This window comes from Coloeus monedula (assembly GCF_965178545.1).
Source record: "Coloeus monedula genome assembly, chromosome: 2".
Taxonomy (NCBI): Eukaryota; Metazoa; Chordata; class Aves; order Passeriformes; family Corvidae; genus Coloeus; species Coloeus monedula.
In genome coordinates this window covers 11,794,209-11,865,316 of record NC_138782.1, presented here as the reverse complement: position 1 = coordinate 11,865,316, position 71,108 = coordinate 11,794,209, and the positions used below count along the sequence as shown (strand labels likewise).

Sequence of the window (71,108 nt, the reverse complement as noted above, 5' to 3'; positions counted from 1 at the left end):
TGACTGGGGTGGAGTTAACTTTCTTCTCAGTGGCAGGTGTGGGGCTGTGTTTGGGATTTGTGCTGAACACAGGGTTGATAATACAGAGATGTTTTTGTTACTGCTGAGTGGGGCTTGCACAGAGCCAAGGCCTTTTCTGCTTTTCATTCTGGCCTTGCTGGTGAGAGGGCTGGAGGTGCATGGGAGGTTGGGAGGAGACACAGCCAGGACAGGTGACCCCAACTGACCAAAGGGACATTCCATATGACATCCCTGTATGAAGTGGGGGGACATTTGGAGTGATGGTGCTTGTCTTCTCGAGTCACTGTTCTGTGTGATGGGGCCCTGCCCTCCTGGAGGTGGCAGAACCTCTGCCTGCCCATTCCTTGGTTTGCTTTCCTTGTGTGCACAGCTTTCCCTATTAAACTGTCTTTGTCTCAACCCATGAGTTTTCCAGCTTTTACTCCTCTGATTCTTTCCCAGTCCTACTGCTGGGGGAGGGAGTGAGTGGCTGTGTGGGCCTTGGCTGCTGGCTGGGGTTAAACCACGACAGTGAGCTAAAGTCAAAACCTATTAACCAACTTCTCAGGTAGACTAAAGCCATTTTAAGTCACTATGGCAACAGAAAGGGCTTCATAATTACAGCAAATTATATTTATAGTCGCTTCAGGGAAATGTTCTGAGACCTTTCTTCTTCAGTTAATTGATGGACATTTAACTTAAAATATTGAACACCACTGCAAAGACTACAATAGATCTTCCTTCTTTGTATATTCATAGCTGCCAACTAAGCTGAAATCTAGTTTTCTTATTTTATGGACCCTTAGATATTTTCCTGTGCAGGTACATTTAAGCTTCCTGGGAATGGACTTGCTCTTTTTAGCAGATCCTTCAGAGCTGCCTGCTGTTTACAGGCAGCAAAACATCGTTGAGGTGCAAAAAAGGAGAAGGTGGCAGTCTTCTTCAGAGAGAAAGGCTAAAGAACATAAGCTTTTCAAGGATACCTCGCATAGCAGAGGAACATGGTGTTGGTGTATTTATCCAAATTTATAATGTGCTTTCTGTCAAGGTATCTAAGCATTACATAATGGGTTTCAAACAAGAGCAGTGGCCTGGGACTGTCATTTAAAACTACTTAGGTTTTGAAGGCTCAGCCTTACCCTGTCCCACTTCGGGGGAGATGAAGCAGGGCAGTGCACAGAGATTTAGAAGTGGCATTAAAAAATCAAGGAGCCACTTTTGAGCCATTCACAGCCAGATGCTGCCCCTGGTTTGCCAAAGCCAGGTTGGCTTGGTGCATGCAGTGATCACCCCACAAACCTCTAACTCAGTAGAGTAGGTCTGGCCCTCATGGAGCAGTGCAAGGGAGAGATACACATGAACTGGGATGTGTTCTCATGGGAGCACCACAGGGAATTTCTTTATCCTCTGTTCATACTCCAAGTGGCTCCTCAGTTCTGCTTCTCCTCCTGGCTAGGGCGAGGGGATGGCATGGGGTACCACAGAGTGGGACTTGCTCTCCCCACAGCACTTGGCCAGCCATATACATCTGCTCATTTCCTTTGCACTGGTCTCAGGAATCTGCTCTCTGGTAAAGCAAGCCCCTAGGTCCCATCCTGAACAGAAACATTAGGGTTTTCTTTCCCCATTCAGTGAAAAATCCTTTCAACATTTGCATCTCCTGAAAGCTCATGCACCACTCACCTCTTGCTCCTCAATAACTGGAGCAGAACAAGCTCTCTTTCCTCGCAAAGTATCGTCTCCAGCTGCTGGCCAAGTTTTATTGTCCTCTTCTGGATTTTATCCAGCTTTTCAGCAGCCTTTAAAGAAGCACAGGTTTGGGCCTGGCACACAAACTTCTCATGGCCAGGGCCCTTGGCACAGCTGGTGCTCTACTACTGCTCCCTAGCACAGCCAAAGGTGGCAGTGCCCCTCTTCATCATTGCATCCCATCAATCCCCCTTTGCCCCTCCTGGTCCTGTGTCCCTCACTATCACAGAGACCTGGAGAAAAGGCGATTTTTTTCACCTTCTGAAAATGCTTGTTGATCAAAACCCACAGACTAAGAATGAAACCATAGAAAACAGAACACTTCCATGCAACTGAGATTTTAAGCAGGAAGCAGCTGCCCCTCACTCCAATTCCTCCACCTTTCACGTGAATAAAGTTGTATGTGGCTTTGATTAATCTGAGTTTAATATAACTGCAGCAATGAATTATATTCTTCACCAAGAGTGATGGATTCCATAATCCACAGCCCTTTACATTGTTTAGTTGGTAAAACCACAGCATGACTTTTGCCCTTCCATGCCTTCTAGGCAGTTGAAAGAATTTGTGCAGGAGGGGGAATTGATCCTCCAGAAATGATGCTGAAGCAGTGTTTTTTTCTTTCCACTTCATAATTAAATTAAGCAATGCAGCATTAACATTTCCTGCATGGCGGATATTGTCTGTCCATCCCTAATTAAAATGCACTTCTTTAAATGGGATGTACTTACTGTGTAAGCTCACCAAGTGGCCCATCATTTTCATTATGTACTCTATTACACATTTATTATACATAGGTGTATCTAATTGTATGTAGTTCCTCTAGGTTCCTGGTCCTCTGAAGTTGTTATCAGCATTGATAACACCACGGACTAGCAGTGGGTTATATCCATCACATAGCCAGGCTGTAATTCTTTTAGCACATGGTCTTTGTGCTTTGTCCTAAACCCACTCTCAACACCGAAGCCTTACAGGCTGCAGCATCACCGCCAGCTCAGCCAGCAGACACCCAGCCCATCTGAATTTTGGGATTCAGGGGCCAAGTGCCTTCCAGAAGCTTAAGCAGAGTTGAAAAAACCTGCCTGAATAATAAAAAAAGCCATGAGCCTTGTTTGCCAGGTGAAAGTGCCTCTCCAAGCTGACACAACTGAGTGCAAAGACTCTGAGTGCTGGCTGTGGCTTTTGCCATAGTAATAAAATAATTTTGTGGTATTAATAAAACTTTGGATGAGAGTAGAGGTTTCTCGGGTGATAATGAACTTTCCTGGAGGAATCTCTCCGTTCACAGGTGGAGATGGAGCTCGCTTTGCTTCCTTCCTTCTTGGCTTTCCTAACAGAATGGGGCTTGTGACCCTGGGATCACAGAATCTCAGAAGAGTTTGAGTTAGAAGGGATCTTTTAAACACCATTCAGTCCAACCCCTGCAATGAGCAAGAATGTCTTCAGCTTGGTGTTGCAGTGAGGGTTCTGGCAGGAGTGTCCCCAGGAGCTTGCTGCAGAAAAGGCTCCAGCTTTGCCCCGCAATGTCGCCATGCTTGAAATCACATCGAGAAACGGTTTTCTTTCACTTAATTTTTTTCAGAAATTGATTTGCTGAGAACCAAGGGAAATAGTTACATCTGATGTGGTGAGCCTCAGGAAGTAGAGCAGCCTTGGGAAATGGGCTCATACTGGGCTTAAATTTCAGCTCGTCCTTGTGATCCTCTTTTGAAGTCAGCACTGCATTTCAGCCCTGTTCTCCTCTTCTGCCTCCCACCTTGCAGGGCAGCCCTGCCCATGGCAGGGTTCTTCTGCAGCACAGTGTCCTGTCCTGGCATGTGCTGTGTGGCCTGGGCCAGCCCAAGGCACCCTGAGGACAGAGTTTGCTCCACACTTGCCACCCCTCTCCCACTGCCCACGGCGTGGTGTCCTTGTGCTGCTGGGATAGGCAGTTCCGCAGACCTTCTCTCTAGAGATGGAAAAAGTTGTTTGGGATCACAGTGAAAAGTGCAGAACTAACACAGGGGGAGGAGTCAGAGTTCTGCTCTGAACCTCCACATCTGTTCTGCTGTGAGCACTAATCAGTTTTAATACAAAGCATCGTCATAGCCAAGCCCTGCTACATAAATTATCTCTGCACAGAGCAACAATTCTTCAAACTTAATGAAGTCTTGCGCAGGAAAACTGTTCCCCTTCTGCTCAGCCAAGAGCAGGGAGGTGGAGATGAACTTTCAATTGGCAAGCTCCAATAAATTGGACTTTTTTTACAGTCATCCTGCATCAGGCAGGTACATGGCTGTAGCTAAGGGGCTCTCAGCAATTCCTGCAGATTTAGAAAGCCTGGAGAGAAGTCTATGGATCTCAACACTGATATTATCTCTCCCCCTGAATATATCCCTGAATAATATCCTTTCCTGAATATTATTACAACTGTGCACAAGATGCAGAGTTGGGGGCTGAAATCCACTTTGTGCTTGGTGCCATCCAGATACAGCAGAAATTACTCAAAAGAGTAATTTTAGGTACTTTTGCAGCAGGATGCTGCCCAAGTAGAACATGTTCAGAAGGGTTGTAACTAATGTTAAAACAAAATGTTCAGGGTTTTCTAGAGGGCAATCATGTTCTGGGGGCTGAAGGACTCAGGCACAGAATCCATAAATAGGGTGCCAATGTTTTCCTACTTCTCCCCTGCTCCTGCTTGTGACAACTGCTGCATCTCTATCCCTCTGTCAGGGATCTTCCAGGAGCAGTGCTGGGGAGGGGCCCTGAAATTTTTGCAGTGGGACGCTCTTTTCCACCGATATGAAAGAGGCTGATGGGTCTTTACCACGACGAAATGGTGTTTTCAGCCTTCTTTATCATGGAGAGTGATTGCACAGGAACGTTCTGTGACGGGAAAGAATCTCTTTTGATCAACCAGCTAAACTTCTTGGAAATGGCACACGAACACAAGGACTTCTCTACAGAATTCTTTTTTTGAAAGGGCATTTCAGAATGGCACTGCTTCTATGGGGAACAATTTTTTCTCATTTCCAGTTGTAACTTCACTTTTCATCAGCCCTGAAGTACGAGGCAGCTGGACTAAATGATCATTGTAGATCCCTTTCAGCTGAAACTTCTGCTTCTCTCCTCTCCTCTCCTCTCCTCTCCTCTCCTCTCCTCTCCTCTCCTCTCCTCTCCTCTCCTCTCCTCTCCTCTCTTAACAGTGATAAGACTTTTCAGACAGGAGATGTATGTCTGCTGCAAACACCCAGCCATGGCTCCTAGTTAGCACTTCATGGGTCTGCAAGGATGACCATTTTTCTTTTGTGAAGAAATCAGGTTAATATGACCTTTTATGAGGAAAAAGTGAGCAATAAATAATTGTGATGAGAAATGTTAGCAGCGTGGTCAGGTCTGAATTGAGCAGTGTAGGAGTCAACCAAGTGAGTCTCTTCCTGCAGTCTGAAACAGAGAAGAGAAGGAAGAGGGAATAGGCAGCCCTGGATTCTCTCTGAGCTAAAGGAGTTATTGGTTCAGGTAGTATGATGGCCTAAATGAAAGAGATGATTCACCCCTCTTAGCTGTTTTAAAGTACCACTGGGGACTTTGATGCTTTTTTAGAAACCAGATTACCAGTTGTGCATCACAGGGAGCTGGGTGAGCTGACGGAAGATGAGGAGGTGAGGAAGATGAATGTTGCTGAGAGATTCGCGCACCAGCTGGAATGAACTCGGTGCAGAAAGAAGAAATAAAATCACCAGTCATGAGTACTGCACAGCAAAGAGCATCTCATCCCTTCAGGCATTCTCACACCTTCAATGGGCACATTTTGTAAAGCTCACTCAGGTGGAAAGAATTAATGTTTTTTTGTTCTCCACCCAAAGTCACAGTGACAAACTGAATTATCACTCCTGGGGGCAGCAGGTGAAAAATCATCTTGATTCTTTTTCTGTCTTTGCTTTTGAAACCACCTGTTTCAAAACAACTGAAATTCTGTTTCCACTGGCCTGCGAGGATCCTTAATGCTCCATTTGCCCTGAAAGAATGTGGCCTCTCTTCCTGTTGAAAGGAGCTGAGTGCATCTTCCCAAACTTTGCCCTTAACCACACAGCCATGGGGTAAAAACAGAACTAGGAAATCTCTAGGAGGAAAAAAAAAAAAAAAAAAGATTGCTGTTTGAGTACTGGTAGATCACTAGGGTTAGTTAGAATGGCTTTATGCAGTGGTTTGGAAGGTACCAGAACATGACCAGCTATGGCACTGAGCTGTTTACACAGCAACACCATATAATTGTTCAAACCAGACACAGTGCCAGGCTCTTCTACAAGAAGCTGCCCCTTTATTTAGCAATTGCTTTCAATAGCAGTGTTTTCTCTACTACTAAAATCAATTCTATTAAACAGTTAATTTCTCCTGGCCCTCTTTGTCAGGTTTGATGGGGTCAGGTAATATTTCTGTCAAGTGTTTCACAGTCACATCTCTTCTCCAGTAGTGCTTTATTTGGAGGATGATCAGTTAAAAAAAAAACAAACAAAAATAAACCAACCACAACTCTACTCCACACACCACCACCACCCCAAAAAAAAAAATAAATCAGGGCAAAGGACTATCCAATTCTTAACTATAATCCAAGACTGACCTTAGTTAAGTGGACTGAGAGAGGAGAAATTACCCACCTGTTCTGTTCCAGCAGGACTTGCTCTTAAGATAGTTTAGATCTTAGCTTTCACAGTCCAAAAAATAAAAGACCACCCTCTGTCTGCCATTCTGGGGTTGACTTTGCAGTTCTGGCAAGTTTTACTTGCAGCCAACTTCAGACTAAATTCCAGGTCCTTTTCTACCCTAAGAGGAAAGTAAAGTTCAGATGCTGAATCAGATGACACGAGGGTTGAGGCTGTGATTTTAGTCTGATTTTAAGAGAGTGTGGATGCAGCTGAACTTGGGGGCAGTGCAGCTGGAACATCCTTGCTCTGTTGGGATCCTTTCTTCCCAGATACTGAAACTGCTCCTTGCTTGTGCTTCATGTTGCCCCAAAGGCAGGCAGCACACAGCAGCTCCCACAGGAATCCTGGTCCCCTTTGCCTGGGAGAGCAGCTTGAACTGGGCTAAGTGTGGCCAGCTCACACAGGCTGCCCTTCCCCACCAAAGAAAGGGAAAGGTCGCTGAAGTAGCCAGGAAGTGGCAGTGCTGTTTTTATACCTGCCCTCCCAACCAAGAAGGGCAAGTTGGGAACAACATATTTCCATTAATTCTGGCAGCACTGAATATATTGAAGGGATTGCACTTTATTCATGGCTTCTGTCAGCTGGGAAAGGGGTTGAATTCATGCAACAAATTATTCAGAAGAAATTGTTTGCCAGACTCTCATTATGAGCTCTACAGAACAGAGGAGTTGATACATCAGATACAATTAACTTCATGTTATAAAACCCTTTTGGGATGTAAACACTAGGCCCTGCCAGCCCTACTGTACTGTAAGGGCCTGGTTGCTCATGATTTTAACAGGAACCTGTGTCTATTCATCCTGTGTGTGTCTGCAGGGAGCAGAACCCTTTAAAAACCTGGGAGATATTGTCCACTCTGTGTCTGAGGAACAGAGCAACATCCCAGACCAGTGCAAGCAGAATCCAAATGTGAGATTTGAGTATGACTAAGCATTCCTCAAAGCAGTCAGATATCGCTCACAAGCGTTAACACTGAAAAGGATTTTCAATTGCATTGCAGCCAGCAGGATTTTGCTGAAGGCAAAGCTAGACCAACACCTGTCTGCTTTTTGAATCAGATCCCCAGTTACAAGGTCTGTGCTCAGTGCAGTCAATAAATCCCTTCAGGACAAGACACCTGCATTCTGCTCAACGCAACATGGGGTCTGTGGCCAGAGCAGCAGTCCACAATCTGTGGGGTGAAGAAAGTGCAACTGATTCACAAAAATGGGAAAGCAGCAAAGCAGATTTAGCTGACACCAAAATGTCCTACAGAGTCTATGCTGTTTCACCAGATTGCTCACGGCAGCTCAGAAAATCTTACTCTTGCCTTTTTTAATGCACTATGTTGGACTGTTAATGCAAATTTATATTCTTGTCAACATCCATCTTTTAGTCATCTTTCAGCTAAACTTCATTGGCCAATGTGAAATGTATTTTTAACTTATAGAGACCTCAGTTAAAAACAAAAATAACAATGGAAATTGTTTCATTTTCTTAACAGCCAGGGAAATAAACATCAATTAGTTGCACCACTCTGCACAGAAGCAATGGGAGAATAAAGAGACATGAGTCCTGCAGCTGAGTGGAAAGCATTTCTTGAAGCAATTTGTAAGGTGAAGTTCATCATAAGTGCTCAGAGGCCAACACTGTGTGTTCCTTAGAAAAATATATGTTGGGCTTTTTCAGTATCTATTGCTATCATTTATTCAGAAGGAAGTTTTTAGTACTTTTAAGGTAAATGCTGATTTTAGAGTAATTCCATTTAATTAACCAAATCTGAAATGATGTTTACATTAGCAACTAGCAAAAGAGAGACTCAAATCACTGCCATCATTCCCTGAACTCTCACACAAAGGGCACTTAATAACATACCACTTCCTGAGACAGAAAAGAAAAAAGCATGAAAGGAAAGAAAACCAAAGAAAACCAAGAGGCATCCTGCTGAGATAAGCATCATTCCTCTCAGGCTTGCTTCCTTCTTTCTAGAACAGCAATTCTGATGGTGACCATTAGAATAACCTCCAGTGGTGGTTTAGTTGCCCAGCCTGTTAACAGCAGGGATCAGATCTGCTTCACATCTACATACATGGCAAAGTGGGGAAAATGCTCTGTAAAACACTGCTTACAGCTACTGGTAAAACACAGCCATCATTTTGTGCTGCCAGCACAGGGCTCGTTCAAGAAATAGCTGAGATTTTGTCTGCAAAGTATCTGCTCCCAACAGCTTTAGGAAAAGGAAGGTTCCAAAAGGTATCACTGTGTTCTCTCAAATGTCAGAAGTGCCCAACACAAGCAACTGATATGGAAATAAGAAGTGGAGGGCTAAGCTAAAGGAAGGAGGAGGTCAGGGTGCATCCTCAAGCTCTCATGGGATTTAGAAATATTATCAGCTGTTAAGAAGCATCCAGTCCACGCAGCTTTTACAAATGCAAACTAGGTTTTGCAGCCAAGAGCACTTGTGAACACAGCAGCAAGATGACCATGCAGATGTCAAACTGGAATTGCACCAAGTAAAAGTGAGGCAGGGAACAGTCTCCCTGTATTGGGCAGGCTGAATAAGCAACTGGGGTTTTCATTTTTCTCATGGACCAAGGTTCTCTTGCAAAGGAGCTCCTGTGGTTGTGCATGTGGGCTGGTGCATGTTTGGGCAGATATTGGAAAGAAGGCAGAAGTGGAAGCACTGAAATCCACATCAAGAGGTGGAAGTAGTTTTGGAGCTGGGTCAAAGTGAATGAAAAGGAAAAAGAGAAAGGCTCTGTGATTGCTGGAGAAGTTGAGAGTAGAGAATGTCAAGAATTAGGCTTTCCTCCTAAATCTCACTGAGATACCCTTTTCCCTGTGGGAAGCCACTGTGATACTTTTAAACAGAGATAAGAGGGCAGGGCCATGGAAACTTGGTGACTTGCAAAGAGATGCCTGGTGGTGGCAGCTGTTTCCTGGGCCTCCTCCTCTCATGATGGCTCTGCTGAATTTAAATTAAGTACAAGCCTGCACCAGGGTCAGGCAAATGAGCAAGGGAACAGATCCCACCATCCTCTCAGAGGCGCCTGGTGTCGGGCACACATTAAAATCAGGAGGTCATTTGCTTTAACATCTGCAGAAGTCTTAACTGGCACTGCTAATTGAATCTGAAGGGGTTTTTTAATTCAACTAAGCAGATTAGCACAGAGGTTTGCAGGAGAAAGCTGTTGCTTGGCCTTAGCAAGTGAGAGGTGCAGTAAGAACTGGGGTGCAGGTGAGACTGGTGAGTTAGTGGGTGTCCCAAGAGCCTCACAGGTTCCCTTGCAGGATTTGAGGTCCAGCATTTAGCTCCTCAGCATTTGTAATTCTCCCTGTGAAGTCTATATCCACATCTGATTCAAACTGCCCATCAGGTTTGTGCCCTGCTACAATTAAAGTGGAAGTTTTAAATCATAGTTCAGACAGGATTTCCAGCCATTTCCAACCTGTCCTAGGGGAAATAACCACAGGAGGTGGCATCTGTAGGGATTTTTGCCCGGGATGAATTGTGGCTCAATAAAATACATAACAGGAAAAAGCATTAAAAGAAAATGTTTGCCACTGTAAAAATCAAGTACCCATGATTTAGCAGGTAACAGATTTAATGCTGCCTGTGTGAACTTTATTGTACTCTCCCCCACCCCACAGGAGTGGTTGATTGCAATGTCATAAACTGCTTTTCTCTGCAGTGCTTATGTCTCTCTTATGGAGGAAATTCGATTTTCTAACTGCATCATATTTAACTAGAATATGTTGTTAATGTGAATTCCTTCTAAGCAGCCTGGATGGCAAACGCTGAGAATTTGAGAGTGGCTGTGTAGCGTTATTTGGGACACTTGAACTGCAAAGGTTTGTGTGCTGCCTAATTTTCTTAGCATGTAGCAGAACACAGTAATAAGTATTTGCAGTATAGAGGACAGAGTGTTATACAGAGAGAGAGAGAGAGGACTAATTCTAGACTGGGGTCCGTTGAAATCAGTGCCTTCAGCAAGGGAATCTGCAAAGGGTAGCCAAAATGTGGCACTGCATCAGGATATTCCATGCACATTTCATGCAGAGCCCACCGCAGGATGGGTGCCCGAGAGAGGAGGGTCTGGCAGCTGCCAGAGGGGCAGTGCCAGTGCAGGCAGCTGCTTCCATCTCCTGCTCCAAGCCCTGGGGGCACCTGTGCTCCCAAGCCACCAGCACTGGGGTCTCGGAGAGGTGTGGGATGTCAAGGTCAGTGTACTGAAGCACTGAGTAAAGAGGAAATAGAAACTGCTTGAGGGTTACTAAATCTGAAGTTAAAGAATGGCAGCAGGGGCAGCCACAGTCACGAATCTCTCTTTGGACTGGGCCAAAGCACTTAGATCCAAAGCAGTCCCTCTACGTGGGGTGCACTATAAATATCCACTAATTGCCTCTGACATGAAAGAACGGGAACTTGGGATGATCCGTTTGCAAAGGCAAAGAATCCTGTTTGGCTCTGTGGAGAAAGCAGCTGAAAACGCAGAGGAAGGGAAGCTGGTGCTGTTGTCAGTCCCTGCTGTGTGCCTTCCACCCAGCACTGTGAAGTTCCAGGATGGATTGCATCGTCACACCGCTGCAAGAGTAGGCCAGGTCCAAGGAGGGCAAATCCTTCAGGTCCCACTTCAAACTGGAGCTGTTTGATGTTAAACTGAAAAGAAAAAAATTTGTGTTAAAAGGAAGATCAAATGACCCCACCACTCTTCTGACAGAGGAGGCAGCACTGTGGAATATTTTTAGGTTTTTGAAATTTAATGGTTTGCACTTCGTGATTTTCTGTGGAGAAGAGAGTGAAATGGGGAAAAAAATCTTCCTTAGGCTTTCATTCCCCTGTGTCGTAGCAGGCCTCTTCCCGTCCTTTACATCCCAGAATACAGAATAACATAGGCTGGCTTGGAGAAGCTCAAGTCTGACTCCCTGCTCTGAGCAGGCCCAATCACATGGGTTTGCTCAGGGCCATGCTCACCTGAGGTTTGAGTATCTGCAGGGATGGCAATCCCACAGTCAGCCTGGTCCCTGTTCCAGCATGTATCGTGAAAAATCCATTACCCTATTAAATAGAAAGTCACAGAAATAAAGATTTTCAACCATGGCATTTTCCCATAAAAATATTGAATCCATATTTTCTCCCATGATGTCAGAATATTAAAAACAAAATCGGGAAATAATAGCAGATGCAATAAAATATTCCAAAACGAAGTGTAAAACATTTTCATTGTATGCTTTTTGTCAGAACCACACAGCTCTCACAAGGTTTTTCCAGCTTTGACAGAAAGGCGTGTTCTTGGGGGTTGTTGCCTGGTCTAAATCTTTCCATTCTGCTCTAACTAGAATTCTGGATAATGTTGCTGCGTGATGGGGTCCTGGCATACAGCCCAGAGCCATCCTCCTCAGTTGGGCTCTGGAATAAGAGCTGATGACATGTTTGATTCTTTAACCCCTGTAGTGGCTTCTCTGCCATTGAAAAGTCTCTAACCCAAACACACTGCTCTGGGAATGCCAGGTCTGGGAGACTGCTCCATGAACTCTGGTTTTCTTTGTTTTGGCAGGCACACTTTAATGTGCAGTGCTGCTGTTTGCAGCTCGATATGTCCGTCTGGCACTGCTCTCTTCTTTCATTTTTACACACTTTGATTTTAGTGACTGGAATGAAGTTTTCTGGTTTGCTTTCATTGTTTCCAGGTCTTTCAAAAGGTCTTGGTATTGATTAAAAGATGGGTAAACTACTTCAAAGGCTTCTTAAGGACCTAAGCACAGGTTTTAAGCACTCATCTCCTGTCAGCACTGGGGAGTCCTGTGGTGAAACTGCTGTGGTACATCTGAGCCCAATTGTGCAGAGAACTCCTCAGAGGCTGAGGGGAAGGAAGATGCCTCACCCAGGCATTTTGCAGGTTGTTCCTCTATGGGAATGGTTTTTTGATTACATGAAGAGCAAACCACTTGATGTCAAGGACTTTGACCTTCCTTGGGTCACTGATGTGAGCCTGCCCAAAGGTTCTCTTATGCAGGGCAGAAGTATAAATACCATATAAATACAACCATATAAATTGTATATCTCACCATTTATCTTCCCCTAATTTGGCAACCTTCAATACAGCAAGGTGTCAGCTGGAGGAACCCACAGGAAGGGCAGCCTGAGAACTGCTTCTAGAGGCAGGGCAATCTACCACCCTCTGCATTCAAAACTCCTGAGCCTTGCCCCTGAAAGCTGGGTTATTTAAATCCTTACACAGATAGAGAGTCCTTCTGTTCTGCCTCCTGGCACTCATTTCACAGTTTCAAGCCTTTTCACTCCATTTCATTAAAGAAGAAGGAAAAGGAGGAGAAGGAGAAAGTGAAGGAGAAGGAGAAGTGAGAAGGAGAATAGCACAAGCTGAGATTCTGGTCCTGCACAGAATCAGTTTATTTCTGCATGTGAATATGTGTACATGTCTGTATGTATACATGCACATACATAAACAAATACGGACATATTGTACATTTGTACATAAATATAGGTACATAAATACATATTTATATAGACAAATATAGGTAGGTATAAATAAAAATGAAAATACACACATACACACACACACATATATATATATATGACTTATTTCCAAGAACAACTGTCCATTTTTAAAGCTGGTCTGTTTCCCCAGAGCAGCTCCTGTACAATTCCAGCACCTGACTTTCTGAGCACAGATGTCTGCTTTATAGATGAAGGAGCTGGCTCGACCACAAGTTTTGTCCTGGAGCTGAGAATAAACCTACTTTTCCCAAGTTGCCTTCCAGGGCATTTTTCTGCCACTCAGCTCTGCCTCCTGGTGTGCTCTTGCTCTGACTTGAACGAACAATATGACACCAGCATTCCTCCAGCTGGGAAATAGCCATGCTGAGGGCTATCAGACCCTAGACAGTGCAGATAGAGCCACAAGAGCAAACAGATCAAATTTTCCCATCTTTTCTCCTTCATGGCATTGGCATTTGGTCAGGACACAGCATCCTAGGCCATTCCTGTGCACAAGTGTAGTAGAAATATGATGCACACCTTTCACCCACATGGATTTTTCTACCAACAATAAAACAAATGCATCACTCAATGGCTTCACCATTTATTATTGGCCTTTGCAGTTGTTAGTGTTTTTTTCTAATATATGAAAAATAGGTGATCTCTTCAGGTGAGTTGGTCTTTAACTGCTTTCAGCATTTGTTAGACACAAGTCCCTGGAGAGAAAGAGTTCACAAGTGCCAGACTCAGCTGTTCATGCCATTGGTAACCACGGAAGCTGCAGGTCACCTCCTGTAAGCATTTATGTGGCTACACAAATGAGAAGAGTGCAAAGTAGCAGAAGACCCAAGTATCTCTAGGAATAAAGGTCATGCCATAGCTATCCTACATTATTCATACAATTTACACCTGAGGTTGAGCTGGTAAAGAAACCTGGTCTGACTGTGAGTGTGGGGGGTGTAGCTGAGAAGGGGCTTCAGTCCCAGCTCAGGTGGTGTGAGAGTGACTCCAGAGCGGCTCCTGGATGGTCAGACAGGGAAGTTTCCTCAACATGAGAATGGGTCCATGGAGCATCCAGCCTCTGACACACAGCTGGGCTGATGCCAACACTAGATCATGGCTTTGCCTGTGTGCTGGCAGCCTCCATGGCTGGCAGTCCCCATCTCTGTGGAGATCTGGGGCTTGGCTACACCACCCTCCCAGGAAGGTGCCAAACTAATCATCCCAAATGTAAGAGCTGGCACTTTGGTCAGCTCCTGGTGTCAGAAGAGGTATTTCTCCCCAGCACCTAAGTGGGCAGAGACACTGGAGAGCACACAGGACTGTGGCAAAACTCAGGGTGAGGCTGTGCAAAAGGGGAGGACAAAGCTGATTTTAAACCAGACACATTTCTGTTGCTCTCCCATTCCTCAACACTCGCAAGCATCTAGACATGGCTGTCCAGCATTCCTTATGGTGCCACAGAAGACTTGAAACAACAGATTCCAAGTCTCCTGAGAACAACCATGATACTGTGTGACTGTTACTTTTACAACCCAACCCAGACCTCAGTCGGCTTCAGTAACCGAGGGAGAAGTCACACCACTGGTGTTCCAGCACCAGCGTGCACCCAGCAGTCCTCACAGTTCCACCTGCTGCCAGTTCCCAGGAATGATCTGTGTTCCATTCTGGATGGCACAGCTGCTCTCTTGACTTGCTGCATATCTGCCATTCCTTGACTTGTGCTCTGCTGCTTCTTCTGGCACTTCCACATATGTTCTCTCTTACAAGAAACTGTCGAGTTCCCTTTGCAAACCTCTTCAGGCCTGGAACATTTTACTTACTTGGACAAGACAGCTCTTCTCTTACTAAAAAATAAAAAAACCAAACCCAGGAGAGTCAGAGACAGTTAAATTAGCTCATGAATCCAACTGGCCTGCAGAAATCTACATGAATGATGTTCCTACACACTGTCACTAGCCAGCTCCTCTCTGCTGTGACACTTGTTGGTGTCTGTTGCATACCTGGAGGAAAATTTCTATGAGTCACAGGCAGAGCAAAGGAAACAAGACTTCTGCACTGGGCATGAGAGGTGAGAACAACTTGCTGTTCCTTTCTGGAGCTGCTGTGCTCTTTGTCACTTCAGGAGTGCCATGGAAATCCAAGTCCTGGGCTTGTACCGGTTGGTGGTCAGGGGGAAATCCAGACTTCTCTTGGATTTTCTCTGTGCTCTTGCCTGCTGTAGTAACAGTGCTGGAAGAAAGCAGAAGATGAAGAACTCCCAGATGAAATGAAGCTCTCCCAGCACCACTTCAAAGGTGTCTGTTGTGAACTTTGGAGCCCTGCACTGTGCAGGTAGCTGCTGGTTCACACTGCACTAAGGGATGCACAGCCACTCTGCCTGTCCCTGGCTCTTCTGCTCTCCATAGGACTGATCAGGGACACATTCTCATTCTTAATCTTCTTTCAGGTCATAAGGTTAGTTCTGCCCTGACAAAGATTCGGCTGGCCTCAGTTTTTGCCGGTTTGATTCTTTCTCCAATCCATCTCTCCTTTTTTGAAAAAAAAAGACAAGTAAAATCAGGTTGTTATGGAGGGAAACTGTTCCCATAAGGCAAAATGCTTCAATAAGAGAAAAAAGGGAGAGAAAAATACTGTTCTCTTTAGCCTGGCAGTAGCCAGAAAGAGCTGCAAGTCTCCTGGGAGTTCTTGTTACTGAAGATCAAAGAGGTTCAGAGAAGAATTGGCTGGTTTGGAAAAAATGCCCAGAAAGCTCTTAGCTCCATCCACAAGCCACTTCCCATCCAGCAACTCAGCCAGTTAAATATCTTGTGAGCCTCCTTCAAAGCAGTACTCTAAAAACTGCAGAGTGTAAAGTGGGATTTTATGGCCCCATGTATATTCACAAATATGTTTATGCCCTGAGCGGGTTGTAATTCTGAGGGCTCTTGCAAGGCAGGGACTGAAGCATCCAGGGAAACAACGAAGTAGGCTGGGAGCATCCACAGCATTTACCCACATGAGAGCTGTAGAAACCTGAGCAGAGAGTCATTAAGCAGAATGACCCCATAACAAGAACGTTCATCAAGAGAAGGAGCCAATGGGCCTGGCCACTATTGCTGAGCAAGTTAAGGCAAGGTCTCCCCGGCACACAGGTGCTTATTCTTTTCCAGCATAATTCTGCAATAAAAGCTCTCTTTCCCCTAGGCATTAGTGGCAGATGACAAGCCATAAGCGTAATTGCACAGCTAAGATATCGCTCTTGCTGCAGCTAATGGTTTCTTTCCTCAAAAAATGATACTGGCAAGAGTGTTTGCACTCAGTCCTTGAAGTACTCTGAAAATCGGAAAAGACTGAAGCGTTTCCTGAGCTCAAAATAGAATAATTTATTCACAAATTATATTCAGAACATTGGTACTTTATTCTGAATGAGGCAACAAATAGAAGGCAGACCAAGTACCCACCAGCCTGATCAAGTGCTTAGCAGAAAGTGCTTCCAACTGTATTTGTAATGCATGGCAGTCACTACATCGCTACAGTCAAAATATTTGACTTTGTTTATAGATGTCAAAAACATCGCTGAAATTTATCTTTCCCAAGTGACTGTGCTTCTTCCAAGCAAAGATAAACAAATGCTCCTCACAATGCTCTCAGATCTCTAAGTGCTTCAGTCTGTCTCAACTCATCACGATACCGAAAGTCACTTTGAGGCAGCAGGAGACTCCTGGGGCAAGTTCTCAGAAAAATACTGCCAGCATGCTGCCCTTTTCCACCTGACAGCCAGACCCACAAATGAGATGCAGCTCACTGCAGGTTGTACTTGGGTAGGAGTTACAACTCTTGGCTTGGAGAGCTGCTGAAGTGACCCGAGGCACAGACAGGAGACACCTGTGCTGTCTCAGGGAAGGCATGCCTCGCACTGGGATGTACCACAGGCTGCTGTCTTCCTTGGACCTGAGTAATCAACTGGTTGTTTGCTAATTGCAGTAGGTCAGCTGGGGGCTGGGGAGCTGTGTCTTAGCTGGGGCATTCCTCGTGGAAGGGGTGTAGGCCTGCTGGAGAGAGTCCCAGGGAAAGTGTGAGGTGGTTCCAGGTCTGAGACCTGGGAAGTGTAAGCTGTGACAGGAAGTGAAAAGAAGAGGTTGGATTTCTTTAACCTGTCCTGGAAATTGCCTTCTCTGTCACCAGAAGAACTGGGCTTGCAGCCTGCCCAGGCGGCTGCACACTGGTGATAAGCATAAATATTTAACATTTCATATTAATGAAACAGACTCCCGTGTGCTCTAAAGATAATAGTTGGCGAGCTGTCACTCGGAACATTTTAGGTGTGAACAGCTGCATTTTCCCCTGCAGCAATTTTCCTCAGTGAGAACTGTGATATTATTAAAGTTTGCCCAGAAAGCCTTTCAGCAGCTCATTAAACACAGCTGTGTATTCTATGTAGCATTAAAGCAATTCACTTAGTAATTAACTAAATGTATGATAAGACATTTTAACTAATATTGCTTTCCTCATGCGAGTGGTTTTCATTCATCTCAATCCAGTCTCCTCCCAGCTGATAGCATGGCAGGGGGGGATTGGGGGGGATTGACTTCCAGGCAAGGTGGGGGCATGTTGCCTGTGAAGCCTCTGCATGGCCCTGGCAGACTTCTCCATCTGAGCATGTCAGGTCCTTCTCCAAAGCAACCATCTGCTCTGGACTTGTCAGCCTTCTCCCTCCTGTCTCCATCCTACTCCTCCCAAGCAGCAATCTTGGGATTTCTCCACTTTTTGCTCTCCCCTTTTGGACTTCTGTGTTTCTCCTCCTGTGTCCATAGGTACCACACAGTTTCTCACTTTGTGCTGATGCTGTTTCTCTCCTCATCAAGGGCCGTTTGCAGCCCTGTGGGTTGACCCTTGTTCCACAGTGGCTCTTCCAGGTACCTTTATTCCCTGGGGCTGTTGGATGGCAGAGCCAGAGCTGCTCTCAGCTGCACAAAGGCCTCAGGTTCAGGGCAGTTTTGTTTTGCCAAGGCTTCTACATACTGGCCACCCTGGGACCTGTTGTTCCCCTGAGCTTCAGCAGTGGGGAGCAGCAGGTCTGCTGCAAGGAGGTAGCTCTGGGATGGTCTCTGACCAGTCCAGCAGCTGGCAGGTGGTCCACAAGGATGTGAAGCCATGGTCTGTGGGATAAGCAAGGCCATTTCTGCAGCTAGGTTTTTGTTGTGCAGCCAGACCTCAGGTGATCCCTCTGCTCAGTACATGGGAAAATACGGGGTAAATTCAGGAACATGATGTATACACAGAGTTTGAATCCTTGTCCTAGACAAGGAAAAAAAAATAGGATTCAGCATTATCAGCATTATCAGCAGAGCACTAAAGCCATAATTTCACTTCTGTTATTCATAAATGGTGATATGATTTTGTTTTCCATAACAATTAATTTACCAAAGGGCATCCACTGCAAAAATGAAGTACTTTGTTACACCACAATGTCCAACATTCCTAAAGATATATGGGACACTCCCTAAATTTAAAATGGACTCACACCCAAACCTCAAGACACATTGCTTTGTAACCAGAGAATGGAAGTTAATTGGCATAAATCTTATTTTGGAATACTTTGGCCTCGTCCCAGAGCCACTCAGAAAGTTTTGTTTTGTTCACTTCCACCAGTGCATGATGTTTGTAAGGGAGATGGAAAACTCCTGGATCAATCCACTTTTCCTTACAAATAGTTTGCCAGAGACTGGAACCTCTTTGCCTTGCTAGTACTACACAACCTGCAAAGCTCAGTGTTAGACAGAAAACAGAGCAAGATGAGGAACTTGCCTCATCTTCTGAGCATTTACTGTAAATTCCCTGCCAGGCTTCCCTCCCTGGGTTACAGAATAGTTTTTCGTGCTGGTGATGAGCTGTAATGGGACCCCACAAGAGGTCCCCATTGTCACTACTTAACGTGCTGCTGAGCAGGAAGCTGGGAAAATGCTGGTCATTTTCTGTTCAGGCACTCACAGCACCAGGCTGGCAGAGAAGTACCAGAGACATCACACTCTGAGTCGAAGTCTGACACCCACAAGTGAACAGGGCATTCACAGGATTCTCACTAGCAGCCTTCTTCTGTGACGCAGCTTATTTAATTTTGATGATGTCAGCTGGGAGCAGTTAAACTGGACACATTAATAAACATATTTTTTCTTTTTCTTGCACGGTCCCCAAGGTATTGTTTTTCCCTCTTACTTAATGGTGCTGTGTAACTATGGAAACCTCCAAACCCTCTTCATTCAAGTTTGCAGGGGGCAGGGGAAAGCAGGGGCAGAAAAAATGGAGAAGAGATACTTCTTTGGCAGATTCCTTACAGCTCCTAGGCCCCACAAAAACAAGACACTGGTTCTTTTAGGGGAAGGTTATTGCTCTTGTTCTGTGAAATCTAATGATAATTTGAACAGAGAGAAACTTCCCATCTCGGTCTTTATGTCCTGGGTTTTTCCACTCATCTGGCTGAGCTCGGGGTTCAATTGCCTGGATGCTTCCTAACTCACCATCCAGGCAGGAAGGAAACAGAAGGAAGAGAATCACGAAAGCCATGGAGAATTGTAGAGGCTCCTACAGCCTCACAGGTAGACTCAACGCAGAGAAACAGGAATCAGTTTCCTGCTCATCCTCTTAGCCAGTGCATCCCTTTGCACATTCCTGTCTTCATCCCAAGGTTAGAGCTTTTGGTCTTGCCCCTCCCTGAGAGAGTGCCAATAGTGGGGACTGTGCAGTCCCTGCCTGCTCCTGGGGCAAAGGGGGTGGTGGGAGAAGGTGAGGGCACTGCCAGGGTGAGCAGAACTTCCGGCCCGTGACAGGAGGAGTTTGCCCCTGAAGGACTTACCAGCGGTGCATGGAGAAAAGCCTCCTTTGGTTCAGGAGTCAAATGCTGCAGGTGTTGGTGAGACCAGAAGTAAAGCATCCTGAGAGTACCCCAGAGTGCAGGACATTAATACTTCACACCCTGGTGAGTGTATTCAGATGTAGCAAAAATAATGGAGCCACACAGAGGAGATGAGGGAACGTGGATGAGATTAATAATTGAGGTTTTCTTTTGCTGAGGGGTGAGAGGCTCGCATGGCAAGTGCAGGCTCTCTGGGAGCACAGGGAAGGCCTGTGCAGCCTTTGTGCCAGACATGAGTCAGCTCGGCTGCACACCCTGAGTGGGCGAAGTGACACAAAAAACCCCCAAGGCAGGCTCAGTGAGGGTGTTACTCCCTGCTTACCCTGAAGCATTTACATCCCTCAGCAGCTGGTCCAAGTCAGTCTCACGTAGCTGCTGAGACATACACAGCTTAAAAAAAAACCCCTGAAGCAAAATGGGGAACCTCTGGAGGCTGACAAGGATCTTACACTGAGTACTTGCTGGTTTGGGGCAGGAACCTGTTCCCATTTGTTAAGGCAGTGATCACTCCAGGAGCTTTCCGAGCTGTATGAGGACAGGTCTAGGCAGATGGATGCCCCATCTCTGCCTTGGAGATCCTCTAGTAAGGAGGGATTAAACTCCAGCGAAGGGGCTGATGTTACCATTGGACTTGTTCAGAATTCTATGATTCTATGTTGATTTCAAAACATCATAATGAGATGTAGTATCTGAAATCCTCACAAAACCACAGAGATGCCCTTACCTTTTGCTGGCTTTGGCTGCAGTTTCTTCCTGTGGCAATAGCCTCCATTTCATCAGCTAGTTCAAAGGATTTCGGGAGTGGAACAGGATGGTCTGTTTTCCTTACAGTGCTTGCACTGCCCATCCCTTCCAGTTCATGTGTCTCCTCGTGTTTTTCTGGGCTTTCATCAGCATTACAAATGCTCTGCAGTTCTGCATGAGAGGCCTACAGTTCAGGAACTTCTTGTGAACCTGTTACAGGTCAACACTTGCCTTTCTCACAATGCCTGCAGCAGGTTTTTGCTAGCAGCTTGGATAACTCACTTTTCTACTCCTCATTGTTCCTGGCTGGCCTGATGACTAAACCAGTCTTTAAAATGTATTCTTTTCAAGATTTAAACAGAGCAATGGTTTGGTTTATCAGCAGTGTTTGGGCTTTTTTTATTTCATTCTGCTGATACAGCAGAAAGTCCACTAGGTTTGAAGCTAGCAATACATCTAAGTAACCCTTGGAGTCTTTAAGTTTCTAAGTCTCCAGCATTAACATATTTTTGTGTGTTACTTTCTGTGGAGCAATGGATGTCTATGACTGCCCCATTCAGAGGAAGAAAAAGAAGATTCTTGAAGCAATTTTCAATATACATTTTTTATTGATGACCAATAGGGTTGGGACACCTGGTTCCTTATAAGACCTTTGAAACCTCCATAATCAATCCTGATCTTCACCTTCTGGTAATATTTGCCAGGGAAAAGCTCAGTCTAAGGGTTTATCCTCTCCCACCCTGATAGGGAACAGGTATTTCTCTGTGTGCCTTTCATTCACATGCTGAAGACAACGTATCTGACAAAGAAAAAAAGAGAAGAAAAAAACCCCACGTTGCTCTTGGCTTCTAAAAAGCAAAAGACCCTCAGCTCATTTCCCTTGACACAGAATTGCTGTTTTCTGAAGTCAGGTGTTTAGCTTCATGCCCTTGCAAGGATATATACAAAACCCAGTATTTTTGCAATGGCCATCCAGAGGGAAAGAACAGAACCCCAGTTTGCTTTTGTAGCATGACCATGTAATGACTTTTTTTGCATGGAGGTGGTTTCTTCTGGGGGTCTTTTCAAATGGCCTGAAGATAAAGACTCAACAGATTTCTCTGCGTGGATTTGCTATTGCTTGGAAATGGGATCTTTGAGGACACAATGTGCCTTCACCAAGAAAGACCTCTGTTCTTTGCTAAATGACATTGTCACCCCATGGGTCATCTGGCCTAAAGACCAAACTTTCTTGTCAGGGTTTGTGCTGCCCTTCACGCCCTGAAGCTCCCAAAATGTTAGCTTCAGTTAATGGTCTTGAACTACTCCACGGCACTTAGGGATTCTTTCCTTGTGAAATGGAGGGGTTTGCACACCCTGAGTGGTTTCGAAGGCCTGCACAGACTGGATATATTGCACTCAATTCAGTTATTAGTTAGTGAGTTCTTCTCTCTGAGGCTGAAGTATCCTTTGTTGGCAAACCAGGTTTTTCCCAAGGCAGGAGGAGGAAGGGGAAGCAGTGTGGTCAGTGTAACCTGTGGGGTTAATGAGGCTATGCCATTTCTCACCAGTGCTAGTAACATTCCATAGGGTGTGTTCTGGAGCAGAACACCCCAAGCACGGTGCTAAAAATAATCTCTTTCAATTGCCTACAAGTGCTCAAGCAACTTTCTATGCAGTATTTTAAAAACTATTCACTGCACATAATTTAAGTTTCATTGCTTCACTGGGGGGGGGGGGGGGGGGAGGGGGAATAGGGAGAAGATGCTGTAAGTAGTTATTTTATTACTGGCTATAAACACTGGCAAAATCCAGTAACTGAAGTTGGAGTTCCAGTGAAATTTCTCAGCATAGAAATTAAATCTCCTTTTTAGGAGGCCATCTTTCTTTGGGCTTCCAAAAATTCTTGTTTTAATTTTTTCCCAAAGCCCAGAAAAATGAAAGGTTTCTGCCTTGTTCTTTGCTTCTTTTATGGGCAAGAGAACATTGGCCTCAGTAATGATGTGCTCCTATGGGCATCCTTCCAGATGTGCCCTTGGGAGTTGCTACTGTTGTTCATGCAGCTGCCTGGACATCACTGTCCACTACAGGGCTGGACATCAGCCTGACCTTTGGGCCCTCAACAGTGGGTTGGACTGTTCATAGGTCAGGATCTGTCACATGAATGCTAAGGAGCAGAAGAGGACTTGACTTCAGGAAAATCTAGTGTCTCACATTGCTTTGGTTTCCTTTCCTTCAGCATGTTACCTTAGGCTTCTGCTGAGATCTTCATTTGCTGATGAAATATTTCAACAGCTTCTTTAGAAGGATGCCAAGCAAGCAGAAAATCAAAGCATGCATTATGTATGTGAAGATACTAGTTCTCAATTTTTGTACAATTGCTTAGATCAAATCTTGACAGGATGTGGCTGTGAAGTTGTTCCACTGATTTCCAGTCAGCCTGTAATTGCCTGGAGATCTCAGCCTGTGAAAACACATCACAGCATCAGCCAGGGTCCCTCCAGGGGTAGCCTCGTGGTGTGGGTAAACCAGTATTGGAGATAAAAAGTGGAAAACACAGATAAGTAGGGAGCAATAAAAAGAAGGAGGAACATATCAGCAGACTGTGTTAGAAATGATGCAGCTTTCTGTCCCTGCTGTGAATCCTCCCCAGCCCCTTTCAGGTGCCTCATGGAAGCCTGCTCTCACCAGCCTCCCCTCCCAGAGCCTGCTGCCAGGCTTTTTGACAGACCTCATAGAATCATTTGAGTTGATAAACACCTTTTAAAGGTCACCTAGTCCAATCCCCCTGCAATCAGCAGGGACCTCTTCAAATAGACCACTTTGCTGAGAGCTCCATCCAACCTGGCCTTGAATGTTTCCAGGGGCAGGGCATCTACCACCTCTCTGGGCAAGCTGTTCCAGTGTTTGACCACCATCATTGCAAAATACTTCTTCCTTATATCTAATTCAAATCGACCCTTCTTCAGCTTGGAGCCATCATCCATGGTTGCATTTGATTGTGGAGATGTAAGTGCGCCTTGTGCACCCCTGGGCTGTGACTAAAATCCCTGGGGACATGAGTTCAGTTCACTGCCAATTAATAACAGAGTAGGACAATGAGGAACAAAGACAAAGTTAAAAAACACCTTGCCCCACACCTCTTCCTTCTTCCACGGGCTGAATTTCATTCCCAATTTTTTACCTTCTTTCCTGCAAATAATGCTGGGGGATGGAAATGGGGGTTGTGGTCAGTTCATAACACAAAGCTGTACTTAGACCTTGCACTACCTTAACACAACTAATTGTGACACCTGGCAGAAGCAGAGTGACTCAGGAGCTGCAAGTTGCCCTGAACCTGCAGCAGGGGATGCTCAGTTTCATGTAGAAGTTACCACTGAACTGGTGCCCACCGCTGTATTGTGGGCACGGGTCATCATCTAACTTTGAATTCTGTACAGAGCAAGCCGGGCTTTCAATAGGACTGCAAACAGCAGATTTTACATGAGTGTTTCATGAGGACAATAATCACAGCTTCCTCAGTAAACCACATGTCTTAGGAAGTTTGATGAAGCACCTAATACAACACACTGAGTGATTATGATTACAGAGATCACTGAATTACAGAATCACAGAATAGTTTGAGTTGGAAGTGACATTTAAAGGCCACCTAGTCGGCAATAATCAGGGACATCTTCAACTAGCTCAGGTTGCTGAGAGCCCCATCCAACCTGACCTTGAATGTTTCCAGGGATGGGGCACCTCTCTGGGCAACCTGTTACAGCATTTTATCATTCTCATTTAAAAAAATTGTATCTTATATCTGGCCTAAATCTACCATCTTTTAGTTTTAAACCATTTTCCCCCACTCTATTTCAAGAGGCTCCACTAAAGAGTTTGCCCCTGTCTTTCTTCTAAGACTCCTTTAAGTGTTGAAAGGCCACAATAAAGTCTCCTTGGAGCCCATTCCCTGCTCCGGGCTGAACGACCCCAGCTCTCCCAGCCTTTCCTCACAGACAGAGTAGCTTTTCACATCCTCTTTGGCAGTGTGCTCATGCTTACCTACCACACCGAAGAGAGAAAGGGCTGAGATTCCCCCTCAGTATGCTGGGATAGCTGAGGCAGAGAGTTCAGACCTGTCTGACAGCTACCTTGCTTTTGTTTGTTCTGTATTTCAAACCCTGACATAAAACAGCTCAGCTGCCCTGGCCCAGGTCACCTCCACCAGTTCATAGGATTGGCAGACAGGGAATTTCTCCTTTTTTTTTTAAGTTTTTTTGAGTGTTGCATTAATTTTAAATTTCTTTAATCTCTGATTTGTTAGGGACGGAAAAAAGAAAATCTCATCACCTCTTTTCTAGAGATGTAGTTTAAAGAGATGACAGTATGCTTTAATTTTTTTAAAATCCTCCCAAGCAAAGTGGACATTCATTGTGTGCCTGAAAGCATCTATTTTCTGAGCCATAACTTCTAATCTCTGTTATTCACAATGTACCCTTTGACTTCTTGACATTCTCTAGAGATGTCCCAGTCCCTGGTAACGTCGCCCTTATAAGGACTGATTTCTACAGACCTTGAGTGACTTCTGGGAAAACACTGGGTTCCTCCTCAAGAAGACAAGGCAGGCTGGTTCTTACTGTTGCTGGGAGAGAAGCAGTCCCCCAGTACTCCAGCCTCTTAATTTTGTGCTACTACTGTGGGCAACCAACACAAGACTTGACTTTTTGCTTGGTTCTTCACTACATTTGCTATCTCATTGATAAGCCTTTGGTCCATAAATGGAGCTGGGTGTTGCTCAGACATCATACAGATAGGAAGCAAGTGAATGTAAGGTGCTGGGCTGCCAGGACAGTCCTGGACAGCAGTCCAAAACATGGTGAACTTTGTGGCAGGATCATCCTTGCCACCAGCACAGGGAAGAGGCAAACCCAAGTAAGTGCAGAACTCTTTAAACTGTCTTTTCCTGCCAGCTCTGACTCACCTGAGTTCCCAGCACTGACTGCTGGAGCTTGTTTAACAACCTAAGAATACGCAAGAGAGAGGTGTCCTGAGGGTCCTGTAGTCATTGCAAAAACTGAGATACTGCAGGTCAATAAATAACCTGTTGGTCTGGCAGCATTAAACCACATAAAAGATCCTTATGGGGTGACTCCATGACAAACACTGCTCTTACTTCTCCCAGTACAGTGCTTCTAGACAAGGAAGACAAAGACCCCAAGTAGTCAAAGGAGAAATTCCAATTTAGACCCTATAGGTTTAGTGGTGGTAGTGAGTGCCTTGGTCCTGTACAGAGTTTCTGCCTTCCTCTGGGGTAACTGGTATCTTTCAGGGTGACCAGTATCAAAATTGCCTGTTCTGTTCTTTGTTTTCTACACTCATGCTTCAGACAGAGGCAGGGATCTGAGCCCACCAGCAACAGCTTGCAGCTTTATTTCCTGCTGCCATGTGACAGTGGCCCTGGCAAGAAGCCTTTGGAAGAAGAGGTTTGCAGATATAAGTGTCCAGCTTAACTGCAGCAGCTGCTCCTGTAGGATTCCTCCCTGCACCCTCTATTTCACATCAGATTTGGGGAAGTCTAGTGTAGAATACCTGTAGTGAAGCCTGGTGTGACAGACCCCCTCTGATTTCCTGTTCTTGGAATGTGCTCATGCCAGCACAATAGCGATAATAGGACTTGTACTGACACCCTGGATTGGTCTGTTGTGCTATCACTGCCACAGCAAGTGTCTGTGTCTCCCAGCCATGCTGCCAGTGTGGAGCTCAGCAGGAGCTTTTGGAGCCAGTGTCCACCTAAGTGCCAGCAGCTGCTTTTTGGGGACAGCAGCCTTCTGCTTAGCAAATGATGTGTGTGAGACAGGTGGAGTATGGTTGGCTCCTGCCAGCAATGCAAAGGAGAACAACATGAATAATGTGAAGAGCAGATCAGTTCCTTTTTTAACTACTCCTGTGTCTCTGGCTGCTGCCATACTGAAACCAACTATGATGCATTTGGTGCCAGGTAACAATAATATTTAGATCTCAGAGGAAATGTGCAGCAGAGCAGGAGTCAGATGAATGTTATCCTGGCTGGGCCTGACATATCTTGCTTTGTTTATTGCTCTGTATAACTGATTGACTTTTCCTGATTGCACAGCCTTCAAACCAGGTTAACTGTTACGAATTACTTATTTTCCTGTGTGACTCTCAGTACAAGCAGCAGTTGCAAGGCCCAAGCTGACCAGCTGTGTATCAAAAGTGGAGGAGTGACCAGGCAGAGCACCCAGCACGTGCTTTACATGTGAATGTTGGTATCATTTTTATTGGGAAGAAGCAGCAAGGGTTTCACCTGGTGCCACATCACACGGTGTTGTTAAGTGACTACATCACTACAGCAGCTACAACTCTGTTGTGCATATCCCTGATAATGGAGACACCTGGGATTCACGTGTCACTGCCACCTCCATGAAATTGATGCTTATGCCCAAATAACAAGAAAAATCAGGTACCCAGAACTCCTGAAGGAAACAAGTGATCAGACAAATGTGAGACAAATGGACTGAAAATAGAGGGGAAGAGACAGAGAGGAGGAGAAACCATACTGACCAGGGCAGGAATCTTTCTGACCTCAAATCGATGAGCAGCTGTATTATTAAACACCCTGAAGATTTCAAATTCCTGAAAGCTGCCTGGTTTCAGCAGTTGCACAGCACCTCTAGATTAGCAAAGATTTGTATTGTCTTTCCCACTCGCCTTGGCATCTGATCTTTGGTCCCAGAGATACACTCCGTAGCAGCTCTTGTTGGCTGGGGTTAAACCATGACACAAACACAGGCAGGAACAGCAAGGGTAGCATTTGCAAAGGGAATTTTCATTTTGCTGCCACAAAACAAAGGAGTGACCACCTGAGAGACGGTGTGTCAGTCACTGCTGCCTGGCTGAGGAGAAACAGGTTTTCGGCAGAAACCTAAAAACACAGGTAGTAAAGGCATCTGCACTCTGGCAAGTGTGATGCATGGCTTCATGGATACTGTTGATGGCCTTGGTCTGGCATCTTTCATGACACCTTGCTGAAACAGGATTCTTGATGGTGCTCATCAGTCCCCAAGATGTACAAAAGCAAACTGTTAAAGTGCAGGTTTCCATGGAGAACCTATTATGCTCTTTCCCTGCATAGCTGAAGTTGCTACCAAGGAGGAGCCAAGGCAGTGCAATGCATTTGTTTGATATTGCTTCTGCAATGGGAAAACGTACACCGGGGAGTGACTTTAAAACATTCGAGATTTACAGGCAATGAGCCAGGCAAAAAAAACCCAGTGTTTTATGTTATCAGTTGTTAAAAATTATCAGTCTTGCAGAAACAAATTAACTAGATTGAGACTTTGCTATTATTCAGAGATGGGAAAACCCTGATCAAAATCACATCTCCTCTGAAATTTTTGTCTGCTGGCATTAGAGTGCACAATTCTTCCTTTATTGGAGCAGGAAGCCTGCCCTTGTATGGTCCTTTATCAGCCTGCATTGTGTCCCTCCCTGTGGCAGCACTGTGCACAAATCTATGACTAATCCTGATCTAAATCAGTTATAAGATATGATGGATTTTTTTCTCTGCCCTGAGACAGCAAAGAAATAGCTGTTAACATCACTTTACTGAAAGTATTCCAGTGCAGGACAAACCTGATAGGTGTCTCACAGGAGTGCAGTGGGATACAAAAAGCAGGTTTTGCTCCAAGATGATTTAGCCTTTTGGAAAGTCTTTTCTTAAAACGTAGCTCCATTTGTTTAGAGGGGGTGGGAGGAAAATAAGTGTAATAACTCTAAAGAAGGGGGAAATTCGTCCTCTTTGAGTTGAATCTTTAAGCTGAACTTTAGGAACCAGCTTTCAGGACTGTATATTTAATCTGTGCAGCATTCTGAGAGGCTGGTTAGCACACAAAGCAATTCCCATTGGCACAAGGCAAGAAAACTCAGCCCTGCTCGCACTGCTGGCGCTGAGCAGCTGTCCCGGTGTAACAAGGTACAGTCACTAAACAGGCACTTCACTGCCTGGGTGACAAAATTGTACAAGGCAAATTCCTTCTCTTCGGTAAATGGTGCGCAGAAAGCGGCATTTCCATTACATCACCCAGTGCATAAATATAAAAGAGGGTTTAATTCTCTACATGACACAATTACTTCCAAAAGGAAGAGCTGGAAATAAATACCTCAGTGAACAAATCTGCAGGAATTTATGAGAGACTAATTGGTTTTCTCCTCGGTGACACTGTCAGGGTCACGTCCTGACATATGTGATACCTAAACGCTGTGAGAATGGGCATATTTAAAGTGCCAGAGGATAAGATAAAAACCCTGTTTAAAAGATTATGTCTTGCATCAATTTTCTGCCAGCAGCTGGTCTGCCAGAACACTACAGGAAATTCTTCTTTACAGCTTCTGGGTGTATTTTTGTTCCATAAGGTACAAAGCAATCATTGTGTTGCATGCTGAATGTATGACAAATACTGAAGACGTTGTAGGTTGTGTGCTTCTGCTCACTAATGCAAATGAGGCAATTTGTTATTGCTGTAGGCTTTAATACTGAAACCAGTGCATCAGGAAGGAGATTGGTAATGCAGGACACAGACACGCCTGTGTTGTAGAAGACAGTATTTAGACCAACAACTCCACTGCCTTTGCTGCACAGAAAGGAGGAAAATAAGAAGGAAAAAAGTTGCTGTGAAGCCTCTCCAGGAAAATTTTCCCTGTCCTAGACACTGTTCTGAAAGAGCAAGACTTCATTCCCTAGCATTCTGCCTTCTCATCCTTGGTAAGGGTAACAGCTCACAGCCACAGTGGCAGGCGCTGTGCAGAGACAGCTCCCAGCCCAGGGGGACTGCACCCGAGGGGACAAGGTGTGTGCAGCAGGCTGAACTGCCAGGCCGCCTTCCTTCCCCTGCTGGGAGTGACTTTAGGGTCCTGAGCAGCTTCTAAAGCACGTTTAGACTCTCACAGGTCTAGGGGACTGGATGAGATCCATCCTAGGATGATGAGGGAGCTGGTGGAAGGGCTCACTCTCCATCATTTACCATCAGTCCTGGCTTGCCACGGACTGGAGGAGGCTGGAGGTTGGACAATGTGTCACCCATCCACAGGAAAGGTTGGAAGCAGGATGTGGGGAACTCCAGGCCTGTCAGCCTGACCTCAGTGCCCAGAAAGGTTATGCAGTAGAGCTTGAGTGTGATCACAGTACCCATACAGGACAGCCAGGGGATCAGACCCAGACAGGATGGGCTTGGGAAAGGCAGGTCCTGCCTGACCAACCTGATCTCCTTTTATGACCAGGTGACCCACCTAGTGGATGAGGAAAAGACTTGGATGTGTCCACCTGGATTTCAGCAAAGCCTTTGGCACCATCTCCCACAGAATTCTCTGGGAAAAGCTGCAGCCCACGGCTTGGACAGGTTCACTCTTTGCTGGGTTAAGACCTGGCTGGATGGCTGGGCCCAGAGAGTGGTGCACAGTGGTGCCGCATCCAGCAGATCACCTGTGGTGTCCCCCAGGATCAGTGCTGGCCCCAGTCCTGTTTAATGTCTTTGCTGATGATCTGGATGAAGGGATCGAGTGCACCCTCAGTAAACTCATGGATGATACCAAGTCAGGTGGGAGTGTTGATCTGCTGCAGGGCAGGAAGGCTCTGCAGAGGGACCTGGACAGGCTGGGTCCATGGACCAAGGCCATCTCTATGAGGTTCAAGAAGGGGAAGTGCTGGGTCCTGCACTTTGGCCACAACAACCCCAGGCAGTGCTGCAGGCTGGAGACAGAGTGGCTGGAAGGTGGCCCAGCAGAAAAGGAGCTGGGGGTGCTGGTTGACAGCAGCTGAACATGAGCCAGCTGTGCCCAGGGGGCCAAGAAGGCCAATGGCACCTGGCCTGTATCAGCAATAGTGTGGCCAGCAGGACCTGGGCAGGGATTCTTCCCCTGTACTCGGCACTGCTGAGGCCTCACCTTGAGTGCTGTGCCCAGTTCTGGGCCCCTCAGTTCAGGCAGGACACCGAGGTGCTGCAGTGAGTCCAGAGAAGGGCAACGGAGCTGGTGAAGGGTCTGGAGCACAAGTCCTGTGAGAAGCAGCTCAGGGAGCTGGGGGTGTTTAACCTGGAGAAAGGAGGCTCAGGGGAGACCTTATCACTCTCTACAACTCCCTGACAGCAGGGTGTGTCCAGCTGCAGGTCAGGCTCTTCTCCCAGTGCTGGTTACTGCTGGGTAAATTGTCTCCTTAAGGTTTAGGGCTGGGCATGTTTCAAAGATCTGACCCAGGGGGAGGTTAACCAGGCTTGGGAAGAAGGATGTACCACTGATGGTGAACACAGAGAATGCAGAATTTATGGGCCCCAAGGCCATTCAGCAGAAGTCCCAAGATAAGGCAGAGGCTAATAGAGACCGCCCAGTGACTGTGCTGAGTCAGCTCTGCCTGGGTAAAAGGTAATTCCGGCAGGGGCAGATCACAACCTCCAGCTGAGAACCCACCTCAGACCAAGAGAAAGCCTGAGCATGCAGACTAACAGCGAGAGAAGAGAGAGAACCATTAGGCAATAGTAGAATACTAATTAGTAAGAGAACTACGTAACTTGTAGCCAATGAGCACGAATTCCTTTGTTTGCTGAAATGTATAAATAGTAAAAAGTTTTGGTAGTTGGTGTTCTTGATTGGTGGAATACCACAGAGGACTCAGGCTTGTGCAACTCTGAAATAAATAATCAATGTCTCTCTCGGGTGTGTACTTACTGTCTTGTTCACCTACTTTTGTGGATAAAAGTAGCACTGTAATCAGAGCAAAACCCTAAACACTTCCCTAATGCCAATATTTATTCCAAGCATCGCAAGATGAAGCACTAACAACTTTAATAGTGTAATTCAAACTATGAGACACCAATGGTGCTGGAAAAGAAGTACCTAAAAAGAGTCTCTCCTTGAAGAGAGACTTCAGCGTCCACAGAACACAACCCCAGACCGAGCCCGGCCCTGCAGGGCGCTGGGGACCTGCCAAGGGCTTTCCCCTTGCGGCTGTTCACCTCCTGCCTGCCTGTGGGATTGTTAATGGTGCAGGAAGCAGCCGGGGCAGGGAGTGTCAGCAAAGGCTTCAGCTGTGTGCCAGCCGCAGCTTTTGCCTCTCGGCCTTAGTTTATCCCGTGCCATTCCCTCGCTAACTGCGCTTTGCCATCAGGCAGCGCGCGGGGCACCTCAGTACGGTGGCCGGGAGGGGGCGCGGGCCCGTCATGGCGGCGGCGGTGGTGGCGGCCGGCCGGGCGTGTGCCCGCGGTGCGCTCCGAGCGGCCTGGCGAGGTGATGGGGCAGCGCGGGGGGCCGGCAGCATCCGCGGGAGGCGGGGGGTTTCCCCGCAGGGCGAGGGGAGCGCGCTGTGTGTGCACACCCGGACATCCATCCATGTGCGCATCCCTACATCCATGTGCGCATCCATACGTCCGCGTGTGCGTGCACGGCAGCACGGGCGAGGGGGTTGCAGTGTCTCTGCTGCCTTCCTATGGATCTGAGGTGTGACCTGGTGAGAGCAGCCCCTGGTGCTCCCTTGCTCCGGGGTTTCACCGGAGGGTTGCTGCGGGATCAGGGAAATGAGGAGCATTGCCGTGATCCCCAGGCGGCTGGTCCTTGGCAGAGTGGGGGTCTGTACATCCGTGAATTTGAGTTTTATAAGCCCTTGCAGTGATTTTCCCTCCATTTTGTTAATTCCAGCGTAGGAGAAGTGCTTTGGGGTGTGTTGAGCTCAGCTGCACCTGTGACACTTTGCAGTGGCTGCTGTGGCACAGCATTAAATGGCCAGTGGTGAACTCCAGACCAGCACACAGCCAGGTGGGGGCTGCTTGTGCGTGGATCAGAACATTCCACAGCTGCACACATTCCCGTGGCAGTTCTATCACTCTGGCTCCTATAAGAGCTGCATAACAATTCAGTTTTGTATCTCAGCAATGCCAACGGGACTTTCTAAACAAGTGTCAGGTTTTTTGAAAGCTTGTATTTTGCCAAGTAGTGTCACCCTAGTTGCTCTTGCATGTGTTATTCTTCTCCAGGACAGGAAATGTGATAAATACTGGATAAAATAAACATGTGCTTCAGATCATAAGTGGAGTTTAGGTGTGCAGATCTTACTCATCCTTACAGGGTGCTGGGCAGGGCAGCTGTGCCTTTGGATCAGTCGCCCTTACCCCATCAGAGTAACTTAAGTAACATCTGCCTTGAGATGATGAAGTGACATCGTTACTCAAATTATAGTTTTCTTCCCATTCTTTCTCCTCGTTGTGGACATTTTTAGTCAATAGGAATTTTTTCTGTAATTTTTCTTAAATTAAAAATTTTCTGGTTTTTAATCCTCTTCAGTCACTTTTCAAAACTCAGATGTATTATTTTTTTCCCAGCAGGGGTTAAAGTATACTTATAAGGAAGGGAAAACATTTTTGTCTTCTACAGTCCTCTAAAAGCTTTCTTGCCTTTCTTTCTTAAACAAAATCTAAGTAGTTAATGAATTTTGGGTTTCTTCTCATCCTCAGGGCAATCTATAATGAAGTGATTCCAAACTGTGATTAAAGCCTGAACATTAAGAGGGGCTTGAAAACAGGCCAGTGGAGTTTCCTTAGTGGAGGGAAGCATTTTCACACTCTAGTCACAAATATATCCCTAAAAAACCCCAACCATTTCTTGCAGGTAAACCAGGAAAAATCAAAGGCTGCAACTGCTTCTTAATAATTAATAATTAAAATCACTCTATCAGCAATATGCTTGAAGCCTTCTAGCCTTCTTCTCTTTGTGACATTTTCTGTTGCAATGTTTTCCCTCCCACATTCTGCTTTGCACTTCAAGACAAAAGGTTCTGATTCCCTTTGAAAATCACTGGTTTTTCTCCTGGTGTGTATATTTGCAGGGAATACCATGTTAAGAAGGATTTGTGCAGTTTATAAACACCTGTCTGTCTTTGTTCCCAGGGTTTGCTTCTGTGCCAGTGAAAGGGGGTTGCAGTTCCTACTCTAGCCTGGCATGGGCTTTCCAGACACGGTGCTCCCTCTCTGCCCCCTGGACTGGGACTGTCGAGCAGTGCAGGAAAAGCAGTTTCTTCAATACATGTAAGTCTTGAGTTGGATAAAAATTATTAACTGTAGTAAACAGAAGAGGAAAGGAAAATACTGCTTTGGAGAGATACAGTCTTGAAAATCGGTGTATCCTGACTTTTTTGTATCTCCTGAGATTTCAGTTGCAGCTATAGGTGTTGACAGAAGTGCATGCACATAACCAGTTTATTATCTTGTAATAGCAAGCAAGGGTTTGCTTTTTGTCACAGTGAATCCGTCTAATATATGTCACTGGATGGAAGGGGGAAGCATCTTCCCCCTCTGTTTCCTTTCTCCTTTTTTGAGAGTATAAATTGTGTGTTTCTCATCTGAATTATTTCTGAGCCACAGGCAAGGTGTGCTGTTCAAGCTGTGCTGTCTCAGAAATGAAATTACTGAAATGCAAGAACGTATTACACAGAAGCTGCTGGTGGCATCCTGCAGATTGTCTGGTCGGGTGCAGTGTTTTCCTCCAGTCCTCAAAGGAATTATACCCGTGCTTAACATAACTGAGGAATGATGGCTGTTTAAATGCACACTCAGGACTGTGAGCTGAGGTAACTGAGGGGCTTTTTCACCTGCTTTGTGGTTCCTTATCCTATCCCACAGGGGAAGAGAAGACATGGTAAGGACATAATCTCTAGCAGGGATAACTGCAGCAATGGGAGAGTCAAAGTTTGATTGTTTATAATCCATAGAATTTAAGAGCTCTGCAAAATCAGGTTTTCAGAACTGGTGGTCTGTTCCTATTCTCAACATCTAGGTGACAGAATGTGTTTGTTTTCTCTACATCTGCTGAAGACGGAGTTAAACAGTCAGGCTGGGCTTGCTGCTCATCTTATCCAGTAAATTTTGACCATTGACTGATTCCAAGTAATTGAGGGTAGAGCAGTCTCCAAAGGTTTGGCAAAGGCTGCAGTGTGAACTGCAGGCTCTGCATGGAAAAGGCTTTCTAAGGACGCCACCTGCAGGAAAAACTCATTTAGGGAAGCAAGCAACAGGATCAGAATATGTAAGAAGCCACGCACTGTTGTTATTTTGTTTATCTTAAATTTAACGTGTAGCACCACAAGTGATTGCAATGTGATTGCAATTTGTAGGTTAGATTGTTTCATTAATTAGGTTTGTATTCATATTCTCAAGCTCTAGATGAGCTCTGTTTTACCAGGAACTTTCCCAGATGTCTGATTAAATGACTGAATTAAAAATATTTGCTGGGATGGCATCTGTGTTGTTTAGTAAAATTTTATATATTTAGGCAAACTACATAAAACTATTGGCTTATTTAATAAGATGTAACAACCTGGAAAAAATAAAGTGTACCTCCTTTATGTATTCAGCAGAGACAGTAGCCATGAGATTCAGAAGACTCAGGGTTTTGTATATCAAAGTACAATTATTCTAAGAACAGTTTCTCTTACAGAAATAAAAAGTAAAATCTTCAGAATTCAGATGAAGTGGATACAAACAGTATAAATCACTCAAATCCTTAGCAGCACAGTTGCTTGAGAAGTGGTAACATTTAAAATGCAGATATGACCATTTAATGTGAAACAGTTGTCAAGTGAGATGTCAGCCAAGTGACGGGGTTTGTGACTGAGAAAGGTGACTGGATTTTTCTGGCTCGTTTGTGAATGCTTAATTATCTTCCATCATACCTTGGATAATATTACTATGCCCTTGTTAGTAGGGTCGTCTATACCTTCAATATAACTATTCTTTTTAATCGTTTAACTGGTTTAAATAGAAGGAATTCATTTAAATCAGAGGAATTGCAGTTATCCTAGGCAGTCTCTGATCCTTACCCAGATAGTTGTCTCCTGCAACTCTGACACAAAAGCATACACAGGGATTTATTCTTGTCCTATGACATATTTCAGTGAGTTTTTAATGAAGTAATGTAAAATTATCTTCTCATTCCAGGCTAATTCTTTCCCCTTTCCACCCTCCTGACCATGGGAAGCAGTTCAGGTTTCATTTACTGGTTTGGCTGTCTCCCAGCCTTAGGAGTTGTCTTTGACCCCAAAGGCGTCCAAATCAGCATGGTTTTCTCAACATCTGTTATGTATCCAAGTGCACGTGAGAATGAAGAGTTTTTATTTGATACTGGGACTATATAAAAATTACACTGTCCTACTCACACTATGAATTCCATTAGCTACCCTTGGGAGCCAGTCATGGAATCATGGAATGGCTTGGCTAGGAAGGGACCTTAAAGAGCATCTCATTCCAAAGCCACTTCTGTGGCCAGGGACACCTTCCACTGTTCCTTGAGGCTGCTCTTTAATTACATTTTATATCATGGTTTTGTAGACTTATGTGAGTTTTCTTTGGGTTAAACTGTTCATTTTGACAGCCATGTCTAACTCGATGATCAGAATTAAAAAACACTTGTTTCAATTTACAAAGAATTTTTCTTGAAGTATGAATGCTCCAGATAAATAATCACAGAGTTGTCTCTTGTCATTACCAGTGGTATCACAGGAAGAGTTTTGATGTTTCAGCATTAAGGATGTAAAGAGTCAAAACTGTTCAACTGCTGTTTTAATTTTTTTTTCCTTTTCCAAGAGAGTTGTCTGTGTATTGAAGAATAGTTGGTTAATTGTGTTTAGTCAGGAAAAAGGGGAGTGAATATAAAATGTCATATAGTTAATTGTACTTAGAGGGGCATTCTGTTGGGTTTTGATTTGTTATGATGCAGTATTACTTTTCAAAGGCATTCAGCCCCTGATTTTCATTTTGTTTTGAGGAACTGAACTGAGCCAAAGGTGTTTAGTTTGCAGACCTCACTGGAATTTCTCTTCTCCATATCCATCTGGTGACACTGAGGCATGATAGTTATTAAAAATTAAAGCATTAATAATCAAAACAACCTTCAAAAGATAGTAGCATTTACAACAACATATATTAGCTACATTTAAGGTCCTTGGTTTTTAATAAAACATTATAAAGAAAACAAAATACAGTTTCTCAGATGCTGGGCTTGTAGCTGGATTTATTCAGGGTTTGAATTGGGACTGACAATCAACCTGACAATCCCACGTCCTCAGCTTCTGCTGACACTGTGACAAATTGCCAGTTTTAGAAAATGTGAAATTCTAATCTAAGTGCACTGTGAAAGTGTGCTCAGGGTTTGCAGTTAAGTAGAGTTATTCCCTGTGTGTGTATAGCAGTATGAATGCATCTTTTGGAATATTTTCCAGGTCTGAGGTTTTGTTGTACTATCAAGATGCAACAGATTTGTTTCTGGATTTTGAGGAAAATGCCCAAAACTTCCCCATGCTGCTATCTTGTGGGAAAAAATAATTAGACTATAGATGTCTTTTTCTGCCAACAAATTTGCAGACACACCTAAACAAAATTTTTATGCTATCCACATAATGGGAGCTTTTGCATTTTTTAACAATGTTATTAAATTGCTATGAATAGGTAGTAGCTCCAAGAGCTTCAGACTTGAATTAACATAACCAGAGGGCAGAAAATTTGGCAGTTGATGAGGGTTTTTTCCTGTTTCACTCCTGTGGAAACCCATCTAGCAGCGAGAAGTAGAACTGAGCTTAAATTTTCAGTGGAAACATTTCAGATATGTGCAGTTTTAACTTTCAGTCTGTGAACTTTTACCTAAAACTGTTTTATATCTGTCCTGAGGTACTAATCTTTTAAATGGCCTCATGTTCATTTTTATGGTGTTGCAGTAGTCCTTGTCTTAGTGAGACATTTTCAGGGTCCAGATTCTTGCAGTTCTGCTGCTGGATACCCCAGTTAATGCTGTGTGACTCAGTAGTGGCTGTCTAGACTGAATGCTTCACAGTCTTCAGTACTTCCCAGGTTTCTATAAAGGCCCTGAAGAGCTCACAGATAATAAATACCCTTGGAAGATGGCATCTGAAGAGGGTGAAGGCAGAATTGCAAACAGGAGCATGCATTTTGCTTAAGCAGCCCCTTTTTTTTAAGGCCTCACTGGGGAGGTGGAGGTTTTTGTCTTCTTGTTATCTTTCAGCAGAGCTCAGTATCAGATATGCATCATACACTCCTATTTAAAAAGGCTGAGAGGGCTCTTTTGAGAAAGGGTCTCTTTCTTCAAAGAAAACAATGTTTTCAGTGTGGTGACTTAAGACACTTGAGAATAATCTGGCACTATATGTCATTTCTTATGGATCCTATAGATCCATGCTTTTCTGCTCGTGGACCAGGGTTAGATGGGAAGTCAAGACACTGATGTCACATGGTGGCAGACAGTTGAATTTCAGAGGTGAAGTGGCAAGAGCAGTTCTCATTTGGGATGAACACACTGATTTTGATGAGGCTGCTGTAGAATCTCACGTGTTATAAGTAATCCCTCTGGTATTAGCATGCCATTATTCCATTTTTCTCTCATTAATAAATCTCTTTGTATTATCATCTGCAGAATATTCCCTTTTGAATCGTGGAGGAGAGGATTCAACCTAGAGGAGTTAAACATTTTCCATAAGTAACTTTAAAAAGCCTGAGTAGGTCTTGGAATTAAAGACTTCCACTTTTAAAACTAAGGGAAAAATATATTAGAAACATAACTTGTCAAGGATAACAGATGGTATGAACTGAGTTGACAGTTTTTGAACATTATATGAGTTCAGCTGAAGATGACGAAGGTGTATAAAGTCAAACTCCATCTTTGTTTTGGATGGTTCACTGCTGTTGTTTTGGAAGTAGGTTTTTAATATAATTGTGAGAATGACTCCAGCCACTCAAAAGAACTGAGCTTGAAGTTGAATGTTAATGCATGCAATTGGAAGTGACATCTAAATTATTTGAGTCATGTTCAGCCACTGCAATGAGTTGTGGGTTTTGCTCTTAAGACAGCTGCTCTGTGTGTGGTTTTTCCTAGGACCTTTACCCTAAATGCCTTGTAGTTAAGGATACGGTTATTAGGCACATTTTGTAACATGGTGGAGAGAGAACATAAGACATCATAAGGCCTAGATTTAAAAATACAGCTGAGCACTCCTTTTCCTGACCTAAGCTACTTAAATAGCAGTTCTTTGCCAAATCCTGGTTGGAGTGGTTCATGTAGCCTGTTCTGTGCCAGCCTCTGTCCTAGGAATCTTTGAAGTATGGATGCAAAAGGAGCTAGAAGCAGAATGTTGATTTTTTGGAATGGTTTTTGTGAAAAAACAGAGAGATGTATATTCATGCAGAAAACGGGAGACCAAGGTTGAAATCCTTCAAATCAGGAAGTGTATGGGTCTCCAGTTTCCAGATGAGTGTGTTAAACTTCTGGATTAAGTTATTTAAGTTAAAGACCTGCATCCAAGAAGAAATGTCTCATTGTGGTCATTAAGCAGCTGTGTAGGGTCTGTGTAATTTATCACTAAATTTGTAATAGAATATGTAAGCAGCACATTCTCTGCTCTTTCATATTTCATATGCATGAAGCATTTTTTTCTAAATGCTGTTTTTGTTTGGAGATGGTGGCGAGTCCATTGGTGTCTGGAGAGGGAATGGGGTTGAAATATACCGTGTAAGATTTCATCTCTTAATAAAAGTGTGTATTCCAAGCTGAAACCTAGAAGAGAATGTTAGTGATTGAAAAGACCTTACCTTAAGGTAATACAGCTGCACAAATGTAATGGTATTAGTGGATGACAGAGCACTGAAAGAAGCATGTTTATTATAACAAGTTCTTTAGTATTTTTATTGTGTCAATAGTAATGTCTTTGTATCTCTGCTGCTGTGCTGCCACAGGCTGTTTGTCACCAAAAACCTTAGGAAAAGATTCCTTGTATTTGAAAGAAGTGAGCCTGCTTAGCTGTTTTACAAAATTGATTCTTTCTTCTCCTTTTACTCCCTTCAGTTTTCCAGCTTACTGCTCTTTGTCTTTCTTTGTGTGCTCAGCAAGCTGTGAACTCATCTTGCAGGAGACAGAGAAATCTGATTTTAATCTCAGTTAATGAGTATCTAGGGTACTGTTTTCTGATGGGGGTTACAGGAAGTCTTTTAATACTTGTGGTTTACTGAGGTGTGGCCTAATATTCGTCTTATAAATACCTGTCTCATTTCTGATACTCAGGGATAATATAAAAAGACACAGTCCCAAATCCTTTCCAGAATATTACAAATATCTTGTGTGTAGATTAAGCAAAATGGAGTGATGTCACACAGACGTACCTCTGGTGGTTGTTAGTGATCAGCTTGCATAAAGCATGCTTTCAGCTCAATTCAGTAGTGGATCTTTTCCTAGTCTATAAAATAAAATCTTATAGATGACACTTTCCCCCCCACTCAGTAGCTATGTGCTTTTTGGTAACTTACTAAAAATGTGTAGTGGCTTTATTTTAAGTGGTTCTATTTTAGCTCTTGAGGAATGCATGCAACACCCCATTTTACAAAGGCAAAGTAAAATAAGCCCATAAATCACGAAGAGACTACATATCTGCTGTAGTGCCTTCATTCCAGAATATCTCTACAAGTGTGAAAAGCAGTACAGTGATCCTCCTTTCTGTTTGGAGTTACTTCCTCCAATTCAAGACGTTTCTCCTGCCTGTGTATGTGCTCACTAATCACTTTGGTGCTTTGCTGCCAAGTCAGATTGACCTTTCTTACATGCAGATTTTTATTTTCTCCAGTGGTGTGTTGTCTGTCTGTCATAAGCAATGTCCCCACCACTGTAATCTTCCTGATGACAGCCTATCCCTTTCATATTCCATTCTTGTCACTTCGTCTTAAAATCAGTGTGATACCTCCATCTTATAAAGAACTCAGCTCTGCAGCTTGCAGGCTTCTGATGTGTTTCATTAAATGCAGCTGCTTTCCAAACACATGATGCTATTATTATAGGCTGATTAGATGAACTGCACTTTGGGACCAAATGTGATGTTTTCATCTGGTTCTAATTTTGTCAGAATTTGTGCAGTGCTTGAGGCCAAAGCTTGACTTGGCCTGACTTCTTCTTCATGGATCTGTTGGCATTGAATGGTCTCCTTTGGTGCAAGACAATGTCCTTACTCTGTGACCTTTGCTACTTTCCTCTATTGGAATTAAAGTGATCTGATTGTAGATATATTTGGAGTGCAGCTCAAAGTGCAGGATTTTTTTGGAGTGTATTACAAGCTCCAGATCTGCTCTTAACTGCTTGTTGCTGCCCCTCTACAGCCTCCTTTGTAGCTGTTAGGACCCTTTGTGAGGTCACCCAAACTGCAGATTCGGGGACTGTTACAGCTAAAAAATAGCCTTGCAGACAAAAATGTAAGTACCTTTATTGTAATTCCATGTTTCCAGGCTAGCAGGATTATAATCTGTAAAAAGGAATTGCTAGTTACACAGTGTTTTCTGAATAAACTAAGAAGCTTAACAGGATTGATGATCAGTCTTGCACCTAATGGAGCAGCCACATAGTTCACTTAAGAGCATGAATTTACTGAATCATGCATTACCTACTTACTTTAATTTTTTTTTCCTCTGAAAAAAAATTTGGTAAGGAGGTAATGCATTTTTATGTAAGTTTTTATTGGTTTTGGTGGGGTTTTTTGTTGGTTTTTTCCCTGCCCCCACATTTAGCTCACAGCTACATGCATCAGTGTGTTGTAATCAGCTGGAAGGTATTTTAGTGGCTGACAGTTCAGACACTGGTTTCAAGCCATTTGATACAGCTGCTGTTTGTGGGATTTTTTTTTTTAAACTCCTAAATCTCTGGACATTGGGGTTCACTTTAATGTCTAGAAAAAAGCATGTAATTTCAGACAAAAATTTCGTTTCTACAGGGACTAAAGCCTACTCAGGAGCAACTTCAGTTCTCGCCTCACAGCATCTAAGAGGTGTGATAAACTTTGCTGTTATCCATGGGCATTTCTACTTGTCTATAGTACACAGATTTCCTCTTGTCTGCAAAAGAACCAAAATCCCTGTTACATGTTTTGCTTTGTTGTAGTGTTCATACACCTTGTTTTTTGGGTATGTAGTGACTTTGGAGGCCACTCTGCTCTTGGCTGCTTAAGGTAATACTATTTTGTACTCCCTGGACTTGCAAAGTTGTGTGTCCTTGCTTTCCAGTGTGCTGAGCTTTGATTGCTGGATTCAGGATTCTCAAAAAGGAATCAGTTAAGCTTCCCGCTTTGGGAATGAGATTTGTGTGAATAGGTGTGTGTGTCAAACTCTTGGAAGAACCACCTTGGCACCTTAAACAAAGAATACAAAAATAAACTTGGGCACTAAGTGGTACCTCTGAGCATCCTGGATAGTTTGTCACTCGCTGTGTTGTCAGCATGGCAGAGCTGCCCCAGTTCCAAAGGATTTGCCAGTCTGTGGGGCAGGATCTCTCACGTGCATTAATCTGAAAAGAATGGATTGCTGATGGGAAGTGGTAGTGATTCTATGGTTATTTTAATTCCCTTGGTTAAAAGTGTTTACTGACTTTTTTTGTCTATTTTAAATAAACAAAATTTTCAGTTTCTAGTCAGAGAACACAAGATTTACACTGCCATAGTAACATTGCCCCTGGGTCAAGTACATAATAACATTAATCTGCAAGCAGAACAATGGTGATGCTTCTGTATTCTGGCCAGAGAGATGGGCAGGAAGAACCTCCTGAAGTTCAGCAAGGGCAAATGCAGGGTCCTGCACCTGGGGAGGAACAGCCCCAGGCACCAGCACAGGCTGGGGGTGACCTGCTGGGAAGCAGCTCTGGGAAGGAGGACCTGGGGGTGCTGGTGGACAACAAGCTGTCCATGGGCCAGCAGTGCCCTTGTGGCCCAGTCCCAATGGCATCCTGGGCTGCATTAGTGTCGCGGGTTCGGTTTGAAACCGGGCAGAAACACCAATTTAGTGTAGTGGTTTGGTCCAAAATACTCATTACTGTTTATCTGCTGTGAGATAAGAATTAGGAGAAATGCAAAGCAGGCACCAAACTTGAAAGAATATAAAGTTTATTAACAGACCTAAAAGAGGGAAGAAAAAAAATTATACCACCTTCAGAACTCTCCTCCTCCCCCCACCTTCCTCCCTTCTCCCACTGACAATGTAAAAAGACAACCCTTAAGATGTTCAGTCTGTTTACCACTTCCATAATAACCTTGTTTAGTCCATTTAGAAAGAGAAGTCTCTTCTTGCTCATGCTATGAAAACATTATCACAACGAGACAGCCGCCCACTTCCAAATATTGTTCAGTCCATTTAGGAAGAGGAGTCTCTCTGCCTGCGTGTGAGTCCTTTCCCCCGACTTGCAGCTTTTCCCGCAACTGCTTTCGAGGGTCCACTCTTGAAGTTTCTTGGGGTACAATTTTAAGGTTGAGCCGTTCAGAAACAAAAACAGAGGCCCTTCTCCTTCCCTGGGAGCAAAGGGTCTTCCTCATCTTCATTGTTAAGACTATCTCTGGAAGCATCTCTAGGTACTGAGGTTTTCTCCTTTCCCGTTTGGAGCAAAAGTCCTCATCTGGTTCATCTCTCCCTGTCCAAACTTCTCATGAAATTACAGCTGTGTCAGCATCTGCCTATCTCAGTGCAGGTGCTTTTGCTTACGAGTTGAACACTCCACCCCCCATATCTTCATGAAATTACAACAGGATACTCTGATATATCATAGCTTCACAACAGAATTTCAGCTTTAAGCATCTCCTCTCTCTCTCCCTCAGGTTTTCAGCTCTTCACAGCAGTAAAAGGGTTAATCTCACCTCGGCCTTGCAGCTTTGCAGCTGGAATGTTGAATTTTTCTTATCGCAGTGGAGAGGGGGGAGAGCCGAGCCGCTCCGGCTGCCCACGGCAAGGCAGTAGGGGGGGTTCCACGGCTGGAACAGGTCCATGGCTCCAGGATGGCCGTGGCCCGGCCCGGCCTGGCCCAAGCAGGGCCTGGCCGGGCCCGCTGGCCCCCACACGGGGCCTGCAGCCACCTGTCCCAGCACCGGAAACGAGAGAGAGCTTGGAGGGGGAGTTTGCCCATTCTTAAATGTGGATCACAGAGGTGTTCACAACTTTAAGTGGCTTAGAGAATTGTCCATATTCAAACTGGCCAGCTGATAGGTTCTATCAGTTCCCAGAGGAAACTGTAAGCACCCCTTAGCAAGGACGTCCCTTCCGGGACTATGCTTGCTAACCTATGACAATTAGGAAGGGCATTGCCAGCTGGTCAGGGAGGTGATCCTGCCCCTCTACCCAGCCCTGGTGAGGCACATCTGGAGTGCTGTGTCCAGTTCTGGACTCCTCAGGACAAGAGAGACAAGGAGCTCCTGGAGAGGGTCCAGCAGAGGGTGGCAAATGATGAAGGGACTGGAGCCCCTCCCTTCTGAGGAAAGGCTGAGGGAGCTGGGCCTGTTCAGGCTGGAGAAGAGACACTGAGAGGGAACCTCATCCATGTGTGTCAGTGTCTGCAGGGAGGGCTCAGAGGATGGAGCAGGCTCTGCTCGGCGGTGCCGGGCAATGGGACAAGAGGCAGCGGGCAGGAACTGAGGCACGGGAAGTTCCACCTGACCATGAGGAAGAGGTTCCTCACTGAGCAGTGCCCGAGCACTGGGACAGATTGCCCAGAGAGGCTGCGGAGCCTCCCTCACTGGGGGTATTCAAGAGCCATTTGGACACCATCCTGTGCCATGTGCTCTGCGATGACTCTGCTTGAGCAGGGAGGTTGGACCAGATGACCCACGGTGGTCTCTTCCAACCTGACCCACCCTGGGATTCTGGGAAATATTGTTCTATGGTGTCTTTTCACATAATCACTTTCTTTTTGGTGTAGGTTTTTTTTTGTCTAAGCTGCCGTGGTATCCTCTGTTGCCATCAGTGGTTTGCAGTGAATGGTGGTTTGCAGTTAACTATTGAATAGGTGTTTCCTATGTCTTGCTCTCCTGTGCTGGGTGAAGCACCAAGGCAATGCTTGAAGCACCACAGCCACTGCCTGAGGAGGCCTGACAGAGCCAGAGCTCTGATGATGCTGTTAAAAGTGTTTTGCATTCCTTCCTCCTTACATTCCTTCCCACTTACACAAGCAATAAGGGGGATGTTGTATTTTCAGAACATGAGAACAGCAGCAGGTTTATGTTTTGGTTAACATTCTGTGTTTTGTGGCCTTTTAAAGCAGGCCTTTTTAGGGGTGATTCAAGTTGACTGCCACTGATCAGTGTCCTTGGATAAGTGCTTCAAGGTATTGCTGCTCTGAGTTACGAAATTAATGCCTTACTTGTTAGGAATATTTATCTTTAAATCGATCTTGAAAAACCGTGTTAAAAACAGGCACTTGGCTGTGTGCCTCTCTCAGTGCAGTAATGAGGAGTAGAGGCACATCTTTGCACCAAATACATATGCACAGAGTAGGAAATTACTTTCTTGGCAAGGCAGTAATCCTACAGTTTAAATTCCAGCAAAGCAAAGATCAAGCAAGTTTCAAGTTTGGGGTTATTTTTTGTTCAGCTTCAGTTTCCAGTGTAATCTGTACTTGAACATTACTTATGGGAGTTGGGTTTTTTTTTATTTCAGTGACAGCTGATCAGCTGTGGAAAGGAGCTTTGGCAGAGACTGGCGTGGGAGTAAAGAAAGGAAGAGGAAAGAAAAGGAAGAAAAAGCTAAGGAAGAATCTCAATAGAGGCCAGGAGATTGGTGAAGGTAGATTCACAAATAGAAAGCTGATGGTTTTGTGTATAGTGTTTCTTGATTTCATAAGTGGACAAATTTCTTTTCCTTTCTGTGATGTCAGAACTGCTTGTGATATTTTTGTCTTTAAACAAAAAAATCTTGACATGATTATTTAATGTTGGCTTTGCATTTTTAGATATAAATTCTGCATCATACAATGCATTTGAAATATTTTTGTCTTCAAACAAAAAATCTTAATATGATTATTTAATGTTGGTTTTGCTTTTTCAGATATAAATTCTGCATCATACAGTGCATTTGAAATATAAGAGAATTTTCCATTTTGCTGCATTTTGCATCCTAATTTGGAACAAAGCATAATTTTTCTCTGTTATTTTTAAGGACCTTCTGGTTTCCTCTGGCCTGGTCTTAATGCTCCTGTGTTGCAAACTGGGAAAGTCCAGGAAGTTGCCCAGCGAAAAAAAGAAGAACGAGAGAGAATTCAGTCTGAAATTATTCATCAGAGAGATACATGGGAGAAGAAAAGGAAAATAAAAATTAAGAGGGAGGGAGGATGGAGTGGAAAGTGTTGGGGAGGTATCCTTCTGGATCCTCCTGACCCTGGTCCTAATGGAGGTAAGAAAACCAGTTAACTTCTTCCTCTCCCTTAGCTTTTCTGAGGGGGGGCTTGGAGAAAGCGAAATCCAGACTTTTTCTGTGACTGAAAATTGGTTTTATACTTCTCTGTTCCATGCCCACACACAAGCCAGCTAAATCAAAGAGCAGGTACTGCTAACAACAGTGAAATTTGTTAAAACATTGCTTGATTTCCTGTATTTGTTAGACTGTTCTGTTATAGACTGTATGATTTTATGTGATATTACAGAGTACTGTGTTATGTCACAGACTGTTCCAGGAGTCTTGAAGGATGGAAATGTTTTTCTGTGTCCAGCATCAATTGTCTTGAGTATGAAATGTAGTCATGGCTTTTTTTATAGTTTCTTAAAGGATTCTGTGGGATAAATCAATCTTGTTTTTAATTCTAGTTCAAATAATGAAATAGGGTTAAAGATTATGTAGTTTGAATGTAGATTTTAGAAGCTGCAATAAATAACTATCATAGTAATGATAATAACTATAAAATTACTTATTTATTTCCTAAGTAGTTCAGTATAGTGAAACCAGAGGTCCTATATGTAGAGCAGAGAGGTGACTTCTTTTACAATGCTGTTATTCAGACCACTAGAAATTCTATAGTAGCTTTTATATTTAGAAGCCTAATCTTTTTCAACTAGTTAAACATGAAAAAGACATGTCAACTCCTGTTGGGCTGAGTTTTTATTGTGAAACTCTGCTTATTGACATCTTTCAGTACACTTCTGTAGTAAGAGGGGCTAAGAAAGACAGGTGGTATTTTCTAGCACTGCTTGCATTTCATTTTATTACCTTAAGAGCAAATATTCCATGGAAGGCAGTGATGCGACAGTGGACTTGGCCAGCTATCATTGAATCTGTCAAGGTAAAACCAGGAGATTTGAGAGATTAATTGTTCCAAATTCCCCATAAATCAGTGGTGGAACATGGAGCAAATCAAGAAAATGCCACGGTTCTAGTTCCATGCTGTGGACACAAGACTGTGTTGAGTTTATACCACTAAAAGAAGTGACAGCTGTTGTAAACAATGTTTATGCATTTGTGAACTTTACCTTCTGGTGTTTTCCTTGATTATGCTTTTGGCTGGTACTGTTGATGTAGATTACTTGCATTGAAGTTGGCTGTGTGGAGGCTGTTCTAGTCAGGTCAAGTTCTGCCAAAAAGAAGAAAGGGCACTGCAATCAAAATAGGAAAACGAAGCTGTCAGCTTGTATTATGAATGTGTTTGAGAAAAAGCAGCTTCTGATTAGCATGCACTGATTTCCTTTTAATCTGTTAAAAATGTTGGGGATTTTCAGGCCCCCATAGTTCTTCCAGCATCTTTTTATTCAGAGGATTAATGATTTTGCAGGGGAATGGGGACATTCACTGTATGCAAAGTCAAGGTGATCGGAAGAACCGACCTGAAACTGCCAAACCCAATGAATCCTTTTGGCCTGAGACTGTGGCATGACTGGATTCCCTGGTGTCACTTACTCTGCTAGCTAGGAGTAGAGAAAGAGCAGTATTTTCCACTTACAGAATTCCTTTTCTCCCGAGTTTACAGTGTTTCTTTAGCAACTGAAGAGCTTGAGAGGGAGCAGAGGGTGCCCGTTGGGATTTGTATCCTTACTGTGAGCTAGAAATCTGCTTTGTGTAGACTGACAGATCTCTAAACTGTGCCAAGATGACTGTGTTTATAACCATCTTGGAGGTTGTGTGTAAATGATAAAGCAATGCTTGGTGAAGGACTGAGGCCCCAGTTCTACACCATTCCATGGTTTTAAGCTTTTCTCCAGAATCTCACTGTAACTACACCAAATAATGGTCTTCTGTGTTATACTGAAATGCTTGTGTTCATGGAATAAGTTGGAAAAGCAAGAGTTTGTAAGGGCTAAATGATGCATGGTTATTTGAAGTGGTTGTGTATTGTTTTGTTTCATGCTCCCCCTCCCCTTTCTGGAATTTCACAAAAGTGTGGATCAAGAAGTACTTGCAGTATCATAGAATCAAAGAACAGGTTGAGTCGGAAGAGACTTTTTACAGGTCATCTAGTCCAAACCCCAAATTTCCTGGAATCCCTGTTGGTTGTACAATATTCTGAAGAATATTGGATAATACTTTAGTCATAATGGAAATTGACCCATCTGGTGATTTTAATGATTTACAGCTTTTGCTTTGTATGTATGAAATTTGAGGTTTATTTGCAATTTTAGAGCAGTGTTTAGGGAAGAACACAGTTCACATTGCTGATTCAAATTATTCTTGTCTTACCTTTTCTATGTGTTGCTGAGACTGCTTTATAAATTACAGTTCCATAGAGGTTGTGTCCTTCTTAAGTGGTACCCACTACAGGAGGATGTGCTGGTAAAGAAGTAACACAAGGAAATGTAACATCCTGTTCTTCTCCCAACAGAAACTTACGAAGATTTTGAAGCAAGAGTCATCGAGGTAAGCATTGCAAACCTTCTCAGGGACTTAAAAAAATTATCACTACTTTATATTGGCCTTGCAATTATTTAGCAAGTCTTTACTAAGTCAGTATTACAGCAGCAGGAATGAGTCTGGTTTTCTATTTCAGCTGCATGACTTGTACAAACATAACCTGTGAGAAAGTGAATTACTTTGTCTATTTAATCGAGAGAGGAGGGTTATAAGAAACATTTTTCTTAACAAAATAGCCTGATTCAGAACAGCTCCTTGACTGAAGGTTAAAAGAATAATCAGGCAAGTCAGAGGCTGAGCTACCTGACAGCTCTACTCCAGAAAAGCATCTGAGGCTTCTCTCCTGTCCTGATAAATGTGCAAATGGGTTCCTTTGCCCTTGATTATCTTTCTGCATTTTGCTGAGATGACCATCAGCTGGAATTCTATCCAGTGGCTTGAATGCTTTCTAGGTTAATCCAGATCTTTGCTCATGGCAGTGGGTTTTAGTATCTTCTGAGACATGGAAAATGATGCTGTATTGTAATCTCAGTCTGGGTAATTAAAAGTCATGAGTTGGTTTCTATATTTTTTTTTTAAATCCTGCAGAGTGGAAAGATATAAACTGTTTTAGATGTCTGCTGTAAAAAGGATAAAAAGCAATGGATATAAATAAAAAGCAAGGTAAATTTAGACATAAAAAATGACTTGCAAATGGAAATTTGAATACTGGAATGGATTGGGAGTGTATGGGATGTCTGTCATTGGAGCTTTTTAAAAACAAGTTAGATAATCTGTCAGAAGGGATGGGGAGACAAAATCTGTGACCTGTTAACCCATTTTCTTATCTCAGTGGGTTTTTGGAGTGAACTGGGCCACACTCTGGGCTTTGACTGATACAGCAAAGACCCTTTGGAGCACTTGGCCTTTAGCTGAGTCTGTGTCTGAAGACCATTTGCAACGATTGAATTGCACGGGAACTGCTCCTAAAAGAAGGGATTTTTGTTGCCCAGCCCTGCAGATGGCAGTGCCTTCTGTCACCTGAAGGGGCACATTGCAGAGCAGTGAATGTTGGTCTGCTGCTGTGCCATGTCACAGCTGACTGTCACTTTGGATGCTACAGCAGGGGAGCTTGTCCTTCTGTGCTGGCAGAATTATTTACAAACGGCAAAGTTGAGTTGCTTTGCAGCGGTTCTGTGTGCTGTAGAAATCTGTCTCAATGCTTTACTACATTTGATCAATAAAAAAGCTTTTAGAAGCAGGCTGGGGCCCTGCTGGTATGTGAGATTGCCACACATGTGAACAGAGAAAGTGGACTGCTTTTACAGAAAAATAGCAGCAGCAGCAGCAAAACATTCTATATTCAAAGTCAGCAGTGAGCTCAAGATAATTGAGTCTTAAAATTTTCTGATAACAAGTACGAGTTTTGAAGTAAATAGATCATTTTAGCATTTCTGGCTTAAATAGGTGAGAGACATGCTGCTATTTCTGTGTGTGCTTTCCATTATCTTTAGCTTCACCACAGTACAGGAGATTAAAATAATGTTTGCTGGGAAGTTGTGCTTCACAGCAAGAAACTCCGAGCCCTTTTTAAAGGACTGCCTTATGAACAAAGGTACAATAGGTCCTTTCTGTTGTGATTATGCTACTGAAAAGGCTGCACTCTCTTGCTAAAAAAAAGGCTTATTAAAGTGTTTTCTTATAATGGAAAAACAGAAAAGCTGGAATTTGATTTCTCCTGACTGTAAAATAGAGTGTAGGCAAGCTCAGATTTTCATGTAAACTAGAACTAAAGTTGTCATAGAGAACTTGGGTTACCTGTTTCTTATTTTCCCTGCCAGCCTAAGGCACATTTCCTGTTCTGCTCATATCTTGCACATAAGAACAATCTCTTTAAATAGAGCTGGTGGTAATGCTTAACTGGTGTCTAACATAATATAATCACAGTGGTAATTAACATTTACAGGTGTAGCTGACGTGTGCCATTATTATTTTCACTGGAAGGCTTTCTTTCATGTGTCATCCACCCTGAGATGAATTTTTCTGTCATGTTTCTCCAAAATGAACATGGTAACAGCAAAAAAAAAAGTAGCCTACGTGACATCCTGTGCTGTGATAGTAATTGCCTTGTAGTGCAATTACAATTAGGAAGTGAGACCTAGTGCTCAGTAAGGCCTGAAGGCACAGGACATGAGGTCAGTGGCCCTTTGAGCCTCTCATGTAGGGGAGCTTTCCAAGGGAGAAGATAAAGTTATAAATAATGCCCTTTGCAAAAAACAGATCTCCAAGGGGTTTTGTCCAACACTGAAATTGCCTGCTACCTGCCAGCTGTGAAAACTGGGCTTGGTGATCACTTACTGGTTTGTTCATGCTTTTTTGTTTCCATTGCCTGTTTCTGCTGAAGGCAACTTGAAGAATTTTGTGCGAGCACAGCTCCATTTTAGGAGGGTCAATGCAACCTTTCCAGTGTCAGAATAGCTCTCTTTTTAAGCCAGATAGTGAAAGTATGGTACTATCATTTTTTAAAAAACAAAGAAACAGAAAAACTCAGTGGTTTGTGTCTGAGTGTTAAACTACAGAATGCAAAATAGCACTAGGTGTGTTTCTCTCAGTCCATTTGGATCACTCAGATTTGCAGATCAACATAACCTGTAAATTAAAGTTCATTTTGTGGGCTTGCTAAGCAGGAAAACAAGCACTCAGTCCTTTTATGTACTTTTTTGTACTCAGTCCTTTTGTACTAATCTAGCACAGAAATTCACTAGTTCATCATTTAATTAATGAGGTTTCTAACTCAAAAGTTCTCTAGTTCATAATGTGTAACTCTCACACCTGTGAGGAAAACAGGTGCCAAACCAACAGAGTGTTCATCCTTCCTCCTCTGTCGTGGTGCAGGTGTGGTACTGGGAAACACCTCTGTCATTTATGTCATCCAGCTTGGAAGTGTGGTCTGTGCCACTGCCACGAGTTAGGAGACTCTGAAGAACTGCCAGAAACACAATATAAAAGGATGGTGGCTGCAGGGGACAGAAAGCTCTGGATGGCAGTGGCTGCATAATGGCTTTTATTCCTTCCTGGACATCTTGTTTGCCTTGTTGCTCTCACTTTGACATGAGGGAGCTGCTCCCAGCCTCTTCTTCTTGGCTCATCTTGGTAGACTTGCTGCTTGTGACAAAAAGAATATTCTTTAATGCACAGCCTAAACCCTTCGTTTCTTTTTATAAGTCCTTGGAAATTGTTTCCTAGCTATTGTTTCTGCAAAGGGTGCAATAAAAAAGGCTTCTGAAAAAGAAATGCTGCATGAAATGACAGTGTCTGAGATTCATCGTTCGACAGCCTTGACTGAAAAATTATGTGGTATAAAGGATACTCTCTGAGTAACAATTTACTTCTAATGAGATGTTGCCTCAAAAGTACTTTAAGGGTATTTGTAGGCTCTAGATTTTGCTTTTAGAACTACAGGGAAGTTTTCTGTTCCCTGGATGATACTGACGGTGTCTTTAGACTGACAGTGAAAATTTTGGATGGTTTTTAAGATGGCACCTGAAGTCACCTCTCAAAGGAAAAAATGAGAGGTCAGAGCTGTGCACTGTTTCTGATACTCTTGGAGTTCTCAAAGATTTTGGCCTGCCCTAAAAGTAGAGTATAGGAATGCTACCTTCAACTGGTTCCATTTAATGAATAGTTAATGATTTTTATCTCTTACCTGTCAGCCTGTACGGAAGAAATAACTGGCATTTGGAACACCCAGAAGCTTTTAAGTGATTTTTAATTGGGCATAATTACCCATCATCCTTTGAAAAGGAAACAAAGCCATTTCAGATACAGAGTGACTTTGAGATACACTATTGGGGGGTCAATCCAAAGGATCTGTACTCAGGTGGGAGCTGTAGTATGAGAGAGGAGAGAGAGGAACAGGGCGTGGTTATTAGTGCTGCTTGTGTTCATGTGAGCGCTGTTCATTTCTGTTTGTGTGGACTTGCAGGGCTCAGTGTGGGATTGCATTCCCATCCTTCTGTAAGGGTACATGGATGGGGAGAGCATCTCCTCCTTTGAGGGTGCAAGGTTAAGGATCATTTCAGTGTAAACGTTGCAGCTGGGAGATGTTCTGCAGTTGTGGTACAAATCTGCTCTGCCCTCGGTGCACAGAAGGCTGACAGGGACATGATGTAGCTAACACGGGCTTGGGTTTTGTTTACAAGTTTATTACTCAGTTCTTCCAGGTAACTGGATTCCCAAACCTTTTAGCTGTGCCCCTGAGCCTCTCTAGACTCACTTGCATGGAAGTGATTTTCTTCCAGCACTGCACCCTGCTCTCATTTTATCTTGTTTCCTCTTGTACCTTGGAAAAGTACTGGGACCAGAGGTCCTTACAGCATGAGGGGATCAGCCTGTGCAGACACTCTTCTCTGCATAACAGCAGCAAAAGAGTAACAGTGTCAAGAGTGTGGCCTAGAGGTGGCAGGTTCCCAGAAATCATGACTAGAATAAGATTTCTAGAAAGGAGGGATTTCCAAGAGCAATCCAGTTGGCCAGTCATTCATTCTGCTTTTACAAAAACAAAACCTCCAAGGAAGTGTTGGATTTTGACCCTTTTTCTAACCAAGTGACTTACTTCCACATGGTCATTTCTCCTCTTAAGAAATGTTTGAGGTGGTTTCATTTTGGTTTTGAGGTGCTCAGAACTCTTCCCTCAGTTCTAGAAAGCAAGCTGAGTTTGCAGTATCACCACTGGACGATGGAAGCAAGGAGATGGTTAATTTGAGGTACATTGTGATTTAGGTTGAGCATGTGTTGCATCTGCCTTCAAAATTTAAAAATTGGCTTTCAATCTAACTTGAGTGGCAATCTGATACCTAGGGGTAGTTGTGTCTTGGTTTCAGTCACTTTTCAGAGACTGGGCTGTCTTAAGAATGGCACATTGTTCATTTTGTGTTAGTTAATTCCAGTGCAGTTGGATGATGGATTTGAGCATCCTGCTCTGTTTCCCAGGGTGGGAGGGAAGCATTGCTGAGCACACTCCAGAAGAGTACTGCTTCCTTGGATCTAAGGAGTCATGGGGCTGTGTTATGGAGGATCTAAGGATGGTGTTCTGCAGCTGTGACTGCCTGGGTACATTAACAAGCTTGAAAGGCCCTCACAGCATTTCGGGAGATGCAATAGCCTTGACTGTGATGGGGGCTGAACACATTTTCCTACAGAGCTGCTCAAAAAAGAGCCAACCAGTGCAGTTTGAGGAAGGCTTCTGGAGAAGCTCCTTGCATGTGTCCTTATTGCCACATTCTGGAAAGGGAGAGGAATAATCCACGAGGAGGTTTCTACAAACATCACATCCTTTATTTTTGACGTGCTGACTCTATTTTCGTACAGGTACCTGCTGAGATTGGCAACAGAAGATAAAAGTATGTGCAAAGCAAAAATAGTATTCTCTTGATGCTCCTGGAGAGATGACTCTGCTTCACTCTCTTTTCTTCCATTATCATTTTGCATTTTCTGTAAATAGCCCGTTTCCACAGGCACTTTCATCTTATGGGCCGTGGCTTTTTCGCTTGTTCTTGTAAGCAATGAGTTTGGAAAGAAAAATAACTTGGAATAAGCAATTGGCAAGGCTGATATTTCTTCAAAGTGCTCTCTAGAATGTGTGTGCACCTTGAATTAAACAGCATCTTTGTTTTAATGAAAGCAAGGTGAAATTTTTCAAACCCTAACCATAATCTGTACCTAGTGAAGGCACTGGAATTTGGGGAGGGGGTGTTGGGTTTGGGGGCTGTATTTTTTTTGTTGGTTTTTTGGATTTCTTATGGTGAATTTTAGTAAGAATGTTTAAACCATGACCAAGTATTTTCTAATAATCTACTTTCAGATGCATAACGCTACAGCCAGAGTAGCTTACTGAAGAATTACATGTAGGGAAAAGGACTTTTATATATGCTATATATTATCTTTTTATACTTAATATATATTTCATTTTATACTTAATATATATTTCATGCAGCATATAAACTATATGTATGTGTTTAAATAACATATAGCTTAATATATAAACATAGACAAGGGAACTAGAGCAGATGGATCTCAGATTGTTGTCCCAAAATCAGGTTCTCTCACTCAGTGTGCAAGAAGCCAATCCACACAGAGTCGGGCTATTTGATTTATTTATAGTTCTGCCCCAAAAGGGGTGCTGTGGGTAAAGCTAGCATACTGAAAGCCAAAAATACAAGCATATTTATAGTTTGATTATTTGCAGTTCTGCATAATGAATCTACATCACTGCTTGGCTGAGCTGCTCCTTGCTTAGCTGTCTCTCACCTGGATTTAAGGGTACAGCACATTCTAAATTCATGTTCAGTGTTAGGGGTTTCCATTCAGAGTCAGGTAGCCTCAGCTTCAGGGGTGTGGTTTTCACATCAAAATGAGCCAAGGTCACCAAAGGACACAATCTGAGGTATTTCTAAAGCCCAGCAGTCCGAAGCTGGTTTGGGCTGACATGTAACCAGTCTCTTCCCTTTATCTCATCATTTTAGTGACTTTTTACCACATTCTGCATTCTTCAGGTCAAGTTATTCTCCCTTTTCCCAGAACATGCTCTCCCTCCCACCTGTACACCTGTCTCTTGTCCACATCAGGATATATTAGACCATGTACGGTGGGGACTGTAGAGCAGTGACTTGCTTATAGAATCATGGAATCATACATAATATTATTATTATATTATAATATCATAATATTCTGAGCTGGAAAGGGCCCACGAGGATCATCAAGTCCAATGCCTGGCCGTGCACAGGACACCCCAAGGGTCACACCATGTGCCTGAGAGCGTTGTCCAAAGGCTTCCTGAACTCTCTCAGGCTTGGTGCTGTGACCACTGCCCTGGGGAGCCTGTTCAGTGCCCAGCCACCCTCTGGGTGAAAAACTTTTTCCTGATATCCAACCTCAACCTCCCCTGATTCAGCTTCAGGCCATTTCCTTCTTCTTCCCCTCTCTTAAATGAGATCCTCTTTTCAGCAGCTGTCATCCCTGTAACAAGACTGCCTTCTGCAGTGTGCAAGTAAGATTTCAATCCTAAATTTTAATTCATGTAAAGCAACAACAGACCTTGAGCAATTCCTGGGAGTGATACTAAAATATGTTAAAATATGAGGAGGGCACTTCAATATTAGTATCACCTTCCAGTTTTTTCCCCATGCTTTTTCATCATGCTTGAAATCACACACAGAGCTGGCAGCATATCTGTTGTGCAGCTGAACACAGCAGAGGGGTTACTTCCATGGAAGTGCACTGAGGTAACTTTTTCTCTGAGTGGGGATTTTTAACAACTTTTATGTATTTAATGCCTTGATGCCAGTGTCCCACTGCAGATGATACCCATTGACAAAGACAGTACAGATATTTTAAGTGTATACTACAGACCTCTAATACCTTTTTTGGCAAATTTGACTGTCTTATAAAAAAAAAGAAAAAGGAAAAAAAACTAACAAAGCCCAAAACGTTTGGACTGTGCAATAACAAGAAGCTTTGTGTTGTTTTTTTCCTTCAGGTGAGAAATGTGTTTTGTATGAAGGCAAAGGAAGGCAGAAAAAAATCAATACGTGCCTTAGTGGTTGTTGGAAATGGTAAAGGGGCTGCAGGTATGTGCATTTATTGCATGTGCAAGGTAACATCTGATTGATGATGGGATATTTTGTGGGAGCTTGAATAAGACAGCTGCATTCATGGTCAACCAGAGTTTTGCAGAACTTGGCTTATGTGAAAGATTCAAGGCCTTGTGTGTTCCTCCAGCTGAATTTTGCTTGCACTTTGGTGTGGAGGAGAATTTGTACAGAGAGGAAGGTGTGGTTCTCTTGCAGAAAGATGTGTTACTCTGAAAAAAACCTCTTCCTACCTCTTCTTTGGAAAGTTTCTTCATGAAACATGTTCTCACTGTAATCCATATGTCCTAAATGATTGACCTGAAGTTGTCCCAGGCTTTTTTTCTTCATTTCCTTCTTTATTTTTAAACAGAGTGGACTATTTTTTTTGTCTGAAGCAGTCACCACTATTCACCTGTTTGAAACAAAGTTTGGTCAAACACACAAAAACAACTTAAGCCTTTTTTTTTCCTTTGACAACAAGCAGTTGGCATCCAGATGTTGGCTGTACATAACTCCTGAACTGTTTGTCTCTGTGATTTTTGCTGAACCACTTTCTGGGTGTGATCTGTGCAGTGGAGTGGAGATTTAAATGCTAAACATGGCTGTGAATTTCTCTGGTTTTTTCCCCTTTTCTTTCTGAAGATCATCTGCATTATCTGTTTCTCAGCAATAAAATGCCTCTCTTTGTCTTGCAGGTTTTGCAGTAGGGAAGGCAGGTGACAGGATGAATGCTTTAAGGAAAGTACGTGCACTGAATATTTTTTGCTTGATGACAATGACAATTCGTACCTACACTTACGGGGTTTTTTCTGATAATCAGTGTAATTTGTAGTCCTTGCAAAGAAGTGAGCCCATGTGTTTGCTTTGTCTGTCTTGATACAGATAATCATAGAACTATTTAGGTTAGAAAAGCCCTTTGGGATGGTCCAGCCCAGCTGGTGATCCAACACTGCCAAGCACCAGCAGCCCGTGTCCCTCAGTGCCCTGCCTGCACATCTTTCAGACACCTCCAGCCATGGTGACTGAGCCACTTCACTGGCACCTGTTCCAGTGCTTGATAACCCTTTCAGGGGAGAAATTTTTCCCATCTAAACCTCCACTGGCATGGTTTGAGGCAATTTCCTCTCATCCTACCACTTGATATTTGGGAAAAGAGACCAACCCCCACCTCACTAAAATCTCCTTTCAGGTGTCCATAGGGAGCAGTAAAGTAAAGCTCTCCCCTGAGCTTCCTCTTCTCCAGACTAAACATTTTCATTTCCATGGAGTTCAGATGTGACAAATCTGTTTTCCTGAGTTGTTTTTTCTTTCTTTTTTTATATCTAATTAACTGAATAATGATCAATTGCAGATGCTTAGCAGAAAAATTCAAGGAGAAAAATGTTCTCTGCTCTTATTCCCTAGGCAAAGAATAAAGCAATAAGCTCCTTACACTTTATAGAGATGTATCAGAACCACACAAGTAAGTATTTTTCTTTCAGTGGAAGCACTGAATATATCAGCAAGAACTGGTTGCAAGTACTTGCAAAGCATAAAAAAAGTTTAATAAAATTTGTCTGATCTGATGCGTTGTATTACAATTCTGGCCAACCTGGTCTAGTTGAAGGTGTCCCTGCTCATTTTGGAGGGGTTGGACCAGCTGGCCTTAAAAAGGTCCCTTCCAACCCAAACAATTCCATGGTTCTGTGCTTAAAATTTGGATACTTCATAGTATTTCAGGCTCTTAATAGCAAGATGAGGTCTTTCCTGGCACAGTTTGAGTTAAGGGAGTCAAATACTGTCAGGGCAGTTTTCTTTACAGTGAACTCCTGTGTTTTTCCCCCTTCTGTGTCAGAGGAGTGGATTCCTTGTTGACTCAATCCATGTATGCTGACCCAGCAGCCAGGGAGAAGCTGGGCTGGAGGGTCAGTCTGATGTTTCCTGGTAGTTTTTTGTTAGTACTCTGTATGGAAAATCCAAGAATGCTGATGCCTATGGGGAAATCTCAGGTTAAAAGCCGAATTATTAAGAAATATGAGTTAAATTATATCCTGTGAGCTCAGTTCAAAACTAAATGAGGCTCACTGGAGGCACATCTACCTATTTTTCAGTAGTAACATGGTATTCACAGATATTTCAACACTCATAATCTATTCTAGAAATGTGCCTAGATTCATCTTCTTTAAAGAAGTCAGGAGGGAGTAAAATCAGCTTCACAGTTCAGAAAAAGAAAGGTACTAGCTAAAGCTTTTCTAGAAGGAGGAATTGACCTGTAATGCCTTTTTTTCCCCCTCTCCAGTTTACCACGACATATCTGTGAAATTTAAAAGGACAAAAATCCGCATGAAGAAGCAGAACAAAGGTAATTAAAGGTGCCTGGAAATGTTGAATTTTTAATAATTACTGACTGGTATTTATTTGATGAAGTTAAACCTATGTAGTGTCTAGTCTGCCATGTTCTAAGTGTTGAAAATGATCAGTCATTTTTCTTTAGAAATGCCTACTGTTGCTGACGTGGCTTTGCTCTTGCAAATTGGGATTTGTCCCTTTTACACTGGTGGGAGCTCTCTCACTCTTCCTAAGTGTAGTTCCATCAGTTCTGAATTACCCAGCTGTGGACCCTGGTCCTGCTCCAGCCCCTGCTGGGTTTGTGCAGAGCTATAAATTCTCACACACCTCCCAGTCCAGGTCTCCGATTCTTTACAGCCGTGCTGGTTGTGAAGTCAGTTTCATCTTCCTGCAAGTGGCACCTGTAGTTTCCTGATAGCTCATCAGTTAGTGGGGGTGTTTCTTTCTTTTCCGTGTTTCTTGGGGGTTTTTTCAGATCTGTGTCTCTGTATATTTTGTTTCTGTTTTCCCATTTCCCCCTCAGTTTCCTAACTGACAAGGTCTCCAATCAGATAACCTCACTAGAATAAACATTCTGGCCCTTTTCTGCTGCTTTCCAGCCATTTGGCCCCCAGGATGTATTTTTTTTTTTTTGTCTCCTTTACTTGGCAGCAGCAAGACTGTCCTGCAGTTTTTAAAGATCACCAGAGCTAAGCCACGTAAAACAAACCTCTCTGGAGCAAAATTAGACTCCTCAAAAAAATAACTCCTCCATTAAAACCTGGCAAGTCTTAAGAAACCATTTGCAATTAATGCCAATGTACTACAGTTACACATTGGAGCTGATACAATCTCCATCTCTGTGATGGAGATGGATGCAGATGACACACAAACTTTTGTTGTGTTTGTGGATTTTAAAATATGTTTGTCTCTCCTTCACTCTGTGCCACTAAAATTATGACAAGTGTAATTCATTCCAGTTGCTGGGCCAGGAAAAGGGAAGTGATGCCTCTGCACAGCTCCTGGAGCCATTTTTAACACCTAATGTGTTCTAACCTGCTGGGTAACAAAAAATAGCAAAGAAGACATCTCAGTGCTCTCTTCTGAGTAAGTTGTGGGCTTACAAATGACCACACAATGCTGATTTATGGGGGTTTTTTTCCCCAGGGTATGGTCTCCATTGCCACCGAGCCATTATTACCATCTGCAGGCTAATTGGCATTAAGGACATGTATGCCAAGGTCACTGGATCCAAAAACTTGATTAACATCACCAGAGCTCTCTTTAGAGGCTTGACCCTACAGGTGGGTGCACTCCCAGTGTCCATTAGGTGTGGGGACAGAAGGGGTGGATGTTGTAATAGTTTGTGGGCAAACAGTTTATATTCCAGGCTTAAAATGAGCTAATCTTACAAAGAGCAAACACAACCAGCAAGGGGATAATTCCTCAGTGGTTTTATGGAGCTGTCCAGTCAGGAACAGCTGTGTGTAGCTCTGCCTCTTCCACAGCCAGGTGTCTGCAGGGGATATCTGAATTCCTGGGCTTTCCTTTGATGTGTTTTTGGTGACCACTGAAAAATCCTGGGCAGAGGGAATTGTGGGCTGGCTTCAGTTGCTGCTGCTTGTTTGTGTTCTAAGTTCTCGTTGTCCAAGGACTGAAGCCCCAGCTGCTTCTGTTGCTGCTGTAATTGAGATCTCTGAGGTCAGTCAGGGAGGTGGTGGTGTTTCCTCCACCTCTGAGTGCTCACAGTGGAGATGTCTCTGTCTGAGCCAGCTGCCTGCAGTTGATGGAAAAGCTCCAACATGCAGCATTTCATCCTGCTTCCTTTGAACACCAGCCTCAGGATGAGTCAGCTCTCTGGAAATTCCTGGTTTTCTCATTTGTTTGCAGTTTTGGTGACTGCCAAGACTTAGCTGCTTCCATTCCCAATACCACCCTGCAGAGCTGTAGCTGTCAAATCTGTCACCCTGCCCTGGCCAGCTTTATCAGTTCAGCCTCAGGAGGTGAGGGAGTTGTGATCCTCTTTGCCTGATGAGAGTCACAGATCTCACAGCTTTGCAATACCTGAGGGCAATCAGACTTGAGGAAGTCTGGCATTATGTTTTCTGTGCATTTTCTCTGAGCACCTTCCACAGAAAGAACAGAAGAGCCTGCTGTATAAATCATTGCTTTGAGAGTTATGCACTTGATATGTTTTCTTGACTGCTCTGAATGGGAAAAATTTCCTGTCAGCTGTAAACATCTATTCTGTAAAATCTGAGTGTTATCAAAACACCTTGTAGGCAAGGAAGAGATGTAGTTGAAAATAATGTTACATTCATATCTTTATATTAGCTAATACCACCTGGCAGGGCAGTAGCAGGCACTTGTCTGTTGTCAAAGCAGAATTTATATCCACATAAAGACATAAAAGTGTTGCTGCACGGCACCAACATGCCAACAGGCATGTTTATGGGCAGGCTATGTCTTTCCAGAAGCAAGTTCCTCTGGGATGACATTGTAGTGCTGATTAGTATATCTGAGGTCTGGCTGTATGAGTTTTTGCCCATGAAGATGAGCCCGACAAATCATTTCATTGGCACAGTGCTTGAACTGTTGATTAGGAAAATGGTTTTTGGGGTGTTTTAGTCCCTACCCCATACACCATGTAGATTTTGGCCTGAAGTAAAGCCACAGTTTGCATCATTGTTTTGATTGTGTTTTCCCTGCCCTGCTCCCAGGAGACTCACCAGCAGCTGGCAAACCAGAAGAGCCTCTACGTGGTGGAGTTCCGGGAGGAGCAGGGCCCTCTGCCCATCGTGGTGGCCCTGCCCGAGGGGACTGTCCGGGAGGATCCTGAGCCTGAGGATGAGGTTCCAAACACAAAGCTGGAGTGGAGGGAGGTGAAAGAAGCCCAGGGAATGCTGAAATCTCCCTGGGCAAGTGTCAGACGGGCAGCATGTTAACAGCTTTGGTCCCTCTGTGTCTCCAGCTCAGAGGTGCAGCTGGCAAAGCCCAGCACAGACAAGGGTGTCTAGGCTTGGTTTTCAGGGGAGAGCAGCAGGAGCTCTCTCGTGCCATCCATGTCACTGCTGCCATCCAGGAACACTGGTTTCCCACAATTCTCCTGACCACTGTCTAAGTGGCAATGTTCAGATGGAAACAGTCAGTGAACGTGTCTTTGGCTTCACGCATGCATTTACTCCATTCCAGAAGATGGCTTTTAATCAAGAGCTCCCATGTTTCTTTCACAAGTTCTGGGGTAACTGTTGAAAATACAAGATTGTGAAAGCAATAAAGAATCATCAGAGTGGGTTTAGTTTGGGTTTGTTTGGGTCCATTTTTTTTTTTTTGCAAAGTGCTGGTGTCTGGGATATCCTGAAGCAAGCAGCAGCAGTGGGAGTTCATGTGCACTCCCAAGGCTCAGGGGTTAAATTCTGTGCCTCCCAGTCTGTGAGTGTCTGTCATGGCATTTCCCCAAATGCCAAAAGATGCTTGGGCCACCTCTTTATGGGAGAAAATACCTTAGAAATCCTTCAAGACCAGCCTGGGAATTTGGATTTGAAGTTCTGACGTTAAAGACATGTAAGAGCAATGTTTTACATTTATTTCAACACAGTTTTCTAAAGACAGCAGTTGTGTATATACAGACAGGCAGGGTGAATTTAATTGAGTTTTATCTCACTCTTGCAATGAAAATTCTAACTCCAAGGCCATGCCTGCTGAGCAGTGGAATGAAGGCTTTTTTCCTCTTCACCAGTCTGAATATACCTTCAATAGGATGGCCAAGTGTTCAGGTTGCAAACTTCCTTGTCAGCAGCACATCAAGCTGCTGTTGGGGAATGTGTGCTCACATTCAGCTTGCATCCCTGCTGTTGGGCTTAGGTCCCTACATAAAATAATCTTTTGTGGCTTTACCGTTCCCAAAAGTTTGTTCCTATTAACCAAGGTGCTTGTGTAGATGTTTTACCCAGCACACAGACTGCTCATCACTCACAGACAGCTAACTGTAAAATGAGAAACTCCTGCATTTTCCATGGAGCTGGCCACAGTTTTCTGTTAAAAATCAAATTCTTCTCCTGCAGTTCAGGAGAAGATGGAAGTTCTCCCAACTCACTGCACTGCTGGAGGCAAGGTATCCAATATGCAAATATTTGGGGAACAGTTAACATGGTGGTTAAACCACTGAGTCAGGCAAGAGCAACCAAGATTACAATCTGGGCATAGTTAATGAATATGCCTGCAAACTTGTTTTTAATAGGAACTGAGGCTTTGCCTGCCTTCAAGTGCATAGATTGGTTTAACTTGCATGTAATTGCCTGCTCTCTAGAGCAGATGCCTGCAGCCTTCCTTGTCCTGCTGAGGAAGCTGGAGAAGAGCGGAGATGGGAACTCCAGTTACACAACCAGATGAAATCTGGTGGTGGCTGCAGGGGCACAAGAGGCCCAGTGTTTTCAGCAGTGTGAATGAGACTTGTAAATGCTCTGAAAAAAAGCCTGATTTGTGGCTTTTTAAATGGTCTGCTCCATCCAGTTACATCTGCAAGGGAGTCCCCGGGATGGGGAGGTACCAGTCTGGGGGGATCTGGGAATTCCTGAGCCAAGTGCAGCACCTGGGGTGGAGCAGCCCCGTATCTTGGGAAGGCTGGGAACAGCTCTGCAGGCAGGGACTGCAGTGCTTGTGGTCAACACACTGCAAGGGCCAGCCTTCCCACGTGCTGGGGAGCCATTCCCTTGGTGCCATGGAAGTGTCCCCAAGGGAGAGGCTTGCTAGCCTGCAGTGTCCATCACGCCCAATGTTTCCAGCAGTGACAGCAAATTCTCAGGCCAGTGCTGCTCTCAGGGCTCTCTGTGGGGAAGAAATCTCCCAGGTCCTGGGAGATTCTCTGAGCTCTGGGCAGCATCTTTCCCTTCCGGAAGCGTTGGGGGTGTGCCATTTTCCAGCCAGCTCCCTTGGGCTGCCCAGCTTCCAGGGCATGTCAGTCTCCAGGGCTATGTTGACAGGACAGGAAAGCTGGGCATGATGAACCTCTCTTTGTGTCCTTTTCTTTCCACCATGCAGGGAAGGTGCACCTTGGTGCAATGCAGCAGCCACCCCTCGCTGTGTCACTGTCCCGTGCTGGGGCCCTGCAGCCCTGTGCCAGGCAGGGACACCCCTCACCCTGCTCAGCTGCGTGGGGTTGAACTTGGGATCACACCAGGAGGGTATCAAAGTTCCAGCACTTCCTGTCAGTTCATTCCTGACCCTCTGGTGGGGGGGCCCCTCCCATCTGCCCAGCCCTCCCCAGGCAAAGGCTCAGCCCAGGTGACACTGGGGCCACAGAGCCTCCCTCAGTGTCCCTCCCGGGCGGTCCTGAGCCCATGGACACTCCCATGCCAGCAGCACCTGGCTGTTTTTCCCCAGTGCTGGCTTCCAGCAAGGCTGGGCTGATGCTGTGCAGGAGGCTCTCAGCAAACAGGGTGGGGACAGAAGGACACAGAGGGGGACTGGTGCAGACTGGTGTGAACTGGTGTGTGGCGGGCAAGGCAAGGCAAAAGGAATGAGATTGGAGCCGTGCCAAACATGGGCCGTAAATGTGATGGCCACAAGGCACAGGGACAGGGATGTGAGGGGACAGGCAGCACTGCTGGGTGGTGCACCTGGGTGCAGGAGGAACAGAGACAGCTCATCCCAGGGTTAGGACTGCAGATCCCTGCCTCTGTTAACACACCCAAGCAGAAAGGCAGCTTTGTGTTCCACTGTCACATTCAGGGGCGTTAATAGAACCTGGGCACCAACACCCCCACACACACCCCACGATGATGGGATGATGAAACCAGTTTGAACAGGTGGATGTTGAACTTCAGAGCCCTGTGCTATTGTCCAAAGTGGCTCTCAGTTCCCTCCCTGCTCTGAAAAGGGGTTTCTCTTTCCACCTCTGTTGCAACCAGTTTGCTGTTGTCACAGTAACACAAGCAAAACAAGTCGGGCTGGTTTTCAGTGAGGAAAAAAAAAGCCATAAATGTGTTCTTTAGTTTGCAATTAAAAAGCTCCAAGCCAAACCCATGGTCACAGGTCAAAAGTTCCCTCGTATATGAAGCAACCAAGGGGCCTCCAAGTCAACTTTCTTTACCTCTTGTTTTCTAGTTCTTGTTGTTATCCAGGAACTTCAGACTTAACATGGAAGCATTTTTTACCCCACAAGCTGGAAGGGATAATTTAGTACCACTGTTTATTAGGCACCTGTAGCATGTGGAAACATCTCTTCCTGGGTCTAAACCCCATTTAAATTAATTCCTTGTCATGGTTTAATCCCAGCTGGCAACTGATCTCCACAGAGCCACTCACTCAGCCCTGTCAGGGTGCAGTGCTCCTGGGGCTGTGTCCAGGTGCAGCAGAGGGAAAAAGAGCAGCAAGGACTCACCCATTCTCAAAGTCACAGCAAACCCATCTTTATTAGTGACACCATGGAAGTGTATGAGAGAGTAGCCATTCACCAAAAGCAGGAGTTGATTGCCTCTGCTCATTGAGGATTCGATTCTGATCACCCATAGAATTCTCCTGCAGCCTGCACCCCTTCCAGGCCGTGTTTTGGGGGGGACCAAAGGCAGTGGTAATTCTTGGCATCGTGATTGTGCCTCAGAATTGAGCAGTGCCCTTCAGGAGCTGCGATGATCCACATTGCTCCTGAGCTGAGTTAGATATTGTCCCCATTGCCCATCGCAAGTCAGAGAAGGCATTTTCAGAAACTGCATGAGGATATTAATTTGTACAGTGGGTCTAGGGAGGGAAACAGCCTGAAGTGGGCAAATGACACAGTTCCACACTCGTGCACCTTTGTGCTGGTTGTTCATGTTTCCCCTGATACCAGTAACAACTCTGGACACATAAAGGTACAGTCCAGGGAGATTTTAGCCCTTTGAACCCCACTATACTATGTTTTTAAAGCCGGATGGTTTTTTTCATTTGGGCCCCAGCATCAAACTGTACCCAGCCTGTAAGAGACTGAAGGGAAACAGATTGTGCCAGGATATTTCTTTCTCTGGCAGGCTCCTTGTCTTTGTCACCAAGATCCCACATAAAAAGCTGCTTGTTTATAGGATATACTTTAAAAAACAAAACCCACAACCAGCCTGGAGATTGCAGTCATTGTTCCTGGCTCTCAGGATGATTTCCATCTCAGGAGTGAGAACACCTTGTGGATCACATAAACCAGGGTGGCCACGAATGCAAATACCTGTGATGGAAAAACACACCAGGCAGTCAGTTTTCTGTTGCACGGTGCCATTCCAGCACTGAGCACACCCCTCCTGTCCTATTTCTCACACATTTGGGGGACCGCGACTGGTTTCTCTCCCCCCTCCCCAAATTGTTGATGCAAATAAGGACTTGCACTTGAGGCCACTCCAGAGCCACCTCCTGGCGTTCCTTGCCCTCCTGCCAGGCACTCACCACAGCAGCAATGTTCTCCCTGTACTCCTTGCCTAACAAGGGGTTCTGGGCAAGAAGGTAGGTCAGGAAGGCTTCCAGCACCGCGGCGCTGAGGTAGAACAGCGCTGCTGTCTCCTGGCAGATGACATCCTAAGGAACAGGGATCACACAGTCACCTCCAGGGGGGTCACACTGCCCGTACAGCCGTCCCCAGCCTGCAGTTTGGAGTGCAGCAGCAGCACCCGGCTCTGCAGGGCACAGCCAGGCAGGAGAGGCCCTGGGGTTTGTCACAGGCACGTACCAAGGTGACCCAACAGCTGCTGCCGCCGCCGTGAACCCCGCAGAAGTAGAGGCACAGGAGGGAGATGGACATGACGAAGCAGAACACGGAGACAAACATCACCCAGCCCTGCAGCATGGGGTATGGGACCTTCGAGGATGCCACCAGGATCCACACAAGACCCCCAAAGATCTGCAAGTCAAAGTGGGGGACAGGGTGAGCATGGGATAAAATGACTTATTCAGAGCAGAGCCAAAAGCCAGGCACACGTCTGGCACTGGCATTGCATGTGGCAAAAGCCCTTGAGTTCTTTCCAGCCTCCACTTGGAACTAGACATTTAGCTGGGACCATCTGCCACTGATCCTGACCCAAAAAAATCCTCACTGTAGCCCTGCCTCCTGGTGCCACTGCCGCTCACACCCTCCCTGCATCAGTGTGCTCAGGAGGCTGGGTCAGACCCTTCTGAGGGCTGCTTTTAATGAACAGGGAGGCTGATTTAGGACAGGTGTGTTTGCTTCACACCCAGCATGTCAGATCCCTGCCAGGAGCAGTGTCAAACCCAGCTCACCTGCACAAACAGCACAGACATCTGCCCTTGCAGAGGCCACATGCAAATACCATCCTGAAAGGAGAGACCAGGCTGAGGAGAGGTTTGACTGTCTGAGTAGGGAAAATAAGCCTGGGGCTCCCAGCTCCTTCTTGGGAAGGGGAGCTGCTCCAGCAGCTTTGTGTCTTGTGTTGCTGCTCCAGCTCTTTGTGCCATCCTTCACTGGCTACATCAGAGCTGTGCCTGGTCCCAGCTGCTGGTGTGGGAGAAGGTGGGACCTTCTCAGCCAGGCTTGGGAGTTTGCCATGGATTTCCTGGTGGACACAGGGACAGCTATGTCTAGGCTGCAACCCTTCACCAGCAGACTCCTGCACAAGAGGATGGGAGCATGGTGTTCAGTGCTGTGGAATGTCTGGAGTGCAACTGCGCTCAGTAGCTTTTCTGTGCCACAAATCAGCCCAGCTGTTTCTTGGAGCAGTGCAAAGTTTAGTCTGTGCAGCATCCTGTGGTGAGGAGCTCCTCAGATGAACCCACGCTGTGTGGACCAGTGCTGCCGTGGGGGCCTCTCCCTCACCACCAGCCAGTCTGGGATTCAGACACAGGTCCAGAGGTAGGAGAGCCTTGCTGACTCTAAGGTCATTCTGATTCTTGTACGGCCAGTGTATCCCAGTCAGCATCCAAGTGCCAGCTCATACTCATTGTGGCATTTCCACTTCCTTCCAGGCATTTTGCAAGTGGAAAGTAAGTTTCTGATTTATGATAACTCCGAAAATGTTACATCATTTGTGTCACCCCACAGCTGCAGGAAAGTTCATTGATGCCATTATGTAAATTGACACACTACATCAATTATGTGGTTGAGATGTGGCAAATGCCTGAGTGAAAATAGGTCTTCCACGGTGCTGCTGTTCTGGTGCCTCTTGTAACAACCACAGACTGACACCTGAACACTAATCCAGTCCTTTTATTCACTCATGTGCTGACACAATGAGTGTGTTGCAGCTAAAAATCCTGGGGAAAAGCCTTATGTCTGCTCCATTAAAATCAAGCACAAATTATGGTGAGATACAAGGTTGGGGGAAGAATTACCACAGCTCACTTTGTACCACTCACCATCTTTCCTTCTTGCAGGTTACTCACTCAGAGAAGTCTGTTTGACATGGTTTGATTATTGACTTTGGTTTTATGCTGCATACACATAAAAAGGAAGGAAGGATTGAGAGGCTTTCAATAACTCACAGCAGGATGCGGACAGCAGTCGAAGAAAAAAAAGTTATCTTTTAAATAGCCTTTTACAAAGCAAACATATCTGCTTTCAGCTTGTTTCAGCTTTTCCACATGGGTCTGGGTATCCATATGTGCAGAAAGTGCTTCAAATTAAATAGATTACAAGAACTAAACTGAGCCTCACAGATCAAAAATGGTAGTTCTCAATCATCCCATGCAGATATGGCAATCATCTGAGCTGCAGGTAGGATCTTTTGAAAATTTCACAACTCTCTTACTATTTAAAATGCCAATTTTGTTTTGTTTTGTTTCGTTGCTACCATCCTGGCCCATGGTAGGCAACCTGAGATTTCACTAAGGAATGAGAAACTCTTTGTCCCTCTGAATGCTGTGATTCAAGGCAGCCACCTCCTTTGTACACAGCAGAGGTCATACAACTGCACAGCCCAGAGTCTTCTTGGAGATGGAGTAATCCAGCCATGCAGCATTCCTCCTTCCTTCATTCCTTCGGGATGCACATTTCCAGATCTTAGCCAAACCAAAGGATAGGGTGCTCATTTCAGCAAGCTGCCCTGCCAAATCCCCTGGAGACAGGGATTGCAAACAAACAGTTCAAGAGGAATAAGCACGCTGAGGCCAACAGCGGGCTCAGCACCAGGACTAACACAACTCATGGCAGGGGTGACTGCAGGCAAGTGTCTGCCCAGCCAAAACCTCCACAGGGACTTAAATATCCTCCTTCCTGTAGCTGCAGGAAACCTCAACCTTGCTTTCAGGCAGCGTCCAATTGGCATGAGCACAACTGGAGGGGCTGAAGCAAAGCCTTTCTCTACGTCCTCTTTGCTGTGTTGTTACTACCAGGAGAGTGAAAGAAATGCCATAAATCCCAGGAGTGTGGACCAAGCTGGGTGACAGGAAAGGATCTGGTGCCAGATGACAAAGCTGAAGTTTTTAGCATGGAATAATCTGAATGTCATCCTACAATGTTCAGCCAGAGCTTTCAATGCTGGACCAAAGTACTCAGAATTTGGAAAAAATCCTCCCAAGCTCTTGTGGGAAGAGCAGGTTTCATGAGTGGGGCAGAGGACCCCGGGGAAAAGGTTCAAGTTGAGACTTTGTATCTTTTAGCCCTTGCTCACAGCAACCGCTTTTGGCCACGCACCAAATCCATTAACAGTATGATCTCCTCCTGCTCAATGAAGTTACAATGTGGAAAGAAGTTACAAGGTGTTTGCTCACCCTTTGCTCAGCGTTTCCTCACCCCCACGCCCAGGTCCAGCGCTCTCTCCGCACGGGCGGCTCGGGAATGCTGCGTTCGAGCGGCACAGCCGCGGCCGACCGGGCTCTGCTGCTGCAGACAATTCCCACAGCTCGCCCCAATCCCCTGCTCTAAGCAGGCAGCTCATCCTCTGCCTGTTCTATCAGCTAAAATCATCTTCCAGTTAATTAACCAGCTCAATTTGGCAGCCGACTTTAAACCCACCAGCAATCCCTCCCATTTTTTTTAGGCAGGAAATTACAATAGTTTTTCAAAGGCACCAGAAAAATCCCATTGCAGACTAAAGGGGAGGTTCAGAGCCTCAGGCCCTGTGGTTTTCTCCAATGAGGAGTCGCCCCCTGCCCCTTGTGGCTCAGGGACCTGGCGTGGGTCCTGATCCACGTGTCTGGGGACAAGTGTCACCCCTCAGACACTTGCAGCGTGAGCTGTGCTGGGTGCTGGTGGGACCAGCAGCTACAGCCCTCCCCCAGGGAAAAGTCAGCACTCACGATTTCAGGGATGAAGAGCACATCTGGGAAGGTCCTCAGGACCGCCAGGCCGCTGGGCAAAGAGCTGGTGGTGGTTGAGGAGGACATTGGAAGCCTCTGGCACGGTGATGATCAGCCGCTCTGCACCCCACTGCTAAATGCAGCCTCCTTACCCCTCCCTCTCTCTGTTCCTCTTTTCCTCCCCTTCCTGCTCTCGTTTCTCCCTCCTTTTCTCCCCTTCCTGCTCTGGTGCTTTTCCCCCCTGCTTCCTGCTGACAGATGAAGACAGCTATGAGTGGCACAGGTGTGGCCAAACCCTGTGACCTGGAGTCACATGGGAGGTGTTTGGGAGATGCAGGAGCAGCCCCTGGGCTGTCCCTGCACAGGCTGAGCGTGCCAGGCAGGTCCCTGGGCAGGGGCGAGTGACACTGCAGTCACAGCTGAGGGCAGCAGGGGACACCTGTGCCCATCCACCTGGACAGCCTCGCGTCCCCTTTTACATGCACAGTGAGCCAGAGTGGCCCCGCACACCTGTGGTGGTCACAGCAGAGGACACGAGGGTGGCTGGTGGCCAAGGCAGGCCAGGACATGGGGAAAACAGTGGGGCCTAGAAATGTCCCACAGACATGCAGGGATGAGGGCAATCAAACTGCAGGGCAAACCAACTCCGTCATCTCAGAAGAAGACTGGAAATGCCAAGGTAACACAAATGACCTAAAATGATAAGACGTCCCAAGCCACTTGGCTTTTTTTTATTTTTCTTTTTTGTCTGTAGTCCATGGGAGCAAGTCATTCCCCTTCTCCTTAATATGGAATATTTACTTCTTTGTAACACACTCACTTGGGTACCCAGCAAAAACCACGTAACTCCAGAAGCTGAGGCCAAAAGGTGCAAGAAAGTGCAAGAAAGGAAGACAGTGTAAAAACTGTCCCCTGGAGAAAGCACTGGGGCAGATGAGTGGAGGAGGCTGCAACATCAGAAAAACTGGGCAAATGCTTTTAATAAGCAGATCAAGGGAGGGGCAGAGTTACGTGGCAGAGCAAGCACAGAACCCCAGTGCTGGTGGGGCAGTGTGTTGGGATCCCTCCCCTGCCATGTGGTCCTGGGAGAGGGGCCCTGGGGGGAGACACGGGGTTTCCCTGCCCCTGGTCAGCCTCATTCCCCATTGCTTGGTTTGTGTTCCCCTGAGCAGGCAGGGACCCTCGGGTCCCGGGATTGAGCAGTTCCTCGGCAGAGCCCCTGCCAGGCGGCTGGAGAAATAAACATCTCTGAAACATCTACCAAGAATCGGTCCATAGATATTTCTTTTCCACGGGCCTCGTTGTCTGATACGCGTGTTACAGTATCCGCACTGTAACACATGGTTGATAATGCGAGCAGAGCAATCCCCGATCCCTAAGGACAGCGACTGATTTGTGAGTAAACTCTGGATTTCTCTTCTTGTTTTTGTTTTGCTGTTCATCTCTAAACCATGGAGGAACCGTGGAAAGACTCTTGGCTCTCCGAGCCGCATATGGACATTCATCTTAAACTTGAGAAGATTCTTGAAGAACAATTTGTAAATTTTAGCTTAATTCAAGCTCAAAAGGAACTGAAACACTTCCTGGCATGGTTGTTTAAGAGCTTTTTCTATGTTTGTTGGGATTTGATTCTTTTGGAATACCGTTTGGACACAGTTAATTTCTGAGTCGAAATACATGCTGATGGAAGAATATTTTTGTGAATATTATTTAGTTACCGAGACTGTTGAGCAGTGTCAGCTGTGTCCTGGCGAAGGGAAGCCTGGCGCAGGGACCGTGCGGCCCAGGCCACGT

At 44.7% G+C, this 71,108-nt stretch overlaps 2 protein-coding genes across 2 annotated transcripts; one reads left to right on the top strand and one right to left on the bottom strand.

Annotated features, from left to right (window-relative positions):
- The first annotated feature begins 31,717 nt into the window (after positions 1 to 31,717).
- MRPS5 (mitochondrial ribosomal protein S5) lies at positions 31,718 to 61,397 on the top strand. The gene is made up of 11 exons (XM_082302853.1): positions 31,718 to 31,801; positions 33,454 to 33,591; positions 45,013 to 45,138; positions 45,511 to 45,744; positions 48,158 to 48,192; positions 55,703 to 55,793; positions 56,492 to 56,538; positions 57,201 to 57,258; positions 58,075 to 58,137; positions 59,271 to 59,407; positions 60,824 to 61,397. Exons 1-11 carry the CDS (start codon positions 31,735 to 31,737, stop codon positions 61,046 to 61,048), a joined length of 1,221 nt encoding a protein of 406 aa, XP_082158979.1. The 5' UTR covers positions 31,718 to 31,734; the 3' UTR covers positions 61,049 to 61,397.
- Positions 61,398 to 65,223: 3,826 nt separating this feature from the next.
- Positions 65,224 to 69,401, bottom strand: MAL (mal, T cell differentiation protein (MAL blood group); the record flags this gene model as incomplete). The annotated part of the gene is made up of 4 exons (XM_082300952.1): positions 65,224 to 65,298; positions 65,514 to 65,642; positions 65,794 to 65,964; positions 69,315 to 69,401. 4 exons carry the CDS (start codon positions 69,399 to 69,401, stop codon positions 65,224 to 65,226), a joined length of 462 nt encoding a protein of 153 aa, XP_082157078.1.
- Positions 69,402 to 71,108: the final 1,707 nt, after the last annotated feature.

Excerpts from the sequence above, each read along its gene's own strand:
- MRPS5 (XM_082302853.1), top strand. The coding sequence starts at position 31,735 with ATGGCGGCGGCGGTGGTGGCGGCCGGCCGGGCGTGTGCCCGCGGTGCG. Across the intron at positions 48,193-55,702 it reads TTGAAGCAAGAGTCATCGAG|GTGAGAAATGTGTTTTGTAT; the intron begins GTAAGCATTGCA and ends TTTTTCCTTCAG. Across the intron at positions 58,138-59,270 it reads CATGAAGAAGCAGAACAAAG|GGTATGGTCTCCATTGCCAC; the intron begins GTAATTAAAGGT and ends TTTTTTCCCCAG.